Source organism: Triticum urartu, chromosome 3A (assembly GCF_056163025.1).
Source record: "Triticum urartu cultivar PI428250 chromosome 3A, HENAU_Tu73, whole genome shotgun sequence".
Lineage (NCBI taxonomy): Eukaryota > Viridiplantae > Streptophyta > Magnoliopsida > Poales > Poaceae > Triticum > Triticum urartu.
In genome coordinates this window covers 448778123-448850211 of record NC_141875.1, presented here as the reverse complement: position 1 = coordinate 448850211, position 72089 = coordinate 448778123, and positions in this window count along the sequence as shown.

Genomic DNA, 72089 nt, shown 5'->3' with positions numbered 1-72089 from the left:
TCATACAGTCGACTCAAAGCGTTGGTTCAAACAGGGAAGAAAGTGGGAAAGCTGTAGCATGAATCTAGGACTTGGTTCTAAGAGGAAACGGGGGAAAGTAGTAATATCTGTCACTGTTTAAAAAACCGTATTTCTTATTTGCGCAAATAGGGATGTCTGTCTCCATATCATTTTGGGATGTCTGTCTCCGTATCATTTCTATCCGCGCAATCAAAAGCACACACCTCAGTTTTAGTACAACTGCGCAAAATGAGATGGCTATCCCTCGCTGCCGTCGTCTAACCTCTCGTGTTCAAGGTATCCCTACATTGGTAGTAACTAAGGTAGAATGACCAACGCAATCTAAAAGAAGTTGATTCGTATGTTTTACTTCCTGATTGCAGTGCAGGGACGAGCGAAAACAACTGCATCCTAGTCCGGAATGCACTTTCTACCAGTTCATCCATGGACCAAGGACTAGCTGGCACGGCTGCACGTCGGTTTTTTGGACAGGTGCGCGGACAAGAGGCATTGTGGTCTTCTTATTTCTGCAAATAGCGGTGCTTAAATTTAGTGGAATGCACAAGCATTTCAGCTGGTCAGTACACTGCATGGTTCAGTTCAGCATTCCAGCTGAGACCACAATTATAATTGGTTATTCTGGAATGAGAGAACCTAACCCTTAATGGTGGCAACAAGAAAAAACTAGAGTGAAATCCAGGAAATTTAAGCCTGCCGGGAGGCCCTTTGCTCAGAGAGAAGCCTTGCATGTTTTTTCCTGATTTGTAAACCTTCTCACAACTTTGTCTTTTGCTGTGAACTAGTATATGTTTGTTATGTTCTATGAATCATTGATATGTATAAAATTGCTTAACTTATTCTTTTCAAGTTTTTTATGAAGACGAGTTTAATGTGAGTGTTCCACATGAGCGCTGGACTAGCATGTGACCGTTTGGAATTTATTACATTGTGGCCTCAATTAACTACATGAACCACTGTAACAAGATACATAGTTTCTTATATGTCAGACAGCAGATTGTTGATTGTTAGCTGGTCGATAGCCTAGTGTTGAAGCGAGATGAGCCAATGTGCCATGTTTTGCACAACTGCTTACAAGTGGGGTAGCACCAACAGTGTTTACAAGTACTTATGTATACGTCGGCGCATGGTTCTCGAACAAGTGCTCTATTTCATCAAAACACACACTGCTCATATGATAAACCGTGACAACTTATGTCTTACCATGCCATATTCATGAAAAACTAGTGAGGACGCATCTGTTTCGGCAACAATTACGATGGTTCTCACATGATTCACGGGCACACAAAAGTAGCAGCAATTCCCATAGATGGATTCAAACAGAGTACTAGCCCAGAGGGGTCGATAACAGGCAAGGTTCGGATAATTAGACACAATCCAAACTACTATTAAACACTAGCTAGGGCAACTATTTCATGCCTCGATCTAATTTGGGCTGGACACAAGACGGACCTTGCCATGAACATCATCGAGGACGTCCCGCAGCACCTCAATCCTGTGAACCTTCATGACGACAACATTGTGGCCTTGCCACTGATAAACTTGGTTGTGGAGGCATGCCACATCATCTTCCTGCGTAAGCTTGACAAGAACAGTATTCCTCACAAACAAAGGAGTAGCTTTGAACTTCTTGTGCTTCAGTACACCCTGGACAACACGCCTGACAACAGTGAGGCTGGAATACAACTCTTCATTGGTATAACAGCAAATGGCTTCCGGGATCCAACAGCCTAAGAACTATGTTTTCCCAGTGCGTATATTCAGGTCGTCCGCCTCATAGCGAGTGACATGTACAACCACACAATCCTTGTCTGCATCAGGGCTCTAATTGAAACAGAAACAAATTCTAAATTACTTTTCAGTATAAGAAACACAAGTTGTTTTAACCACTACGTATACCATGGCATCGAAGCTAATAAAATTTTGCATTATTAATCACCACATACTTCCTTTTCTAAAAAAAATCACCACATACTTAGATGAATAACCACAATCGAGATCGGCAAAGAAGGAAATCACCTTGGGCAGCTCAGCGGGGGGGGGGGGGGGGGACACATCCTCGAAGGGGGAAAACTGCTCCTGCAGTGCCACGGGGGTTGTAACCTCAAACGACGCGTTGACCATCTCAGTATCTGGGGTCGCCTCGGTGGTTGCCTCCATCTTCTTGGACCTCTCTGTCTCGTGGGGATCAGCCTCCCGCGTCTGCTCCAATATCGGCAGATCTTTGCCTGGTTCTCCTTGGTCCATCATGAAATCAGCGAATACTAGGAGTCCACTGAAAGGAAAACACAATCGCAATGACAATGAAACAAAAAAGAGAGTGAGGATCGGTTACTGCTTTGCAAAAGTTCTTTTTTTCCTCTGAACGAAAATATACCAACATCATGGATCCGCTTACCTTCCCTTCGTTCGGAGAGAAGAACAGTGGCAAATGCAAGTGTTGGCTTTCTTGAAGACGGCGAGGGAGAAGGAGATTCAGCGAAGAGTCAAATGATGGTTGCTTCGTCCATCAAACTTAGACTGTGGGGAGGTGGGGTTTTGTGATACGACGGCTCGTTACTGTCGCGCTACGACCGGGGTGACTCTCCGCCTGCATACTGCCTTCTAATTTGGTGGGTGGCATTTGGGCCCGCGCGCTGCATGGCCCGCATGTCGGTGAACAAAAGTATAACGGCATTTAGTAGAGGGAGACGTTTCAATGACCTAGGAGGAGCCAGAAGCGGTAGAGTGTCTCCACTGTACTAGTAGTAATTGTTTTTCTGGGTAGCTGTAGAGTGTCTCCACTGTACTAGTAGTAATTGTTTCTTGGGTCCCAAGACAAAACAGCCCATCCACACTAGTAAGTTGTAAAATCAATTCAAAAGCCCATATATTTACTGAATGAGAGGCGCTACCCACCCACCTCACGTCAGCTCGCTCCACTCGTACCCCCAAATTCCTCACCTCACTCCTACAGAAAACCCCAGCTCCCCTTCTTCCTCACTCCTACAGAAAACCCCCAGCTCCCCTTCTTCTTCACTCGCACTACAACTAGGCTCGTCATTCGTTACTCTGCTCAAATCCGTGAGCGCGACGCTACGCCCTCGAGGAAAATGGAGTCGGCTGACCCCAGCGCCAAGAAGATGAGGCTCCCGCCAGCGGCGATGCATGTTGTAGATCCCGCACCCGGCAGCGGGGGGAGAAGCGGCGACCCCGCCCCCACCGGATCCCAGGAACCCGTAGAATCTCGGGTGGACCACATCAGCGATCTCCCGGACGCCATCCTTGGGGAGATCATCTCGCTTCTCCCCACCAAGGATTGCTGCCGCACCCAAGTCCTCCCAATTCAGTGGCGCCCTCTATGGCGCGCCGTTCCCCTTAATCTCGACTATCGTCAGCTATCTCTCTGCAATGATTTTGAAATCCCCAGCGCCATCATCTCCTCCCACCAGGGCTCCGTTCAAAGCCTCTGCATCCCGTCATGCTACCTGAGCAAGCATACCATGCCCTGCACGGTGGACGCCTGGCTGGAATCCCCTGAATTCACAGAACTACAGCTGCTTGAGTTCTACTATTCCCCTGGAAATCACATACCACATATCAAACGCCATGAACTTGTGCCCTCAGCACCGATGTCCATCTCGGGGTTTTCGTCCTCTCTCCACGCCGCCACCTTTGCGCAGTGCTACCTACCAGACAATCTGGTACTAAACCTTCGACTCCCATTTCTTAAGAAACTTTCACTTGTGTGGGTTCATATATCAGAGGCCTCATTGCACAACATCATCCACTCCAGTTGCCCTGCGCTGGAGTGCTTGGTGCTTGTTTTCACAGTTAGAATCGGTTGTCTCAAAATAAAGTTGCCCTGCGCTGGAGTGCTTGGAATTTCTTTTGACGGAAGGCAGCTCATCATCCAAGATTCCCCTTCACTTCAAAGGTTGATCCTTGATTCTAGTTATTCACAGTTGCAAATAACCGTCCTCTCTGTGCCTAAACTGGAGGCCTTGGGTGTAATACATGATCTCTGTGCTCATTTCAATATGGTGTTTGGCTCCACAGTTATTCAGGTACTTTCTATTATCATCTGAAGGAAATATGGCCTAGAGGCAATAATAAAGCTATTATTTATTTCCTTATATCATGATAAATGTTTATTATTCATGCTAGAATTGTATTAACCGGAAACATAATACATGTGTGAATACATAGACAAACAGAGTGTCACTAGTATGCCTCTACTTGACTAGCTCGTTGATCAAAGATGGTTATGTTTCCTAACCATAGACATGAGTTGTCATTTGATTAACGGGATCACATCATTAGGAGAATGATGTGATTGACTTGACCCATTCCGTTAGCATAGCACTTGATCATTTAGTTTGTTGCGATTACTTTCTTCATGACTTATACATGTTCCTATGACTATGAGATTATGCAACTCCCGTTTACCGGAGGAACACTTTGTGTGCTACCAAACGTCACAACGTAACTGGGTGATTATAAAGGTGCTCTACATGTGTCTCCGAAGGTACTTGTTGGGTTGGCGTATTTCGAGATTAGGATTTGTCACTCCGATTGTCGGACAGGTATCTCTGGGCCCTCTCGGTAATGCACATCACTTAAGCCTTGCAAGCATTGCAACTAATGACTTAGTTGCAGGATGATGTATTACGGAACGAGTAAAGAGACTTGCCGGTAACGAGATTGAACTAGGTATTGAGATACCGACGATCGAATCTCGGGCAAGTAACATACCGATGACAAAGGGAACAACGTATGTTGTTATGCGGTCTGACCGATAAAGATCTTCGTAGAATATGTGTGAGCCAATATGAGCATCCAGGTTCCGCTATTGATTATTGACCGGAGACGTGTCTCGATCATGCCTACATTGTTCTCGAACCCGTAGGGTCCGCACGCTTAAGGTTATGATGACAGTTATATTATGAGTTTATGAGTTTTGATGTACCGAAGGAGTTCGGAGTCCCGGATGAGATCGGGGACATGACGAGGAGTCTCGAAATGGTCGAGACGTAAAGACGATATATTGGACGACTATATTCAGACATCGGAAAGGTTCCGAGTGATTCGGGTATTTTTTGGAGTACCGGAGAGTTACGGGAATACGTATTGGGCCTTATTGGGCCATACGGGAAAGAAGGAAAAGGGCCTCAAGGGTGGCCGCACCCCTCCCCTTGGTCTGGTCCGAATTGGACTAGGGAAGGGGGGCGCCCCCTTCCTTCCTTCTCCTTTTCCCTTCCTCTTTTTCTATTCCATATGGGAGGTGGAATCCTACTAGGACTAGGGAGTCCTAGTAGGACTCCACACTTGGCGTGCCCCCTCCTAGGGCCGGCCTCCTCCTCCCTTGCTCCTTTATATACGGGTGCAGGGGGCACCCCAAAGACACAACAATTGATCATTGATTTTTTAGCTGTGTGCGGTGCCCCCTTCCACCATAATCCTCGATAATATTGTAGCGGTGCTTAGGCGAAGCCCTGCGATAGTAGAACATCAAGATCGTCACCACGGCGTCGTGCTGACGGAACTATTCCCTGACATTCTGCTGGATCGGAGTCCAGGGATCGTCATCGAGCAGAACGTGTGCTAGAACTCGGAGGTGCCATAGTTTCGGTGCTTGATCGGTCGGGCCGTGAAGACGTACGACTACATCAACCGCGTTGTGCTAACGCTTCTACTTTCGGTCTATGAGGGTATGTAGACAACACTCTCCCCTCTCGTTGCTATGCATCACCATGATCTTGCGTGTGCGTAGGAATTTTTTTTGAAATTACTACGTTCCCCAACAGTGGCATCCGAGCCTAGGTTTTACGTTGATGCTATGCACTAGTAGAACACAAGTGAGTTGTGGGCGATATAAGTCATACTGCTTACCGGCATGTCATACTTTGGTTCGGCGGTATTGTTGGATGAAGCGGCCCGGACCGACATTACGCGTATGCTTACGCGAGACTGGTTCTACCGACGTGCTTTGCACACAGGTGGCTGGCGGGTGTCAGTTGCTCCAACTTTAGTTGAACCGAGTGTGGCTACGCCCGGTCCTTGCCAAGGTTAAAATAGCACCAACTTGACAAACTATCATTGTGGTTTTGATGCGTAGGTAAGAACGGTTCTTGCTAAGCCCAGTAGCAGCCACGTAAAACTTGCAACAACAAAGTAGAGGACGTCTAACTTGTTTTTGCAGGGCATGTTGTGATGTGATATGGTCAAGACGTGATGAGATATAAGTTGTTGTATGAGATGATCATGTTTTGTTGAAGTTATGGACAACTGGTAGAAGCCTTATGGTTGTCTCTTTATTGCATAAGATGCAAGCGCCAAATAATTGCTTTACTTTATCGCTATGCGATAGCAATAGTTGCAAGAGCAATAGTTGGCGAGACGACCATGTGACGACACATTGATATAGATCAAGATGATGGAGATCATGGTGTCATGCCGGTGACGATGGATATCATGACATTACTTTGGAGATGGAGATCAAAGGTGCAAGATGATCATGGCCATATCATGTCACATATTATGATTGCATATGATGTTTATCTTTTATGCATCTTATTTTGCTTAGTTCGACAGTAGCTTTATAAGATGATCCCTTACTAGAATTTCAAGATAAAATTGTTCTCCCTGAGTATGCACCGTTGCCAAAGTTCATCGTGCCCAGACACCACGTAATGATCGGGTGTGATAAGCTCTACGTCCATCTACAACGGGTGCAAGCCAGTTTTGCACACACAGAATACTCAGGTTAAACTTGACGAGCCTAGCATATGCAGATATGGCCTCGGAACACTGAGATCGAAAGGTCGAGCGTGAATCATATAGTAGATATGATCAACATATTGATGTTCACCATTGAAAGCTACTCCATTTCACGTGATGATTGGTTATGGTTTAGTTGATTTGGATCACGTGATCACTTAGAAGATTAGAGGGATGTCTTTCTAAGTGGGAGTTCTTAAGTAATATGATTAATTGAACTTAAATTTATCATGCGTTGTTGCTTCCCCTGTTTAATTTTATATGTTCCTAGAGAAAACTAAGTTGAAAGATGTTAGTAGCAATGATGCGGATTGGATCCGTGATCTGAGGTTTATCCTCATTGCTACACAGAAGAATTATGTCTTTGATGCACCGCCAGGTGACAAACCTATTGCAGGAGCAGATGCAGATGTTATGAACATTTGGCTAGCTCAATATGATGACTACTTGATACTTTAGTGCACCATGCTTAAACGACTTAGAATCGGGACTTCAAAGACGTTTTGAACGTCATGGACCATATGAGATGTTCCAGGAATTGAAGTTAATATTTCAAGCAAATACCCGAGTTGAGAGATATGAAGTCTCCAACAAGTTCTATAGCTAAAAGATGGAGGAGAATAGCTCAAGCAGTGAGCATGTGCTCAGATTGTCTGGGTACTACAATCGCTTGAATCAAGTGGGAGTTAATCTTCCAGATAAAATAGTGATTGACAGAATTCTCTATTCAGCATCACCAAGTTAGTAGAACTTCGTGATGAACTATGATATGCAAGGGATAACGGAAACGATTCAAAAGCTCTTCGTAATGCTGAAATCGACGAAGGTAGAAATCAAGAAAAATATCAAGTGTTGATGGTAGACAAGACCACAAGTTTCAAGAAAAGGGCAAAGGGAAGAAGGGGAACTTCAAGAAGAACGGCAAGCAAGTTGCTGCTCAAGTGAAGAAGCCCAAGTCTGGTCCTAAGCCTGAGACTAAGTGCTTCTACTGCAAAGGGACTGGTCACTGGAAGCGGAATTGCCCCAAGTATTTGGAGGATAAGAAGGATGGCAAAGTGAACAAAGGTATTTTTGATATACAGATTATTGATGTGTATTTTACTAGTGTTCATAGCAACCCCTCGGTATTTGATACTGGTTCAGTTGCTAAGAGTAGTAACTCGAAACAGGAGTTGCAGAATGAACATAGACTAGTTAAGGGTGAAGTGACGATGTGTGTTGGAATTGGTTCCAAGATTGATATGATCATCATCGCATACTCCCTATACTTTTGGGATTAGTGTTGAACCTAAATAAGTGTTATTTGGTGTTTGCGTTGAGCATGAATATGATTTGATCATGTTTATTGCAATACGGTTATTCATTTAAGTAAGAGAATAAATTGTTGTTCTGTTTACATGAATAAAACCTTATATGGTTACACACCCAATGAAAATGGTTCGTTGGATCTCGATCGTAGTGAAACACATATTCATAATATTGAAACCAAAAGATGCAATCTTAATAATGATGGTGTAATTTATTTGTGGCACTGTCGTTTAGGTCATATTGGTGTAAAGCGCATGAAGAAAACCCATGCTGATGGGCTTTTGGAATCACTTGATTATGAATCAGTTGATGCTTGCGAACCATGCCTCATGGGCAAGATGACTAAGACTCTGTTCTCCGGAACAATGGAGCGAGCAACAGATTTGTTGGAAATCATACATACTGATGTATGTGGTCTGATGAATATTGAGGCTCATGGCTGGTATCATTATTTTCTGATCTTCACAGATGATTTGAGCAGATATGAGTATATCTACTTGATGAAACACAAGTCTGAAACATTTGAAAAGTTCAAAGAATTTCAGAGTGAAGTGGAGAATCATCGTAACAAAAATAAAAGTTTCTACGATATGATCGCAGAAGTAAAATATTTGAGTTACGAGTTTGGCCTTCAGTTAAAACAGTGTGAAATAGTTTCACTACTCACGCCACCTGGAACACCACAGTCTAATGGTGTGTCCAAACATCGTAACCGTGCTTTATTAGATATGGTGCGATCTATGATGTATCTTACCAATTACCACTATAGTTTTGAGGTTATGCATTAGAGACAGCTACATTCACGTTAAATATGGCACCATCTAAATCCGTTGAGACGACACCGTATGAACTATGGTTTGGCAAGAAACCTAAGTTGTCGTTTCTTAAAGTTTGAGGTTGCAATGCTTATGTGAAAAAGTTTCAACCTGATAAGTTCAAACCCAAATCGGAGAAGTGCGTCTTCATAGGATACCCAAAAAGAAAATGTTGGGTACACCTTCTATCACAGATCCGAAGGCAAGATATTCATTGCTGAGAATGGATCCTTTCTAGAGAAGGAGTTTCTCTCGAAAGAAGTGAGTGGGAGGAAAGTAGAACTTGATGAGGTAACTGTACCTGCTCCCTTATTGGAAAGTAGTTCATCACAGAAATCTGTTCCTGTGACTACTACACCGATTAGTGAGGAAGCTAATGATGATGATCATGTAACTTCAGATCAAGTTACTACCGAACCTCGTAGGTAAACCAGAGTGAGATCCGCACCAGAGTAGTATGGTAACCCTGTTCTGGAGGTCATGTTACTTGACCATGACGAGCCTACGAACTATGAGGAAGCGATGATGAGCCCAGATTCCGCGAAATGGCTTGAGGCTATGAAATCTGAGATGAGATCCATGTATGAGAACAAAGTATGGACTTTGATTGACTTGCCCATTGATCGGTGAGCCATTGAGATTAAATGGATCTTCAAGAGGAAGACAGACGTTGATAGTAGTGTTACTATCTACAAAGTTAAAATTGTCGCAAAAGGTTTTCGACAAGTTCAAGGTGTTGACTACGATGAGAGTTTCTCACTCATATCTATGCTTAAGTCTGTCCGAATCATGTTAGCAATTGCCGCATTTTATGAAATCTGGCAAATGGATAAACAAAACTACATTCCTTAATGGATTTATTAAAGAAGAGTTGTATATGATGCAACCAGAAGGTTTTGTCATCCTAAAGGTACTAACAAAATATGCAAGCTCCAGCGATCCATCTATGGACTGGTGCAAGCATCTCGGTGTTGGAATATACGCTTTGATAAGTTGATTAAAGCATATAGTTTTATACAGACTTGCGGTGAAGCATGTATTTACAAGAAAGTGAGTGGGAGCACTACAGCATTTCTGATAAGTATATGTGAAAGACATATTGTTGATCGAAGATAATGTAGAATATTCTGCAAAGCATAAAGGAATATTTGAAAGGAGTTTTTCAAAGAAAGACCTCGGTGAAGCTGCTTACATATTGAGCATCAAGATCTATAGAGATAGATCAAGATGCTTGATAAGTTTTTCAATGAGTACATACCTTGACAAGATTTTGAAGTAGTTCAAAATGCAATAGTCAAAGAAGAAGTTCTTGCCTGTGTTACAAGGTGTGAAGTTGAGTAAGACTCAAAACCCGACCACGACAGAAGATAGAGAGAGAATGAAAGGCATTGCCTATGCCTTAGCCATAGGTTCTATAAAGTACGCCATGCTATGTACCAGACCTATTGTATACCCTGCCCTGAGTTTGGCAAGGGAGTACAATAGTGATCTAGGAGTAGATCACTGGACATTGGTCAAAATTATCCTTAGTGGAATAAGGATATGTTTCTCGATTATGGAGGTGACAAAAGGTTCGTCGTAAAGGGTTACGTCGATGCAAGTTTTGACACTGATCCAGATGACTCTAAGTCTCAATCTAGATACATATTAAAAGTGGGAGCAATTAGTTAGAATAGCTCCATGTAGAGCATTGTTGACATAGAAATTTGCAAAATACTTACGGATCTAAATGTGGCAGACCCATTGACTAAACTTCTCTCACAAGCAAAACATGATCACACCTCAGTACTCTTTGGGTGTTAATCACATAGCGACGTGAACTAGATTATTGACTCTAGTAAACCCTTTGGGTGTTGGTCACATGTCGATGTGAACTATGGGTGTTAATCACATGGTGATGTGAAATATTGATGTTAAATCACATGGCGATGTGAACTAGATTACTGACTCTAGTGCAAGTGGGAGACTGAAGGAAATATGCCCTAGAGGCAATAATAAAGCTATTATTTATTTCCTTATATCATGGTAAATGTTTATTATTCATGCTAGAATTGTATTAACTGGAAACTTAGTACATGTGTGAATACATAGACAAAACAGAGTGTCCCTGGTATATAGTTTTATACATGAGGTGGTACCGGTGAAGGGGGAAAACATCCGGGAAAGTATTCCCGGTGTTTCGCGTTTTCAGATAGTGAACCAGAGGGGGAAAGTTGCAAGTTCAATGGGTTAGGGATGTGTGGTGGACAAACAGGTTGCGTATCCGGATTCGTCTCGTCGTTCTGAGTAGCTTTCATGTAGAAAGTATTTTCATCCGAGTTACGGATTAAAATATATGATTTTCTAAAGATTTAAATCATTATTGGAGTTTACTTATTTAACAAAAAAGGAATTATGACATCAGCATGATGCAATGCCGACATCAGCTGGTCAACAGGTCGGCTGACCAGTCAAACCAGACAGGTGGGTCCAGTGGGACCCACATGTCATTGACAGGGCACTAACAGGGGGTTTAGACTAATTAATTAGGTTAATTAGCAGGTGGGGGCCCAGTAGTCAGTGAGAGATTAGGTTTTAATTAATTAATTTAATTAATTAGCAGTTTATCTATTTGTTTTTATTCATTTTATGGCATGGGTCCTACATGTCAGTGGCAGTAGCTGCCACGTCAGCGTAGTTGACTTCGGTCAACGTGGCCAGTTAGGGCCCCCAGGCCCACAGGCAGTGACCCAGGGGTGGCCCCAGGTGTGCCAACTCAGCGGAGCCGCCGGAGTAGCTCCGGCGAGCCCACGCACAGCGGCTGAACGCCGGTGAGCATCGGGATTCGCCTACGCGGCACCATATCGGGCGTCATCTCTTGCGTTCGAACGAGGAGGGTGCCCCGCGTCTAGTGGTGGCGGTGGCATGGACGGAGGTGGACGGAAAAGTCGCCGGCGACGAGCGCGGCGGACGGTAGTTCGGGCGCGAGAGGGAAACAGCGATGCGGCGCGGAAACTAGCAAATGGAGAGGCCAGACGAGACATACGCGAGGTGGCGAAAGCAACGGGCGCTGGCCCGTGACCATTTGGTCATCGGAGTCCCGCCGGCGACGAGATCCGCGGCGGAGCGTTCGGGTGCTACGGCGACAGCTAGCTAGTGTGCGCGCGAGAGAGAAGAGCAAGTGGGGGCTCACCGAGCGGCACACACGGTGGCCCGTGAACGGTTTAGTAGCAGCAGAGGCGTCGCCGGAGTTGACGAAGAGCGGCAGCGAAGCTCGTCGGAGCAGAGGAGGAAGCACTACAAAAAAATACACTTCCGTGATGATACGTGTTTGTCACAGTAGGTCGCGTTTTCTGTCATGCATGTACATCCATGACAAATTTATGACAGAATCAAGATAGTCATACCTGTGCTGTCGTAGAAGTGTTCCATGACATTGCCAAAATTATCATCACGGAAGTGTCCACTTCCATGACGATAAATCGTGCATCACAGAAGTGCTTTCGTCAAGGGTGACCGACATGTGGCATCCACCGTAACGGAACGCCATTAAGCTATCGGGTCGGATTTTGGATCCGATAACCCGTTAACAGCCACGACCAATGCCAATTTTCCACATGTAAAATTCTCATTGGCTGACGGATCCACGCGTCAGCTCCGCGTTGGCACAGGTGTCACTCATCCAACGGTCGAGATGGGCCTATGATATGTTGACACGTGGACCGGCCCAAAAGTGGCCCACAAAGATTAAATGGGCTGGCCCAACCGAAGGCCCATAAGATTTAGCGGACCATAATGGGCCGGCCCAGCTAAAGGCCCGCAAAATTTAGCGGACCATAATGGGCCGGCCCAGCAAAAGGCCCACACGATTTTGCAGACCATAATGGGCTGGCCCAGCTAAAGGCCCACAAGATTTTGCGGACCACAATGGGCCGGCCCAGCTAAAGGCCCACAAGATTCTGCCGACCATAATGGGCCGGCCCAGCTAAAGGCCCAACATTCTCTATCAAATCGGCCCGTCAACGGCCCGTCCTAAACTTGTCATCAATGCGGCCCATGGTCACTTCTGGCCCGTTAACAGTCCGCTAAGTAATTGGGCCGAATTACGGCCCGGTGTATTTCCGGTCTGTTAAAGGTTCGGCTTCATTTGGGCCCATTTACAGGCCATCAAAACTTTCGGCCCATAAACGACCGTGAAGGATTTGGGTCATATTCAGCCATGTGTGACATTTGGCCTGTTAGAAGCCCACTATAGCTTTGGGCCACTTTCGGCCTGTTGTCATTTTCGGCCTGTTAACGCCGGACGTAAACCATGGGCCATATGTTGGCCCAACGTCATATCGGGCCCATTAACGGCCCATATAAAAATGGCGATAATCTAGCCCGACCGAAGTTCCAGCCTGTTAAAGGCCCGTGTATTAGGTCGGCGCATTTACGGCCCATCCGAATTTCGGCCTGTTAAAGTCCAGTGGGTTATTTGGCACAATCAGGTCCCAATCTCACTTTCGGTCTATTAAAGGCCCATGTATTTTATGGGCTTGAGATATTTACACCTATAAACGGCCTATTTTTACTGAGGGCCCAAATTATGTTTAGGCCTGTTAAAGGCCCACTATGGGCACAGGCCTACCAGAAAAATATGAAAGCTTATGCTGATTTAGGCCCAGATATTTTTAGTGGGCTACATGCCAATTTCGGCCCATAATCGTTTTTAGCCCAATTGGAATTGCCCGACGAATGTTGGCATGTTGGGCTCCTACGAAGCTTTCGGCCGAATACATTACTAAGATAAACCTACACTATACAAAAATAGCGTCATAATTACTGCAGCCTGAGGCAGCATCATAAATGTTGTATCACAACAAAATAAATTCCAACCATACAACAAAAGGCTTGTTGGCATAAAGTTTGCAGTCCTTCCAGATAAAAGCACCATCAGATGTATAGAAGCACAGATCATTTGACCTGAGTGCTAATGTTTCAGGCTGTAGAATCTGATGGAGCAGCACGATCTCCACCTTTTTTCCGCCATTGCTCTTGAACAACGAAGCGAATGTCTGATAGTCTGGTTTCAAAACGATTCATATCTTGACGACATTTCTCAACCACTATTCTTGTTTCCGAAACAACGTCCATTAGGGATTGGACTTGTGTCTGGAGCACAGATATATCACTCTGTCTAGCAGGAAGATTTTGTTCAGTAGGCGATTTGGACGAGGTTACCTTGACAACCAACCCAGAATTACGCAGGAAGGTGCTTTTTGCACTGTTAGTGGAGAGATACTGACGCACTACAGCAAGAGGTGACATTGTGCATGTAGTAGCCTCGTCACCTTCAGGTGGTTGTGGCTGTTCAATCATTTGTTCCATAGCTTCCTGAAAGTTTGAACTTGTAGATTAGTGTATCAGATAAGTTACTAATGAGACAAAAACAAACAAAGTAGGTTAAACGTTTATACATAACTTATTTTGGTGAACTACTATAATACATTAGCATGTATTGTAGTGCCAACTACATAATAAAATCACTTTTGGAACATATGTCCATGTAGCATGCCTATTGCATTGTCTATTTCCTCACATTCGTTGACATCTAAGGATAAAGAGACATGGTTTAAAGTAGGATGAACATTGTATGGCATCATCCATACCATGGGCAAACAGATATAAAACAAACAGGATATTTTATCATTGTGAGCGCACGTGAACATAACAACTAGATTACAGATCAAGACCAAAAGAATATCCTTCATCTCTTTTAAACCATGTAAGGTGAAATGATACGTTAAGACAACTATGAATAAAAGTGAACAGAGTAACTGACATTGGCTGCAAATCAAGTAGTTAAATGAACACATCACAGTACCAATCAGTTCAAGGCAGGAGGAGTAAGGACTTACAACAGCGGCTTGAACTGGTGTGCTCATGCCCTTCATCTTGCTGGTGTGGCAATCCTTGAAGATTTGCACTGCATTCGGTTCAGGTTCTTTTTTGTCCGCATGGGATTTCCTCTGTATTTGGAACAAGTCAATATAGATACGATAATATGGCACAAAAAAGAAGGAAGTAGCAGCTATTTACAAGAGCCTCGCAGTGTGCAATATAGCTACAAGATCCTGTGGTCTGTCGGAATTTCACTTTAGAACGGTTGGTTTTGTTCTTCAAACAGTTAGCCTAGAAGAAGGTACACTTGTAAAGCACATACATAAATACAAGTTCAATATGTGGTCTGATCAAATACATATAGCCTACCTGATACTTTGGATCAGACCAGTGTTTAACAAGGGCTGTCCAGTCTTCATCTGTAATATATTCCACTGGAGATGTTTGGGTGATTTCATTGTTAGCCTTGCCTTCAAAGTGAGATTTTCTAAGGTGGTACCGATACTGTCGTAGAGCAGACTGAAAAACATGAGTGCATGCTTTTCTAGTTGCATCATTGTTCGGATCCAACTTGAACCTCATCTATTGAAAAAAGAATGTGAGTCTTATTAGGAGGAAGCTAGAAAGTATGGGACAGAGCAAGACAATATTACTAATTGCGATGAATAACGTTACTTATAGATAAATGGTCAAGGAAGGTGTTAAACTGGGTATTGTCTTTCTCATTCCTGTACTAGATCCACGTTGGGAGGATACGTGCATGACACCTAATGGCAACGGCTGCCTCTGATACTAACTTGGCTGACTCTGTAGCATCACGTGGCCTTTTTAAACCTGCCTCAAAATGGATCTCCATTCTTCCTCCTTTAGATTTTGTTAATCTGTCAAGCATTATCCCTGATGTCTGTTTCCGCTTGCGCCATGGTGCTAGTTCAACAATGAATATGGAAAGTGTTAGTGTACATCAAACTGTGAGAGTACATATAAAGGAGCATGCAACTGCAACTTGACTCGGTCAGGTACTGTCTTGGTGTTGATGCTCATGAGGTTCATCTGATCTTGCCAAGTCCTTTTATGCCAGCAGTGCTTCGGAAGTAGTGTTAGGTGTGAAGGCAGCTTGGGAACTGGCCAGTTCCAGAGCAAACGAATGAGTAACTGGTTGAGATGCTGGTACAGTTGAAGCGGATGCTGCAGCTGGTGGAGCAGGTGATACTGTGTTTGTAGATTTAGCCGGTGGACTTGGACCTTCTACTGCACTATAAGTACCAGCAGAATCTCGACGGCAGAACCTTTTCCGTTTCACCCGACGAGTAACAGCACTCCCTACTATATTATTTTCCTTGCTCTTTTTTGACTTTGCCATGTCAAGCTGTACCCACAACACAAAAGAATAATATCACTCTTCAGAACTCATTGATGCATGATACAGACAAGCAATACTTTGATGTAAGACAACCGTATGAGGATGGAATATGTAAGAAAAACAGGACGGCATGACATATTCACAGCTATGATGTGCATACTAAGCAGAAGGATTTTCAAGAAAATAGAAGTAATGCAAGCTAGACACCATATGAAAGATGCAACCAATATTAGTCTGCCAAGTTAAAAGTGTCTTGTCATAAGTGGCAATTCGAAAAATTAGAAGCAGTACAACATAGAAATCAATGCAAGATGCAACCACTATCAAACTGCCAGGTTAAAAGCGTCCAATCATGAGTGACTGATGCGGGATACACAACAGCAGTACTTTGATGTAAGAACATGGTATGATAGATAGATGCAGTGTATTCTAGACACAGAAAGCCATGTCATATGCACATGTATAACGTATAAACTCAGCAGGTGCAATTTAATCAAAATAGAAGAAATATAGGCTAGACAACATATGCAACATGAAACCAATTATCACACTATCAACTTAGAGCAAGCACCTGCGATGGTGGAGTACGGGAGATGAACTCATCATGTAGACTTGGGACTTCAACTTCATTAGCAGTAGCAGTGGCAAATCTAGAGAGTCTCTGTTTGCGTCGGTGCGGAGGACCACCAACATCCCCTAACTTACTCTTTTCCTTTCTATTTTCTAATATTGCCTTATGAAGTCAAAACCACAAGAAGATGAATAAAATTAGCTCTGCATAACTGGTTGATGCATGATATAGACGAACACTACTTTGATGTAAGGCAAGTGCGGGATAGGAGGATGGAATATATACAAAAAAAGACAGCATTTCATATTCACCCATACGATAGGAGGATGGAATATGTATGAAAAAACAGTAAGCGGAAGGCATTTCAACAAAATTAGAAGAAATGAAAGCTAGGCACCATATGAACATGCAACCAATATCACTCTATCAGGTAAAAAGTGTCTCGTCGTAAGTGCCATTTCAAGAAATTAGAAGCAGTACAAGCTAGAAGACAATGCAAGATGCAACCTACATCACAGTCCCAAGTTAAATGTGTCTTATGGGTAAGTGATCGTTGCAGGTATATATTGTAAGCTACGCAGATGCAATTCAACATAATTAGAAGCAATACAAACTAGACATCATACGGAAAACGCAACCACGTATAACAGTTCCAAGTAAGAGCAAGCACCTGTGATGGTGGAGTAGGGGAGATGTGCTCATCATCTACATAGCTACGTTGACTGTCTAGCCTTGTGTTGTCTTGTGAATCATGTTGGGAGGATGGCGGAGTAGAATCTGTAGAGACCCCCTGTTTGAGTTGCTCCGAAGGACCACCATCATCCACTGTCGGACTAATTTCCTTCAGCTGTAATGATTTTGCATTGTGAAGTCAAACCGATAAGAAAAAGGAATAAAATTCGCTCTTCAGAACTCATTCATGCATGATACTAACGAACACTACTCGGATGAAAGGCAAACACATGATGCGAGGATGGAATATGTATGAAAAACAGGATGGTGTGACATATTCACACCTATGATGTGGTAACTAAGCAGAAGGCATTTCAACAAATTAGAAGCACTGCAAGCTAGACACCATATGAAAGATGCAACCAATATCACTCTGCCAAGTTCAAACTGTATGGCGTTTCAACAAATTAGAAGCAGTACATGCTAGAAATCATATGCAAGACACAACCAATATCACAGTGGTGACTTAAAGGTGCCTTATCATAATATATAGTATGTACCAAAAATAGGAAAGCGTGTCATATTCACATGTATCATGTGTAAGCTAAGAAGATGCAGTTTACACTAATTAGGAGCAATACGAGCTAGACACCATATGCAACATGCAACCAGATATCACACTGCCAAGTTAGAGCAAGCACCTTGGATGGTGGAGTAGGGGAGCGGAGACTTGGACCTTGTAATGCACTATCAGTACAAGGAGAATCGATACAGATGCTCCATTTACGTTGCTGTAGAGGACCACCATCATCGCCTTCCTTACTCTTTTCCTTCCTCTTTCTTGATTTTGCCTTGTCAAGTCAAACCCACAAGAAAAAGGAATAAAATTTTCTCTTCAGAACTCATTGATGCATGATACTGACGAACACTACTTTCATGTAAGACAAACACTACATATCACACTTCCAATTAAGAGCAAGCACCTGCGATGGTGGTGTGGGGGAATTGCGGTGATCAACTAGAGAGCTACGTTGACTATCTTCATTTAGCCTTGCTGTTTCTTGAGAATCATGTGGGGAGGATGACACTGCACTCTTTAAACGAGTATGGCGTCTCACAGAAACCCACCCGGGTGACTGTCTCATCATAAGTGATTGACGAGGGATACAAAAGAGCATTAGTTTGATGTACGAACATGGTTAATAGACATATGTAGTATGTATCAAAAACAGGAAGGCATGTCATTATCAAAGGTATAATGTGTAAAGTAAGCAGATGCAATTTAACCAAATTGGAAGCAATACAAGCTAGACACCATATGCAACATGCAACCACATTTGACAGCGCGAAGTTAAAGCAAGCACCTGGGATGGTTGTGTGTGGATATTGAGATCATCAACTGCAAGCTACGTTTACTGTCTCCAACTACTGACACTTCACCTGTTAGAGCGCTGGAACGCTTAGTGCTTATCTTCGAATTACACTGGAGTGACTTCCGTCTTTTCTTTTCTGCATTCATCAACACTGCGTCAGAGTCTGAAATACCCATGCATAAAAAAACAATAGTGTGAGTATGGGTGAAGTGTGTTCACAATTAGTACAGTGTAAAGGTAGCAGATAGCAGGTCGGTGAGAAATAAATGACGGGAGACATATGATAGCTCTACAACATGCATGGCACACTAAATTACTACAGGATTCTATGAAAATAATAGTCGACTAAAAGCAAATAGGTCAGTCCATTTTTAATGCACCGTCCGATGTACAAAGAACGGGCAGATTGCCTTCATCTACCTCCAGCGAGTCAGTGTTGACGATCTTCCTCGAAACGCCTGCGACCACCGGCCCAGTATTCCTCCCCTGCCTGCGCCCTCCCCTCGACCTCACCGCACCCCCCCGGCCATCCATTCAAGCCCCGCCGACCTCCAAATCGGGCGCAAGCAGCTCCTGCGCCCCACACCCCTATGATAGACACCGATGCGCCGCTTCCCCGGGGAACAGGCGGACTAGGTGCTCCATGCACCTTAGCGGGTGCTGCTTCTTTTAATTGCGGTTCGACTGACCCTGAATTGAAATCCAGGCGGGCTACTGACCTCTAGCAAAGGTGAAATAGTAAAAGGGAGGAAACCTTGTGCATTTAGTATCACGTAGAAGATGCAGTAAGAAGCGCTCAACTAGTTTCTTTCGTGGGATGAATACGGTGTGAGCGGAGACGTAAGATTTGCACGAATAAGGGAAGAGGAGTACCTCTTTCTGCTGGCAGTGATGTGTCCTCCTTCTGTTTATCCGGCGATCTTCTGTTGTTCGCCGGAAACCAGAAGTTGTGGAGGACGGTGCAGCCTTGGACGAACCCATGGCCAAGTTGTTGAGTGTGGTGCGGTGGCCGTCTGTCGACGGCGGGGAAGCAGATCCGAGGCAGCGAACGACGGCGTAGCGGGAACAGCTCCGGTGCGGTGGACGGTAGCGATAGTGGAGCCGCAGCAGTGAGGCGCAGGACAGCGTGGTCGGAGTGGTTCTGGTATGGCGCACGTCAGCGTCGGTGTCGTGGAGGCAGCTCTGCCTCGGCTTCAGCTGCTAAGTCCTTGAGGGCGTTGCGGTTGCGGTTGCGTTGGACGACGATGTTGGGGTACCGGCTCCGGCGTGATGGAGGAGGGCGGTGGATTGGCCGCTATGGGGTGGAGGACGGAGGAGGCTGGGGTTTCGCGGCTGGTGGAGAGGGCGTTTTCGCGCCCACGGAGTATGAATGGGGAAACGGAGGGAGGCGGGGAACTAAGGGGGAACAATGTTTCGGTTTGAGACGCGCTTGTTTGAAATTTGGGGAAAGTTACAAACTTCCCCCTATCTAAAATTTCGGACATATTGCGGGTTGGGGGTAGGACAGTCATGTCAGGTGTCCCAAATGTGGGCGGGATAGATTTCGGCCGAGCGCATGGGTAGGCGCCCACGGCGTATGAATGCTTCTCTGGCGTCTTGGTGAATTTACAAACCTACCCCGGTTTAGACCTTTGGACATCGGGCCGATAGGCTACACGGGCCAGAGTCAGGACAGTAATTTCCCACCACCAAAACATTAGTCTCGCGCGGTTTCGGGTGACCAGAGGCCTATTTGGCGCTTAGTTCAATATTTGGGAGCAGAAGCATTAACGTTTTCGGTTCTCTTGAATTGAACTTTCAGGATTTGTCAAACTTCACAAATCTTTACTCTTGAAAATCCTAAAGCTACGATTATTTTGGAATGGAGGGGGTCCATTTGAATATACATTGTACACGAGTATATATTTAAAAATATGCAGCTTACCTCAATTCATGCATGGTTCCAGATATAATCTCCTTCATTGCAAAAAAAAGTTAGATATGCATATGAATATATATAGCATGTTCAAACTCACAACAAAGATTGATGCCCCCTTTTACATCTCATTTACAAATGCCATTATCTTGGGTTCAAATAGATGAATGCACTTCCTATGAATTCGAATCTTCGAAACCCCCTTTATGTTGAATTCAACATGTATTCTATTTCGTAGCTAGCAATTTGGAATGTATCCATGCAAGTGACAAATGTATAAAGTGCTTCACACTAACAACATGCAGTGCACTAATTAATGTTTATATATGAATTGCAAAAGCATCCATTGCCTGTATTTCAAACCGCTCTCACTCTATGGATCGATAATATGAAATAAACACATGCACATGCTAGAATTCAATTGCAGTTGAAGAAAGAGCCTACTCCTGGTACTGTATATTAGTGATAGGGGGTGTGTACAAAGTACACGTGAATACCAGGCATTGTGCGTGTGTGTATACTATTGGCGAACTAGCCCCCAAGCTTGTATAACATACTAAGGGCCTAGGGTTACAAATCATATATAGTCGGCTTATCACCAGTGGGGATAGAGTCCTCCGCGACTCTGGTAGCTTCATGTTGTACGCCGAGTCCTCCACATGGGTCTTCGTATAACACGTCTTGGTCCAGCCTATATGTGGCGCAGGATGGAACCGACCCACGAGTCTTCATGTTGACCCACCACAACTAGAAATGATGTTCCCACCACACCACACACGCAATTGGCCACTAAGAAAATAAGCATATACAATAGTACAATGGTATCTAGCTCACGATACGTCTCCATATTTTGTTGATGACACTGACGGACTTTGCATTTGATGCGTGCTCCGTATTTTGTTGACGACACTTACGGTCATTGTATTTGAAGTGAAAGCACGATATGGTCACTGGACTTCAGAATAAGCTCATCACGGTCACCACATACATTTTGTCGTGCTAACCAACATGTGGTTGGATGGTTAGAGGACAGTGGTTTCTCGATCCCACCAAGGTTAAAGTATCGGTGCTCGCATTTATCTTGTGTTAATTTCAGTATTTTCCGGTGACGTACGTTCAGTGGGAGGAGATGTTCCACTCGACTACGAGGCACCTATGGCGACTTCGTAAAATCTCAAGATCATATATGCTGGCCCACTCTCTCGAAGGTGCTCATATGGGTACGGTTCGCCTATGTGCGCTTATAGCGGTGAGTGCTTGCGCGTATATATGAGCCCTTGCGTTTGTACCGTGTTAAACAAATACATATCATGATTATACGGTCACTGGCTCACCCGTACAACTCCGTATTTTGTTGATGACACAATCAATTGACCAGTCAAACGTTCCACGCGGCGCAACTAGTGTTGCACCATCGGTGCGCGTAACCGTGGGGCCCACCTGTCAGCCCGTATATGAAAGAAAGAAATGGTAGTTTGAGTCTGTACCGTGTTAATAAAATAGGAGTACATTCTAGGGTGATCATACGGTCACTGGCTCACCATACAGCTCCGTAATTTGTTGATAACACGATCAATTGACCAGTCAAACGGTCCACATTCAGCAGCGCACATTACCATAGGGCCCACCCGTCAGCACGTATATGAAGGACAGAAATGGTAATAAATTAGTCGTCGGTGGGTATTCGAAGTCATGAGACCTCTGGTTGGCAGTCACCGGCGGTTGGGGGCGTTCATTGGGCGGTGGGGTGGGGATCCCCGGAGAAAAAGCTCGGCGGGGGGGGGGGGGGGCTAGAGGGATGGCCGGTGCGGTGGCGGACCGGCGGTGGGGAGTAGTTTCGGGGAGGGCGGGCCGGCCGCGGGCGGCGGGGGCTGGCGGTTCGGCCGGTGGTGGCTGGCGGCTCAGGGGGGTGGAGTTTGATGATAAACTGGAGGCCCTTGATTTCGTATCCAACGGCTGGAAAATCTGATGACCAGAGATGAAAAAGTCAGTCGACTGACGTGTAGCCTCACCCCGCACGTACACATGCATGCACGCAAGACACGCACGCATGTAGGCGTGCAACACTGACACGTACACACGCACGCATGCTGGCGTGCAACACTGACACGTACACATGCACTCACGAACACACGCATGTACGCACCCATGCATGCAACACTGAAACGTACCCTTGCACGCATGCAACACTTGCACGCCTGCATGCACACAGCACACGACGCAAGACACACGTTCAACCTATACGTGCATGCACCCTTTGTTAAGGACATGGATTGTTACGGGTATTAATCAATCTTATCTGTGATAAGCAGAACATTGATGTTTGCAGCGGTCTTTATGAATCACAATGTATTGAACGGGCTATCAACATAGTAGGCTTATCTACATGAAAAAGATGACGTCACACTCAATGAACAATCATCGGTTTATGAAATGCCCGCTTCTGACCGCCCTGGCCCACCAAAGATTCCTCTACTGTGCGCTGCCTGCGTTGGGTCACTGACATGCAGGCCATGCACCCAAAGAGCCCACACGCCGGCCAAGAATCGCACACCTCCGCCGCTCCCCTATCTCCTCCACCATTTTGTCCACTCTTATAATGGCTTACGAAGAGTAGTTATTCCGCATCCAAGCCGGCTGGGTAGCCCGCCGGATACGAGCTATGCAGCTCGCTAATCCACCTCCCTCCCCTCACCCGACGGAGCCAGTTGCCACCCCAAGCCGGCGCGGGGTTCAACAACTCGCCGCTCCAGGCCAGCTCGACGAGGAGCAGCGCACGGGCATCGTTCCTGCCATCCACGCCACCGCCTCGTACCGCGTCTCCCATTTCTGTGGCCGAGACTCCCATGCCGGTGGCCGCACCATGCAAGCAGCGACAGAAGCCGGGTGCGCGGAGAGCGACGAGTCGGTGGCCAGCGCCTCCGCGTCCGCCGCCATCATCGAGGAGAAGTAGAACATGGGAGGCCGCCGCCGCTTGGGTCCCATGAAGGCCACCGCGGAGGCGACGCCGGCGTACACAGCAGGTGTCTTGCCGGATCCTTTTTTGCGAGGACCTTCGTCGACCGCGCATGGGCTCCACGGAAGAGGGGAATGTTAGGATGAACTCGAGACGGTGCCGGCCATGGCGAAGTAGTGGCTAGTGATGAACTCGAACTGGTGCCGGCCACCATCATCTTCAGCACCAGCCAATGATATCAGTTGGGCAGTGGGGAAGCGAGCCGTCCTTTGCGCTGAAGCATATACCTCCGGGGCTCCCGGCAGTCCGGTGATCGTGCTGCCGGACATGAGGAACACAAATCGATCGGCGGGCGACCATTTAGGCCAGGTATTATATACATGTGCTGTCTAGAACTAGCACCGTGTAGTTCATTTGAATGTAATGAAATCTGTCATGTTTGTATGAAAATCTGGTATTTTATATGATTTCCATCATTCTTTATATGAAATATCAGTTTGTCTACGTGTTTGCGTGAATTTCGTCCGGTTGGTTGAGTTCCTGTCATAATGTGTGCGGCTGCGGTTGAATGGCGTAATATGCGGGTCGCCGGTCGGTTTGCGGGCGGCTCGAGCGGCGTTGTGGGACAAAAAAACACAGCTCGTGCGAGCTCGTCTCCAACGTGCACGCTGGAGGATGCATGACAGCATGAGCACCCGAGCCATTCCTCGTTCATCGGTGGCAAAGGCACCGGTGGACAAAAGGGTCGCCAATATTTTGGCTACCCCGGGCAAGATCCAAACAACCCCTCCCAATAGATTCAAATCCCTCGTTCGTCGTGGAATTTTGCCATGTGTTGTTTTCATGGACTAGCAAGATGCCCGTGCATTGCACGGAACATCAAGATGCAATTTTTTTACAAACTCCCGCATGCATGCAAGGGATAATTAATGTCCTCCTTTGCTAGTGCCACAAGGCAAACACCATTAATATTGCATCGATTAGTGTTATTGGCCTTGTATATCTGCAAATTATAATTTTTATAGTGGCCCCTTGTATAAAAAATGGAGGGAGAAAGATGAGAGATAAGGTGAGGAGGAGTGGGGCGTGGTGGTGACTGGTGGTCGGACTGGGCGGAGGCATGGGGATGGACGGCGCATTATGTCTAGGTTTGTATCTCTCACACACACACCCACGTAGGTGGGGGACGTGCACGAAGAGAAGAGGTGCACGCACGGCGCACGTACTCCCGTCTCTTTCCCAACCACACCTGCGCGGGTACACGGTGGAGCTCATTTCTGTCCGAAAAGGCAGCCCACGTGGTAATTTGGCACGTGTACTAGTTCTCCACTTGGTGGAGGGAGGATCGTCTACCACGGGTGAACAAACAAATTGCGACTTGACGCGTTATGTTAAATTAAAAAAAGAGGCAAACCATGTGGGGCATACCTTAGAGACAAGGCTCTATACACTGGAGTACTTTTGATGTGTCTCGTCAACTCGCAGAACGAGGAGAAGGTTGCTTAGTATGCCGTCTCCCACGCCCATAGGCGCGGTGGCTCGCAGGATGAGGTGAAGCTTTCTTACTACGCCTTACGCCCTCTCCCTCGCCCACGCGCGCGGTGGCTCGCAGCACGAGGAGAAAATTTTACTACTCCCTCTGTTTACTCCTCGTCCCTACTACGTACTTTGGTTAGTACTCCCTCCATTTACTTATACAAGGCCACTATAAAAAAATACATTTTGCATCTATTCAAGGCCACAAATAGTAATCGGGACAAAATTTACTACTCCCTCCTTTCCAGTTTATGGCTCAATTTCAAAATCTCTCCAACCAAGGTAGACGGTGAGTGGTCGAATTAATTTCGTAGTTTGCACAAGTAATTAGTACGCTCATTTTTCTCAAGAAGTTATGTTTACCGAGGCATTAATTAGAATGAATGCATGAATGACCACTAAATTTCCATGAACTTGTACATGCATTGGTTAGTTTCCTCTTGACACTGCTTGCGTCGGGTGATCTAACGCACCTCGAAATCCAACATGTAATGGTACTACTACTAGTATAGTAGAATTGAGACTTATCAAACGAAAAAACGAATGTTTTTTAAATGAGCCCTATAAACCCTAGTGGGTACGTACTCCGTAAAAACAGATTTTTCCAAAACTAAGTCGCTCCCTTTCATGAATTCTGTAGTATACTCCTCCGTCGATGCTCCCTTTCATGAATTTTGTACTTCGTGCCGCTGACATGTGGGACATATAGCAACCGGGTCGACATGTCAAGCACCAAATAATAGTGCAGAATAGAAGGGGCACGCACCCCACACGTACCGGCCCAGTAGTAGTAATGAGCAATGAGACGTCAAATCACAATGCCGCACTTTCCCAGACGGACAAAGCAACCATTATTTCACACTTCGGTTCGCCATCATCTCAAACCACGTACTAGTATTGCATCTGCCTCAAGAGGGACACGCGCATCGCCTTGGTACATCATGACACGTGGGACCGCATGACAGCTCATGCTCCCCCATCGATCGCTCGGTAAAATCACCTCATTTTTACTATACTTCCTCCGTATCGGTTTACTACATGGCATGCACGTCGTTCTAGGTTGAGAATTTAACTGGCTATATATGTGATGAACAGTGCTCTAGCCTGTTAAAAAATGTATATTTTTGTACAGTAGTACTATCGATGGATTGTGCCATGGAGCAAAAATTGGAATTAAAAAAAGGTGGTACATATAGAGAGCGCTCGTCGCTAAATTATGCATATAGTACTATTAAAAAAGCTAGTACGTGCTTAATTGGGGTGCTAAATTCTATTAAAGTAATACTAGTAGTATGTACATACTGAAGAGTTAAAGTAACAAGAAGAAACATAACATAGTTCTACTGGGGGCTCAGCACAACACACCCCTCAAATTAAACTAAGCACACCTGAAATTAAACTATGCAACTAATCCGGTAGACACTGCATTAGAAGTTTAGAACCACCATGAGCAACGACACTGCCACCTTACTCGGAGTCCTCGTCCACGTCCTCGACTTCGTCCTTGTCCCTATTCCTCTTGGCCGATACTTCTTTGCTTGAACCGCACACTTGGCTGTTGCTCTTCATCCAACCCTTGTAGATATTGAAACAAAGGTAGCCATCCATTGCAGCATAGTGGATGTGGTCTATATCTAGTACATTCCGCTGCCATGCATGACGATGAAACGTGTATGGAGGTTTATCCAGTTTACCGTACGAAGGATGAACCATGGCTCCTGCCAGGGTCAGCATTGAAGGCTGACGAGAGGGCACCAGCCGATTCTTCTGGAGGTCGAAGGGGTTGCCTAAAACGAGGCCTATCCGACCCAGGACTTCTTCGTCGTTCGTAAAGTCTACAGTAACGAATTTCACTATTTTGTCCTTGAGGAAGTTCTTAAAATCCTAGCACTCAACGTCGGCATGGCATATGTGGTAGACCAAGCAAACGTTATGTATGCAAACCTTGATCACGGCGGGCTTCTTCCTCTCTTCGTCCTTTAGATCCTTCTCTCGTCCCAGGACTGTGGTGTACTCAACATCTAGCCCAGCGACCCACTCATCATCTGAGTTTTCGAACATGCGTCTGAAGCGAGAAAGGCATCCTTTCACCATCGCGGAAGAACGGGTGTAGATGACGTCAAACTCATCACCGGTGATGGTTCTAATCTTGTACTCACCACCGATCGTCGAGATTTGGGACGCCATGGATTTGGGAGGAGGGTTAGGATTAGTGGAACTGCCGTAATGCGAATGGATGGGACGACTAGGAGCGAACCGACGTAGTATTGAAGGACGTGCGGGGATGAGTAGGAGCGAACTGCCAGCGTGCGAACGGCAGGGTAGTGGCTTCCCATTCTCCCATGATACGGGCTTCCGAGAGCCCTTGGATCTGAGATCGAACGGTTGCATGGCGTGATTCTAGACCAATGGGTGAATATCCTATCCTGGAGGGTTATTCTGCAAATTTTCAGCAACTTAGCATGCGACCGTTTGATCTCAGATCCAAGGGCTGCCAGGAGCCCGTATCATGGTCGCGCCTACCACGACCGTCGCGTCGCTCGCGCGGTCATGCCCTTGGAGATTTAACACGGTGCGTTAGGCTATTTGATGTTGGCATGTCATACATAGTCATCACTTAGTCACTCATACTACAACAAGGTTGGCTATAAGTGTATTTTTTTACTCCTCTCTATCTCTTTCTTCGTACTCAAGGAAGAAATGGTGCTCAGCGCGTGTATTTATTGCATTTGCCAAGGAGTGACCTCTTCCAATGAAATGGTGTTGCTAAGTATGCTTCATTTAATTAGCTATAGACTCAAAATTGTCTTTTCACCAAGGTACACGTGCTTAGCACCGTTTCTTCCTTGGGTCACCAAACTAGTCTCTCTCTTCTTGATTAACTTGCCACATCAGACTTTATGCCTATGTGGCAAGCTTAAGCACCTGTAGGAGCAAGTAAAAGTAAGTACAATAGTGCGCTTTACATGGCATTTTTACATATGTGGAGGAAAGAGAGGCAAGGAAAAAGTGGAGAAGTGGGCTCTCATGCAAGAGCCAGCCTCTACTACATGGTGGAGCATTGGGAGAGGCACCTGTATGGAGGTGGTCAGGAATCTGGGAGACTCATGCCGGTCGTAGCGTCGCAGTTAAAATGATAATGGCAAGTCAAATCAAGGGGCCCCACCTGTCCAGCAGTAACTCGCTGTCAAATCACACAGCCGTACGTTTGCAGCAGCCTACTCCCTCGTCTTCTCGCGTCTCTGTCGAACCGACTAGGCAGAACTGCCCCGCCGCCTACCGCGCAGGAAAAGCCCCGCTCTCGACTTTTAAATACAACTACATCCGCTTAAGAATCCAATGATATACTTTTTGTGACATAGTAACTCATATTTAGTTAGTCAAATGGATGACCTAGAACTACGTGCAGGCCCTATAAACCGAGACGCCTAAAAATAAAAAAAACGAGACGGAGAGGGTAGTTCAGCACGTATCTTTTTAGATCAATATAGCCGGGAGTACTACGGCGTGCGGGGCCATGTCGTAGTAAACGGGTTCGAGCCGACGCCTTAAATATGTGTGGGCCGCTTGTACAAAGTTAGTGCAAAGTTGGGTCATCTATTTTGGAACGGGGGGGAGTAAATCATAAAGTAAAAAACAAATAATGGCAATTCATTTAGAAAAAATAATCAATTATGATACAGAAGATTCTAGAACAAAGGAGAAGTGCTTGTGTCTTGAGGTTTGTGCATTATGCTTAAGTTCAACCATGGAGTCTTCTAAATTGTACATGTGGCAGATCTGGTGGAATGTTGATGATATCCAACGGCCAGTAGTGCTCAGATTTGCCTATCTCTGCACTGTCGGGTTAGCTTCATCCAGCGACCATCTTTCAAAGTTATTGGCACACTATATAGTTCTTGTGCCATAGTTGCATGTTTTGGAAAAAAGCTACTAGTGGGTTGTACTATCTATTTAGGAATAGAAGATGTATACATGGAAGTTGTAGGGAAAGAGATGACATGGAGCATCTCAATTCCTATGAGTAGGGATTGGAAAAGAGATGTCATTTGGTTCACATCATAGGAACTTTTCTATTGAATCTAGAGATGACATGTTTCTCAATACCTATGAGGAGGGATTCGAAAAGAGATGTAATTTGGTTCATATCATAGGAACTCTTCTATTGAATATACGCTAATGTTTATTTTCCTTTGAAATTAAGGGAGTATAGGAATCCATTCATATGAACCAAGTGGCTCTAAAGTTATAGAAATGATATCATGTTTATTTCCTTTGAAATGTGGAGTATATGAATCTATTCCTATGAACCAATTGGCTCTAAAGGAAAAAACCTATAAAAAATCATATCATATAGAGTTCCTATGATATTCCTCGACACTAAAGGATGCTTGAAATTGCTACGGGTTATACGATGGTATTTCTTTGTAGACTCCTCACCCAACTTTACAGTTACCTCTCGAAGATGAATGAAATGATATATACATGGTATTCTACATGTGCAATTTGGTACACGAAAACTCGGTAAAAGTTTGCGGGGTTCGAATTTTCAATAAAGCTATATGCACTGCATTTCGGAACGGAGGGAGCATACGGCAGTTGCTAACACTCACGTGGAAGATTTGTGTGTAGGAGGAGTGGTTGTTCTGTTAAATGGCATGGCAAAACTGACACTGTCGGATGCCGATCTAACGGTCCTTACGGCGTTCGTCGGGAAAAGGCTTGTGGCGAACGTTTGTCGGATAGTGATTTACGGACACATGCATTGCATTCATACGTGCCCCCCTCTCTCTCATGCACACGCACCCTCACGAGTCACGACTCTCCCGAGTCCTCTCGCAGACTCGCACGTCGCACCCACCGTCTATCTGCAGGTAGACATCACGCACATATGTGCTCTTCACACCCTACCCTCAGAACTTCTAAAAAAACAAAAGACGGCGCGCACATTTTATTTTAGCTCACACGTCACACACTTGTACTATTACTCTTGCGGCGAATGTTCTTTGGGCATAGTATATTGCACTCTCACGAAGAGAAGCGGTGCACGCACGCACTATTTCTCTCACACCCACTCGCGGGTACACGTAGGAGCGTATTTTTTGAAGCTGGTACAACAAAATCACTCCACTATATATAAAAGCAGGAGCCTTAGCGCTTGCTTTACTAGGGTTCCTCTCATTCACTCTCTCATGCTCTCCAGATCTAAGCAACACATAGGTGGCCACACTCTCTCTCAGCTCACGGCTGGTCACAAATCCGGCCGGACAACCTCGACCGGGGCAGGGGTGTATGTGCATCGTTCACGCTGTCGTCGGCGGCGAGGGAGGAGACCAACGGCTGCCCGCGCGTCCCGGTCGGCGGCTGTGCCATTCTCTCCGAGAGAGCGCCGGCTCGGGAGGGCCTCTGACCCCTTCTTCCTCCCTGCGGTATTGTGGCCAAGATGCGGCCTCCCGACGCCGTCTTTGCGACATGCCAACGACCCTCAGGTATATATTCCTTCGAAACCTGCCTTGCTCTACTGCCCCAGCTCCCTTCGTGTGGATCCTTTTCTACTTCCGTCCGCTGTTCCAAAGCCACCTAGACTTCTACTAAGGCACGTGCTTTGCACGTATGTTCTGTATGATAGATACTCATATACCTTCTTTTTAGAGAGAGAAATGGGTACTTGTATCTTGAGTAGATATCATAGTGTGTTTGTTTGCATGATCTAAGGACTACTCTGAAATAAGAAGCAAATCACTTGCACAAATCAAACTGAGTTCCAAGTAAGAATTTGATTACAAGATAAAAGTTGTAGTTTTATTATATGTTGTTTCCTGGGTTCGACTGATGTATAGTTCCAGAGTTGTTTGATGGTTTACATGCATGTTTATGGACTATTTTGTGCAACTAAATAAGTCATTTAGGTCTGACAGACACTCATGTCCTGTATTAGCTTGAGGTATAGCTTATGTATGACTGAAATAAAATATTACACTTTTTCTGCGAATAATAAAAATATTACATTTCTCGATGAAGCAGAATAAAACTTTAGCTAGCATCAGCCATGCAATGTTATGTTATGTGAACAGTGTAAACTTTGCAGTATAGCGGCATCTAAAAAATCCATTTTTACAGTAATCTAAAAAAATAAGTTAGTAGTAGAGTGTTTATTTCCCAGGTGACAACGGGGAACCAAAATGTGCTATCTATTTGCCAACTTGTCATACTTGCATGTGAGGAGGTGGCAGCAGTTTCTAGACATTTCGCAACTTCAGTAGGTGCAATCCAGATTCAACGGGGACTTCTTTATTTGTTTACTTGGAGAACAGAGTCGGCCATGTGCACAAGGAGCGGGAGCGAATCCGGCAGCTCTTAGCCGTCAGATCATGTCATCCTTTGTTTGATGGACGGCAGTGATATGCATGAGAGGGGAAATGAACAGTGGATTTTGAGCCAATGCTTGTTTGGGCGGGAGAACCGAAGATGGAGTGGTAAATCCAATTTCAAAACTGCCGCATTATAGTAGTAGTAGATAGTAGATTCGAAGTAAAGCTATTTCATACAGTCGACTCAAAGTGTTGGTTCAAACAGGGAAGAAAGTGGGAAAGCTGTAGCATGAATCTAGGACTTGGTTCTAAGAGGAAATGGGGGAAAGTAGTAATATCTGTCACTGTTTAAATAACCGTATTTCTTATTTGCGTAAACAGGGATGTATGTCTCCATATCATTTCGGGATGTCTGTCTCCGTATCATTTCTATCCGCGCAATCAAAAGCACACACCTCAGTTTTAGTACAACTACGCAAAATGAGATGGCTATCCCTCACTGCCGTCGTCTAACCTCTCGTCTTCAAGGTATCCCTACATTGGTAGTAACTAAGGTAGAATGACCAACGCAATCTAAAATAAGTTGATTCGTACGTTTCACTTCCTAATTGCAGTGCAGGGACGAGCGAAAACAACTGCATCCTAGTCCGGAATGCACTTTCTACCAGTTCATCCATGGACCAAGGACTAGCTAGCACGGCTGCACGGCGGTTTTTTGGACAGGTGCGCTGACAAGAGGCATTGTGGTCTCCTTATTTCTGCAAATAGCGGTGCTTAAATTTAGTGGAATGCACAAGCATTTCAGCTGGTCAGTGCACTGCATGGTTCAGTTCAGCATTCCAGCTGAGACCACAATTATAATTGGTTATTCTAGAATGAGAGAACCTAACCCTGAATGGTGGCAACAAGAAAAAACCAGAGTGAACTCCAGGAAATTTAAGCCTGCCGGGAGGCCCCTTGCTCAGAGAGAAGCCTTGCTTGTTTTTTCCTGATTTGTAAACCTTCTCACAACTTTGTCTTTTGTTGTGATCTAGTATATGTTTGTTATGTTCTATGAATCATTGAGATGTATAAAATTGCTTAATTTATGCTTTTCAAGTTTTTTATGAAGACGAGTTTAATGTGAGTGTTCCACATGAGCGCTGGACTAGCGTGTGAACGTTTGGAATTTATTACATTGTGGCCTCAATTAACTGCATGAACCACTGTAACAAGATACATAGTTGCTTATATGTCAGACAGCAGATTGTTGATTGTTAGCTGGTCGATAGCCTAGTGTTGAAGCGAGCTGAGCCAATGTGCCGTGTTTTGCACAACTGCTTACAAGTGGGGTAGCACCAACAGTGTTTACAAGTACTTATGTATACGTCGGCGCATGGTTCTCGAACGAGTGCTCTATTTCATCAAAATACACATTGCTCATATGATAAACCATGACAACTTATGTCTTACCATGCCATATTCATGAAAAAACTAGTGAGGACGCATCTGTTTCGGCAACAATTACGATGGTTCTCACATGATTCACGGGCACACAAAAGTAGCAGCAGTTCCCATAGATGGATTCAAACAAAGTACTAGCCCTAGAGGGGTCGATAACAGGCAAGGTTCGGATAATTAGACACAATCCAAACTACTATTAAACACTAGCTGGGGCAACTATTTCATGCCTCGATCTAATTTGGGATGGACACAAGACGGACCTTGCCATGAACATCATCGAGGACGTCCCGCAGCAGCTCAATCCTGTGAACCTTCATGAAGACAACATTGTGGCCTTGCCACTGATAAACTTGGTTGTGGAGGCATGCCACGTCATCTTCCTGTGTAAGCTTGACAAGAATAGTATTCCTCACAAACGAAGGAGTAGCTTTGAACTTCTTGTGCTTTAGTACACCCTGGACAACACGCCTGACAACAATGAGGCTGGAATACAACTCTTCATTGGTATAACCGCAAATGGCTTCCGGGATCCAACAGCCTAAGAACTATGTTTTCCCAGTGCGTATATTCAGGTCGTCCGCCTCATAGCGAGTGACATGTACAACCACACAATCCTTGTCTGCATCAGGGCTCTAATTGAAACAGAAACAAATTCTGAATTACTTTTCAGTATAAGAAACACAAGTTATTTTAACCACTACGTATACCATGGCATCGAAGCTAATAAAATTTTGCATTATTAATCACCACATACTTCCTTTTCTAAAAAAATCACCACATACTTAGATGAATAACCGCAATCGAGATCGGCAAAGAAGGAAATCACCTTGGGCAGCTCAGCGGGGGGGGGGGGGACACATCCTCGAAGGGGGAAAACTGCTCCTGCAGTGCCACGGGGGTTGTAACCTCAAACGGCGCGTTGACCATCTCAGTATCTGGGGTCGCCTCGGTGGTTGCCTCCATCTTCTTGGAGCTCTCTGTCTCATGGGGATCAGCCTCCCGCGTCTGCTCCAATATCGGCAGATCTTTGCCTGGTTCTCCTTGGTCCATCATGAAACTGGCGAATACTAGGAGTCCACTGAAAGGAAAACACAATCGCAATGACAATGAAACAAAAAAGAGAGTGAGGATCGGTTACTGCTTTGCAAAAGTTATTTTTTTTCTCTGAACGAAAATATACCAACATCACGGATCCGCTTACCTTCCCTTCGTTCGGAGAGAAGAACAGTGGCAGATGCAAGTGTTGGCTTTCTTGAAGACGGTGAGGGAGAAGGGGATTCAGCAAAGAGTCAAATGATGGTTGCTTCGTCCGTCAAACTTAGACTGCGGGGAGGTGGGGTTTTGTGATACGACGGCTCGTTACTACCGCGCTACGACCGGGGTGACTCTCCGCCTGCATACTACCTTCTAATTTGGTGGATGGCATTTGGGCCCACGTGCTGCATGGCCTGCATGTCGGTGAACAAAAGTATAATGGCATTCAGTAGAGGGAGACGTTTCAATGACCTAGGAGGAGCCAGAAGCGGTAGAGTGTCTCCACTGTACTAGTAGTAATTGTTTTTCTGGGTAGCTGTAGAGTGTCTCCACTGTACTAGTAGTAATTGTTTCTCGGGTCCCAAGAAAAAACAGCCCATCCAGACTAGTAAATAGTAAAATCAATTCAAAAGCCCATATATTTACTGAATGAGAGGCGCTACCCACCCACCTCACGTCAGCTCGCTCCACTCGTACCCCCAAATTCCTCACCTCGCTCCTACAAAAAACCCCAGCTCCCCTTCTTCCTCACTCCTACAGAAAACCCCCAGCACCCCTTCTTCTTCGCTCGCACTACAACTAGGCTCGTCATTCGTTACTCTGCTCAAATCCGTGAGCGCGACACGACGCCCTCGAGGAAAATGGAGTCGGCTGACCCCAACGCCAAGAAGATGAGGCTCCCGCCAGTGGCGACGCCTGTTGTAGATCCCGCACCCGGCAGCGGGGGGAGAAGCGGCGACCCCGCCCCCACCAGATCCCAGGAACCCATAGAATCTCGGGTGGACCGCATCAGCGATCTCCCGGACGCCATCCTTGGGGAGATCATCTCGCTTCTCCCCACCAAGGATTGCTGCCACACCCAAGTCCTCCCAATTCAGTGGTGCCCTCTATGGCGCGTCGTTCCCCTTAATCTCGACTGTCGTCATCTATCTCTCTTCAATGATTTTGAAATCCCCAGAGCCATCATCTCCTCCCACCAGGGCTCCGTTCAAAGCTTCTACATCCCGTCATGCTACCTGAGCAAGCATACCATGCCCTGCACGGTGGACGCCTGGCTGGAATCCCCTGAATTCACAGAACTACAGCTGCTTGAGTTCTACTATTCCCCTGGAAATCACATACCACATACCGAATGCCATGAACTTGTGCCCTCAACACCGATGTCCATCTCGGGGTTTTCGTCCTCTCTCCACACCGCCACCTTTGCGCAGTGCTAACTACCAGACAATCTGGTACTAAACCTTCGACTCCCATTTCTCAAGAAACTTTCACTTGTGCGGGTTCGTATTTCGGAGGCCTCATTGCACAACATCATCCACTCCAGTTGCCCTGCGCTGGAGTGCTTGGTGCTTGTTTTCACAGTTAGAATCGGTTGTCTCCAAATAAAGTCGCCTAACCTTGTAAGAATTGGAATTTCTTTTGACAGAAGGCAGCTCATCATCCAAGATGCCCCTTCACTTCAAAGGTTGATCCTTGATTGTAGTTATTCACAGTTGCAAATAACCGTCCTCTCTGCGCCTAAACTGGAGACCTTGGGTGTAATACATGATCTCTGTGCTCATTTCAATATGGTGTTTGGCTCCACAGTTCTTTAGGTACTTTATATTATCATCTACACTTGTAACCATAAGCTGCATTTTAAATTTCTGCGCATAATTTATATATCATCTTGGAGTACACATTTTGTACTAATATTATGTTCTATGCTCCATGAAGAGTTTCTCCATGGATGGCCTATCAATGGTGCTGGATTCTGTCAAGATCTTATATATCTAAATGAATAGTTTTGATCTGAACAAGATTATTGGCTTGCTGCAATCCTTTCCATGTCTGGAGAAGTTGTATATAAAGGTGATAATTTCACGCACATTGGAAGCCCGCATATAGTGTACTAGAATTAACTGTTTAGCTGTTGCTCTTTCGACACTCTTCTTTTAGACCTTAACTATTTTCAATCTTCATGTCTATTTAGGCAATAGGACGGGGTAAAAAGTTATAACCAATCGGTGGATTCGTAAGAATCGAGATTTTCTCACTTCTCATGAGATTAGATTGAAGACAATAACGCTAGAACGATATGTAGCCAACCGTGCAATCACAAGATTTGTCACATTCTTCCTGTTGAATGCAAGGTTACTATTGTCCATCAGGCTTAAGTTTATCAGCAACATGGTTTTGACGGATGGGTATGTCGAAGAGCAAAAAAAGGAGTTTCAGGTGGGCAAAAGAGCTTCTGAACGTGCCGGGCTTCTATTTACAACATATTGTGGTCATAATCCAGTAAATTTTACGACCCAGGATGTTCATTCTATGGACCTGACCGATCCATTTGACTGTGACTGCCGAAAACAGTGCTGGAGTTAGATGTTGTTGCCCTTTTCAATCTAGTTTTTTTTGTAAACATGATGAACAATTAACCCTCATGCTTTTGTACAGTTTGTAAGCTGGAGTTAGATGTTCCTGCCCTTTTCAACTCGGCTGGACTGTCATATTTTCTTTGAAACAAGTCAAATGGCTTGCCATTCGTTTAATTTAGAGTGAAATATTGTAACAAATCCAAACCAAGGGAAATAACATCACTCTCTCCGGCTGCTTGAGCTCACTGTGCATTACAAAAGCCAAGTGATTATCCCCCACCAGCACCCACAAACTTATTTTGAACTAGCACATCAAATGGGCTGTAAATTTTCATAGGAAAGGCTGCATGACCGTGACAGATTTGGATTCTGACATTTGGGACCCGCGAGGAAATAGCCTATCCAAGATGGTGTCGACTTACTAGCCAGTCAACAAATGATTCTGCCTACCAGCCGTTGGATTAACATCCAACATCTGTCGTGTATCTTCTATCTCTTGTCTTCTTCTTCCTCCAATCGCCCAAACCAAACCACCCCGTCGGCTCCGCCTGCTCCCGCCTCCCATGGCTGGCTGCGCCTCCGCCGCCCTACCGTACGTACCCTCCAACGTTGTCCAGTCCCTCCCTCTATTCCCCCACACGTCATGTTATTCTCCGGCGACGTCAGCCCCAACACACACCCGCGCCCGAACCAGTCAACCCTCGTACTCCCCTCCGCCTGCGACTGGAACGACGCATCTTCAACGGCTCCTGTTCGTTCCGTCCGAGGCCTCGCCGTCGTCCTCCACCTTGCGGCCTTGGTTCGCTCGCCGTGCGCGGTGCGCCGCCCTCTTGCGTTGTCAACGTCGTCAACAACCGAGAGGAACAAGGAGATGACTGTACGTGGAGAGGATGATAGTAGGGACCCACCAGCGTCATGGCAGTACGCAAGCAAGTGCCTCTATAGTACAAGCCCAAAAATATGGTTCCTCCTAATGGTTGGACATCTGGGGCTCACGCCATTGTCAACGTAGTCAATAAATGAGAGAACTACACTACGAGCGGCTGACACCAGGGACCCAGCAAGTCGCGCGGTTTTTTTGAGGAACAAGCAGTTGTTATTTATACTAATTTTAGCGACGGATCAGGGTAACAATGGGGCTGTGCGGGGGCTGTGGCCTGTCTAGCCAGGGTTTTATTTATGTTTACCACATCATGAGCCCAGTTGTGTTTTTTTCTTGCTGAAAATGGCTAGCCCAGTTCTATTTTTTTTTAAGAAATACCCAAACAAGGCCTACTTCCTTTATCGGCCCTGCTAGGCTGCAAATCTTTCAATACGAGGAGAGTTTCATTCGGTTTGCCCAGAAATGGGTTGTACATTTTTAAAACACATCAAACCGGGAATTAGTTTCAATTTTTTTTCATTACAAGATCTTAAATTCCATTGATTTTTATGCGTGGACAATTATTTGGATTTTATATTTATATAAATTATTTTTCAAAATAGTTTGAATGTGAATCGATATTTCTGGATTAAAAACAGTTGACCGCACCGAAATATGCAAAATTTCGTATACTTTTTAACCATGGCCACAATATGGGGTGTGATGCTAACAAAAAGAAGATGGGGTCCAAAAAAATTCTTAAGAATTAGCAAATGGGCTGTACATTATTAGAAATAATGGCAGATGGGATGTATGCTGTTTTCATAAAAAAACACGAGAGCAGTGACTGTTGGATGTCCATCCAACGGCTATCGTGCTTCTTCAATCTTTGCTCTTCATGCTCAAGCCGCTCAAACAAGTGCCGGCGGGACTGCCTGCTCCCTCCTCCTGCGGCCGGTTATGCTGCCGCGCAGGCCTCATGGCCCCACCGTACTCCCATCGCTGGCCTAGCCATCCCTCTACTCACCCACACATGATGTTATTCTCCGACGACGGCAGATGAACCAGTAAACCCTCGTACTCCTCCGCATGGGAAACAACTGCCTAGTATTCCCTGGCTCCGTGTCGTTCCCTTCCTAGGCCTCACCGTCGTCCACCGCCCTGGTGCTCTCGGTGCGGCCTAGTCAACGTGGTCAATGAACGACATCCATCGGAAGTGGACTGTACGTGGAGAGGCTGACAGCTAGGTCCACGGCCGCACACAAGGAAATGCCTCCTTATTACGCGCAAAATAATGATTCCTCCACCTGACAGCTAGGACCCACAGGAAGGGCCTCTGTATTTCGTGAAAGAAACATTCCCCCCGCTGACAGGTCAGACCCACCAGCTATATCTTCGCACGCAAGGAAGTGCCTCCTTATTACGCCCAAAAAAATGAATACCCCCCTGCTAGCTGGGACCCACCATATTGTTGGGCTGACTTGTGGGCCTACTAAGTTGACAGGGATGGAGAGCTTTGTCAACTTAGTCAATACTCTAGTGACCGTATGATGTCCATCCAATGGCCATAGTGCTTCTTCAACCTCTGGTCTTCTTGCTCCAGCCTCCCAAAGCAGCGCCGGTCGTGCCGCCTGCTCCTGCCTCCTGTGGCCGGCTATGCTACCGCAGAGGCTTCACCGCCCCCATACTACTCCCACCACTGGCTAGGCCATCCCTCCACTCACCCACACCCCCTATTATTATGCGGCGACGGCAGCCTCACACCGCAGCTGAACCAGTGAACGCTCATACTCCTCTCCGCGTGGGCATCCACTACCGCGTCTAGCATGGCTCCGCGTCATCCCCTTCCTAGGCCTCGCCGTCGTCCACCGCCGTGGTGCTCTCAGCGTGGCGTGGTCAATGTGGTCAACGACCGACTTCCATCGGAAGAGTACTGTACGTGGAGAGGCTGACAGCTGGGTCCACGGCAGCCACAAGGAAGTGCCTCCTTATTACGCGGAAAATAATTATTCTTCCACCTGACAGCGGGGACCCACCAGACGGGCCACCACTATTTTGCGAAAAAAATTGTTTCCCCCGACTGCTGGGACCCACCGGATGGGCCATCGTATTTCGCGAAAAAAACGGTCCCCCCGCTGTCAGCTCGGACCCACCGGAAGTGCCTCCTTATTACGCACAAAAAATGAATACTCCCCCGGCTAGCTGGGACCCACCTTGTTGGGAGGCTGACTTGTGGGCCTACTAAGTTGACGGGGACGAAGGGCTTTGTCAACTTAGTATGAACGATTCTAGCTCCAGTGACCGTACGATGTCCATCCAACGGCCGTAGTGCTTCTTCAACCTCTGGTCTTCTGGCTCCAGCCGCCCAAAGCAGCGCCAGTCGTGCTGCATGCTCCTGCCTCCCGTGGTCGGCTGTGCTGCCACAGAGGCCTCACCGCCCCTACTATTCCCACCGCTGGCCAGGCCCTGCGGCGACGGCAGCCTCACACCGCAGCCGAACCAGTGAACCCTGGTAGTCCTCTCCGTGCGGGCTTCCACTGCCGCGTCGTCCCCTTCCTAGGCCTCACCGTCGTCCACCGCCGTGGTGCTCTCCGCACGGCGTGGTCAACGTGGTCAAGGAACAACTTCCATCAGAAGAGTACTATACGTGGAGAGGCTGACAGTTGGGTCCACGGCCACAGCCCAGATTTTTGTGATTTGCCAAGTAAGTCGCTTTGTCAGGCCTGTTGGGCTGTAAATCTTTCAAGACGAGGAGAGCTTTCATTCGGCTGGCTGAGAAAATGGCCCATCAGTAATGAGAAATGGGTTGTACATTTTTAGAACACATCAAACCGGCAATTAGTTTCAAATATCTTTTTTTCATTTCAAGATTTCAAATTAATGTTTCTGCGTGGAGAATTTGTTGGATTTTATATTGATATACATTTATTTTTAAAATCAGTTTGAATGTGAGTCGAAATTTCAAGATTAAAAACAGTTCAGACCGCACCGAAATATGCAAAATTTCATATAATTTTTTAACCGTTGCCACAATATGGGCTGTAATGCTAACAAAAAGAATATGGGCTCCAAAAAAACATTAAGAATTAGCAAATGGGCTATAAATTATTAGAAATAATGGCAGATGGGTTGTATGCCGTTTTCCACATATTTGAGGCTTTCCTAAAAAAGGTTGACGCACAAGCACTGACTGTTGGATGTCCATCCAACGGCCATTGTGCTTCTTCAATCTCTGCTCTTCCTGCTCCAGCCGCTCAAACAAGCGCCGGCGGGACTGCCTGCTCCCTCCTCCTCGCGGCCGGCTGTGCTGCCGCGCAGGCCTCACCGCCCGACCGTACTCCCATCGCTAGCCTAGCCATCCCTCTACTCACCCACACCTGCTGTTATTCTCCGGCGACGACAGACGAACCTGTAAACCCTCGTATAGTCGTACTCCCCTCCGCGTGGGAAACAACTGCCGAGTCTTCCCTGCCTCCGTGTCGTCCCCTTCCTAGGCCTCGCCGTCGTCCACCGCCCTGGTGCTCTCGGTGTGGCGTGGTCAATGTGGTCAAGGAACGACTTCCATAGGACGTGGACTGTACGTGGAGAGGCTGACAGCTGGGTCCACGGCCGCAGCAAGGAAGTGCCTCCTTATTACGCGGAAAATAATGATTCCTCCACCTGACAGCTGGGACCCACCGGACGGGCCACTATATTTCGCGAAAAAAATGTTTCCCCCTGACTGCTAGGACCCACCAACTACATCTTCGCACGCAAGGAAGTGCGTCCGGGCAAAAAAACGATTCGCCCCCTGACTGCTGGGACCCACCAGCTACATCTTCGCAGGCAAGGAAGTGCCTGACAGTCGGGACCCACCTGGTCGAAGCGTACGTAGCGTTGTCATTCTGGTCGCGAACGTGTACGTACATACTGGTCGATGTAGAGGCGTGCACGTGTCATAGTAGAGGCGTGCACGTGTCGTAGTAGAGGCGCGCACGTATCATGTACATGTACGTACAGCGGATAGGGTGCAATAAAGAAAATACGGCCACGTATGTGTACATACGGGCGGGGTCTTGAACACCTACTCGCGCATACGTACGGCCAGGGCTCGTGTACATGGCTGGGTCGGAACGGAGAAACAGCGTCGTCGTCGTGTTCATGGGGAGGCAACGGAATGCGTTGTGTTCATGGGGAGGCAACGGAATGCGTCGTGTTCATGGGGAGGCAACGGAACGCGTGGGAGCCAATCGGCTGGGTCGGAACGGAATGCGTGGTCGTGTTCATCAGGAGGGCTTGGACTTAACAGACAATGGAAACGAGGCCTGGCGTACTGCAAAACGGAGGAAACGGCCTTGTGTTCGACCGGCCATGTTCGAAACGGGATCCTGTTCATCGGGAGGGGTCTGGCGTACCGCAAAACGGAGGAAACGGACCTCCTACGGTCGAAACGGGGGTCCTGTTGATCGGGAGGGGTGTGGCGTACCGCAAAACGGACGAAACGGACTTGTGTTGGAGCGCTACGGTCGAAACGGGGGTCATGTTCATCGGGAGGGGTGTGGCGTACCACAAAACGGGACTCCACGGGATACTGTTTATCTCCACCGTCGACCCCCTCCAGCCTCCACGAGCTACTGTTCATCCACCGTCGACCTCCTCCAGCCTCCACCTGCGACTGTTCATCCACGGGCTCCTGTTCATCCAGCCTCCACCGCACGCTACTCCACCGGCTACTGTTCAACCAGCCCTCTCCACGGGCTCCTGTTCAACCACCCCTCCACGGGCTACTATTCATCCTGCCCTCCACCGTCTACTGTTCATCCTGCCCTCCACGGGGTGGTCCTGTTCATTCAGCCCGCCACGGGGTCCTGTTCATCCAGCCCCAACCGGCTCGATCGATCGGGGTCCTGTTCATCCAGATGCAACACCACGGGGTCCTATTCATCCACCCCCACTGGGAATTGTTCATCCAACCCCTCCCCCCCCCCCCCCCGCGCAATGCTCACTATTCATCTAGAGGCAGCATCGATCGGCTTCAGTTAGCAGCAGTAGCGAAGGAATCGCTCGATCGGGTTCAGTTAACAGCCAACGATCGAGCGCTCGGGTTCAGTAACGCGTAGCCTGCAGTGCACTCGCTCGGGTTTAGTTAGAGCCCAACGCCTCGCTCGGGTTCAGTTAGAGCCAACGCCTCGCACACACGCGCGTACATGTACAAGACAAATGCGCATCGCTCGGCCCCCGACCTCCCACCATAACCGGGAACTCCCCGAAATTTTCCTCGCCCTCGCTTCTACCATGGTTTTTTCCGTCATGGACGGCCCAAAGAATGTCATGCAGCTGCGTCTCCGGCCCGCCCAGGATGAAAAGCCCATTTTCTGTCATGATTTTTTGTCATAGAAGTGGAGCCCACCATATCTATGATGATACCGGGTTTTGTCACAATTATCATCATAGAAGTGCATATGTATGACAGAAAAAAAATTGTTCGGCCCAAAATGTCATGGATGTGTCTTTTTTTATAGTGAAGACGACGGCGTCGTGGCGTTGCGGTGGCTCCGAACTCCAACGGAGTGCACCAGTCGAAGCAGCGAATGACGGCGGACCTTGGGGACACAGTGGGCGGCAAGGCGGGCGCAGTGGCCGTGGCTAGGCCGGAGCCATGGCGGCGGTGGCGTTCGGCGGCGATGGGGAAGGGGAAGCAGCGTGGTGGATCTGAGGGGGGGGGAAGCGCAGGCACCGAGAGAGAGCGCGGGGGAAGTGGGAGGCGGGATCGAGGAGGCGGGGTGTGGCAGCCTTATCCCCTCCCGGCGTCGGTGCCGGCGAGGCGGTTAGGCGGGGGCGTGCCCCTGTTCCGACCCGGGTCGGGGGAACAGGGGAAGGGGACGAGGCAGGGGAGCCAGGCCAGTTGTGGCCAGCTGGGCTAGGTGGGCTGGTCTGGCCTGTGAGCTGGGCCGGTCTGGTCCAGGGGGGGCTTTCTTTTCCCCTTTTTCCTTTTTTTCTGTTTTGTTCTTTTACTATTATTTATTTTTCTTTTCTGTTTTAAGTCATTTTAAAATATTCATGCACTTTCTAAAAATATGTTTTATTTACTATAATTACCCTTGTAATATTCGGCACCCACCGAACATTTTTGTTTCAACTTTTGAAAACTTTTGTTGTTTGACATATTTAGAATTTAAATTTTGAAACTGTTTCGAATCATTGTGAGGTTAGCAACAGTAACCGAGGTGACGTGGCATGATTATCATGGGATTACTGTAGCATGATTATCCGGGTGTTACACGTAGGCAGGTCCATGTATATAGAAAGGGTCGATGAGGATTGTGCGTGTGTATGTTTGCGAGAGGAAGAGTGCTTGTGATAAAGGTTAGTGGAAACAGTTGTAAATGGTTATGAGAGGGAGGGAGGGAGGTTATATCTAGAGCATGTGTGCGAGAAAGACACCTCGGGAGAGAGTGTGTGAGCATGTGTGAGAGACCACCGATGGAGAGTGAAACTACACGTAAAAGACTGCTCTACACATTGATTAAAGATATAAATTGTATCCAAATATTAGGATGGGATCATGATATTTGCAATTCGCGTAAGGAGCGGTCATTGATCCATCAGACATCTAGATTCTATCGAATTTGAGCATGTCTATGTTATTATTCGACACAATTGATCCACATAGTTAGTATTTTGAACTCCAGACAATGCATCACTTTAGCAATCAAATATAAATGTGAGTATAGTTCATGTTGTGTGTGTAAAGCACATTATACATACGAAAGTTACACAATGGACATTATAAATAGCTACCTATGAACTAGCATACATTTGAATTCAACTTAAGGTGGTTTAAAAAAATCGAATTCAACATGAAGTCCATTCAATTATTTGAATTTGATATCATGGCATTTGTAAACCATACCTAAATTATGGGAGCACCAATCTTTGCTCTGATTTTGTACATAATAGCATATGTAGTCGTGTACAAAATAGATTCAAAATTAGCTCCTCCATTCCAATATAATAGTAGTTATAGGATTTTCAAGTGTCATAATTTCAAAAAGAAGCAGATAATTTAATGAGGTTTTCAAACATACAAGGTCAAATATAACGTTGTCTATTTAGGTCAATCCTCATAGTTCAAGAGTACTCAAAACGTGAATGCTTGTGTTTCAAAATTTTGAACGAAGCGCGAAAAGAGCCTCTACTCGCCCGAAACCGCGTGAGCCCAATGTTTGGTAGTACAAGGAAATTACTTTTCTAATAACTCCGACCCATGAAACCTACCGGCCCGACGTCCAAAGGTCTAAACCGGGGTAGGTTTGTAGCTTCATCTAGACGCCACGCAACCGCATCCGAAAAACATTCATACACAGTGGCCGCCTAAGCACACATGCGCGCGGCCGAAATCTCTCCCGCCCACTACTTGGGACACCTGGGATTACCATCCTACCCCCGACCCGCAGTAGGTCCAAAATTTAAGAGGGCGGCAAAGTTTGTACTTTCCCCAAATTTCAAACAAGCGTGTCCCATCTTCTGTTCAAAAAAGCCAAAAAAAGTGCGTCCCAGACCGAAACATGGTCCCCCCACCCGTCTGATTCCCCATTCGTACTCCGTGGGCGCCAAAACTACCTCTCCACCAGCCGCGAAACCCCAGCGTCCTCCGTCCGCCACCCCATCCCACCCATCAACCACCGCCCTCCTCCATCACGCCAGAGCCGATACCCCAACGTCGTCGTCCACCGCAACCTCAACCACAACGCCCTCCACGGCTAGTAGTTGAAGCCGAGGCCGAGCCATCCGTACCCGAGCCAGTTCAACCACGTCGTCCTACGCCTCACCGCTGCCGCTCCAACTTCGCCACCCTCCACCGCACCGGAGTTGTTCCTGCTACGCCGTCCTTCGCCACCTCGGATCTGCTTCCCCTCTGCCGACATACGGCCACGGCAACACAGTCAACAATTTGGCCATGGGTTCGTCCAAGCCTGCACCCTCCAGAACATCGGTTTCCCTGGTAAAAAGAAGAAGATCGGCGCGGCATGTGGACGTGACCACACCGGCAACCAAAAAGGTACTCATCTTCCCTTATTCGTGCAAATCTTATGTCTCTGCTTGCACGGTATTCATCCCACAGAAGACACTAGTTGACCGCTTCTTCTTGATACTAGATGTTCCTAGTAACTCGCGGTGCACAAGGTTTCTCCTCGTATACTATTTCACCTTAGCTAGAGGTCCGTCGCCCCCTGAATTTCAATTTCTGGCTAGTTGATTCCCAATTAACGGAAGCATTCCCCGGCGTAACAGGCGCTAGTACGCCTATTACACCGGGGAAGCAGCGCCTTGGTGTTTATCTTAGGGGCGTGTGCGGCCTAGAGCTACTGGTGCCCAATCTGGAGGTCGGCCGGGATTAAAGGGATGGCCTGGGGGCGCTGCCAAGCACGGTGGTGGTGTGAGGTCGATGGGAGGGCGGGGCGGCGGAGGCAGGGGTTTGGGCCGGTGGTCGCTGGTCGCTGGTGGTTCGATAAAGATCGTTAACAGTGACTGGCGGGAGGTAGACGAAGGCCATCTGCCCGTTCCTTATAGATCGGACGGTTCATTAAAAAAATCGACTGACCTATTTATTTTCAGCCGACTGTTATCTTAGATATGACCACATGTGGTGGTGTGCTGGAGGAGTACCTGCATTTCCTGTGCTCATATATTACAAAATCATACGGAGTAGAATCTAATTTTGTTTCCCATGCAATGTTGTAGAGCTATCATATGTCTCCTATCATTTATTTTTCAGCCACCTGCTATCTGCTACTTTTACAGTGCACTAGTTCTGCACACACTTCACCCTTACTCTCACTATTGTGTTTTTATGCAAGGGTATTTCAGACTCTGCTACCATGAGAGAAGCCAAAAAGAAAAGAGAGAAGTCGCTCCAGCTTCGTATGCGGGTAGGCAAGACACGTTACAGCGCTATAAAGGGTGCAGTGTCAGCAGATGGAGACGGTAAACGTAGCTCTGGAGTTGATGACCTCGCTCGCAATGAACCACCATCCCAGGTGCTTGCTTTAACTTCGCGGTGTCATATGTGGTTGCATGTTCCATATGGTGTCTAGCTTGTATTTGAAAGGCCGAAGTTGGTAAGATAAGGAAAGATATTTTTTACATGAACCACCATCCCGTGAGCACCAGAAGACAAATAGCTAGTCAGGGCACTGGCCGAGCCAGTGACAAGCAAAGATAGGCATCACCTAGAAGCCAACTAAAAAGCTGTGATGGTGGCGAAACTATAAATAGCTTGTATTGCTTCCAATTTTGTTAAATTGCATCTGCTTAGCTTACACATTATACCTTTGAATATGACATGCCTTTCTGTTTTTGGTACATACTAGTACATCTGTGTATTAACCATGTTCTTACATCAAACTAATGTTCTTGTGTATCCCTCATCAATCACTTATGACGAGGCAGGCAGGCAAGGGGACTACTCCTCATTTAAAGAATGCGGCATCAGCCTCCCGACATGATTCTCAAGAAACAGAAATGCTAGATGAAGATAGTGAACGTAGCTCTGTAGTTGATTAGAGCATTTCCCCTACACTAGCATCGCAAGTGCTTGCTCTAACTTGGCAGCGTGATATGTGGTTGCATGTTTCATATGGTGTCTAGATTGTAATTCTTCCAATCTGGTTAAACTGCATGTGCTAGTCTGCTTAGCTTATACATTATACCTGTTAATGTGACATGCCTTCCTATATTTAGTACATAGTACATCTGTCTATTAAGCATGTCCTTACATAAAACTATTCTTTTTTTTGAATCCCGCATCAATCAACATGACGAGACACCTTTCGTATATGCAGTGCGATATTAGTTGCATCTTTCATATGATTTATAGCATGCGCTGCTTTTAATTTGTTGAAATTCCATTTATGATGGGACACTTTTAACTTGGCAGAGTCATATTGGTTGCATCTTTCATGTGGTGTCTAGCTTGCATTGCTTCTTATTTGCTAGAATGGTTTCTGCTTAGTTTACACAAACAGTTGTGAACATGCCATGCCGTCCTGTTTTTCGTACATATTCCATCCTGGTATCATGTGTTTGCCTTACATCAAAGTAGTGATTGTCAATATCATGCATGAATGAGTTTTGAAGAGAGAATTTTATTGCTTTTTCTTGTCGGTTTTACTTGACAATTCAAAATCAATAAAGCGGAAGGAAGTTAGCAAGGCAGCGGATAAAGGTGCTCCTTCCGAACGGAGGGTCTCTACAGTTTCTACTCCTCCACACCCCCAAGATGATTTCCAAGACAACACATGCATAGACACTCAACAAAGTTGTGTTTATGATGAGCACGTCTCCCCTAGTGCAGCATCACCGGTGCTCCCTCTAACTTGGCACTGTTATATGTGGTTGCATGTTATGTGTGATGTCTAGCTTGTATTGCTTCTAATTTTGTTGAATTCCATCTGCTTACTTTACACATTATACTTGAATAAGACACGTGTTCCTATTTCTAGAACATACAATATCTGTCTATCACACCATGTTCTTACATCAAATTACTACTGTTGTGTAACCTGCAACAATCACTTATCATAAGACACGTTTGACTTCGGAGTGTGATATAGGTTACATCTCACATTCTTTTCTAGCTTGTACTACTAATTTGTTGAAATGACACTTATGACGAGATAGTTTTAACTTGGTAGAGTGATATTCGTTGCATCTTTCATATGGTGTCTAGCTTTCATTGCTTCTAATTTGTTGAAATGTCTTCTCCTTAGTTTACACATCATAAGCTGTGAATATGCAATGCTGTGAATATGCAATGGCACTAATGACGAGAGACCTTTAACATGGTAGTGTGATGTTGTTTGCATCTTGCATATGATTTATTTCTTGTACTGCTTCACATTTTTTTAAACGCCATTTATGATGAGACACTGTTAACTTGGCAGAGCGATACTTGTAGCATCTTTCATATGGTGTCTACCTTCCATTGCATTGCTTCTAATTTGGTGAAATGTCTTCTTAGTTTACACATCATAGTTCTGGTTATCTCTTCCGTCCTGTTTTTCATACATATTACATCCTCCTATCATGTGGTTGTCTAACATCAAAGTTCAGTTCGTCTGCATCACGCATCAATTTGTTTTGAAGAACTAAATTGTTATTCGTTTTTCTTGTTGGCTTGACTTAACATGGCACAGAGAAAGAGGAAGAAACACAGAATGGCAGGGAATGAGAAGCGGATGAATCCTGCAGATTCTGCTGGTACTGATGGTGCAATAGAAGGTCAAAGTCCAGCGGAAAATTCTACAAACACGACATCCCATGCTACACGAGTTGCAAAAAAAAGCCAAACAGAAACAAATAGCTGGCACCAAACAAGCAGAGACAACCCTAGTTCTTGCAATACCTACCACAGTACTACCAGCTACACGACTTACTCGTGCATCAACTGAGCTAGCAGCATGTTCCCAAGCTCCCTTGCCACCTGACACTACTTCCCAAGCACTCTTGACACAATACGAGTTGGCAATATTAGAGGCAGCGGTTGCCATTAGGTGTCATGTACGTATCCTCCCAACATTGATTCAGTACAGGAATGACAAAGACGAAGCCCAGTTCAACACCTTCCTCGACCATTTATCTGTAAGTATGGTTATGTATGGAAACTAGTAATATCGTTTTGCTCTGTCCCATACTTTCTAGGTTGCTGATAATGAGACTCCCATAATTTTCAACAGATGAGGTTCAAGTTGGATAGCCAAGATGATGCAACCAGACAAGCTTGCACCCATGTTTTCAAGTCTGCTCTGCGACAATATCGGTATAACTTGAGGAAAACTCACTTTGAAGGCAAGGCTAACAGTGAACTTTCCCAAACATCTCCAGTGGAAAATATATCGGATGAAGACTGGAGGGGCCTTGTTAAACACTGGTCTGATCCGAAGTATCAGGTACATTATATATATGTGATCAGATCACATGTTGAAGTCCTATTTACGCATGTGCCACACAAATCTATCTTCTTGTAAGTGAACTATTCAAAGAACAAGGCCAACCGTACGAAAGTGAAATTCCAATAGACGACAAGATCTCGTAGCTATATTGCACACTGCGAGGCTCTTGTAATTAGCTGTTGTTTCACTCTTTTCGATGTACCATATTATCAGATCTATATTGACTTGTTCAAAATGCAGAGGAAAGCCCGCAAGGACCAAAAAGTACGTGAACCAAATGCTGTGGAAATCTTCAAGGACTATCACACCAGCAAGAAGAAGGGCATGACTACACCAGTCAAAGCCGCTGTTGTAAGTCCTTAATCCTCATGCCTTTTAACTACTACTTACTCTGACTTGTGCCTTGAACTGCATGGTTTGCAGCCAATGTCTATTACTCTTTTCAATTTTATACACAATTGTCTTAGCATATCATTGCACCTTACAAGGTTTGAAAGAGAGGAGTGATGTTCCTTTGATCTTGACCCGTAATCTAGTTCCGTGCTACACTTGCCCACACAACGTTACAATTGCCTGTTTGTCTGTTCTCAGTTGTTTTGTGATATGAATGATGTCATACTATGCTTACTGTACTATAAACTTCATCTCTTTATCCTTAGCCCTCAATACAATGTGAAGAAATAGACAATACATTAGCGATGGTACATGGTCATATGTTTGGAACCTGGTTTTATTATGTACTTTGCAATAAAATACAACTAATATTTTACATGGGTTCACCAGAATAAGTTCTGTATATAGACCAAAACTATTTTGTTTGGTTTTGCTGCCTCCTTAATATCTTCTGTTCTGGTACTACTAATGTAAAACCTCAACTTTTCAGTGAGCTATGGAAAAAATGGTGGAACCGCCACCTTTTGAAGGTGGTGAGGCAACTATAACCGCAATGTCAGCTCTTGCTGCAGTGGGTCAGTACCTGTCCACTAACAGTGCCAAAAGCATGTTCCTGCGTAATACTGGGTTGGTTGTTAAGGCAATATCGTCCAAACTGCCTCATGATCAAGATATGCAAGCTCAAAGCAATGTTGTATCTGCGCTCCAGACACAAGTCCATTCCCTAACAGAGACCCTTTGTGAAACAAGGAGAAACATTGCTCAATGTCGTCAAGATATGCATGGTTTTCAAACCAGACTATCAGACATTTGCTATGTTGTTCAGGAGCCTAGGGTCAATGAAGGCGAGGGTTATGGTGCTCCATCGGACAATACAGCATGAAAACTGTCATGTCAAATGAACTGAGCTTCTGAACTTCTGGTGGTGCATTTATCTGCTAGATTATTAAGTTTTATGCCAACCTTGCTTTTGTTATATAGTTGTAATTTGTTTTGGTGCGATACAAAATTTATTCTTAACGTGCAGCCACCGGCTGAAGAAAACAGCAAGTCATTTTTGTATAGTGTAGGGTGTTCCCTATATTTGCACTAGTGGCGATCTTTGATGCCGAGTGGATGTAATCTATGCAATCGCCTTAATAGCCTAGCGTTAGTTTCGGCCTTATTTATTTCCTAGTCTTCTTTTTCCTTGGTTTGCTAGTGGCCGCAACTACCATGGGCCATATACGGGCCGTAGGATCCATGGGTCTCCTATGGGCCGTCGATAAATGAGCCTGTAATCGGTGGGCCTCGGGCCGTCGAACAAATGGGTCTACATGGGCCGTAATCGGGCGTAATTGGTATCGGCCCAGCACGGCAACATGCCATTAACAGGCCATAGGACAGTGAATGCTTAATTCTGTGACAGGCATAACGGGTCGTTAATGGGCCAGAATATGGGACGGGCTGGAAATGGCGCAACGGGTTAACAGGCCAGAAATGGGCCGACTCTTGCCATGGGCCGAATTTGGTCCATTAGGTAACAGGCCAGTAACGGGCCGACTCTTGCCATGGGCTGAATTTGGCCCATTAGGAGAATAGGCCAGTAACGGGCCGACTCTTGCCATGGGCCGAATTTGGCCCATTAGGGGAACAGGCCAGTAACGGGCCGGAAGTAATCGAGGGCCGAAAAGGAGCCCAAGAACGTATGGGCCGTCAATAGGCCAAAAGCTAACACGGGCTGGAAACGGCCCATGTAAATCACGGGCCGTTAACGGGTATAAAGAAAATTATTGTTCATTATGGGCTAGAGTCACCGTGGGCCTGTAAAGGGCCGAAAGATACGAAGGCCTCATATGGGCCGAAAGACGTCATGGGCCATACATGGGCCGAAAGTGAAATGGTCTGGTGTTATATTCGACAGCCCACGTGACGTTGTTGGGCCGATTTCCTTTAGGGCCTAACGGCCCGTGAGTTAACGGGTCGTAAAATGGGCTATTTGCGAAGAGACCGTTAACAGGCTTTTCATGGGCCAGCCCGTTAACTTTTGACCAAGTCAAACAGGCCGGCTTTGTAAGCTAAATGGGCCAGTGGTGGGCTGTGGCACGTGTCAACATATCATAGGCGCCTATCTGACCCACTGACGAGCTGACACGTGTTTCGTCCGGCCAATAAGAATTTTACACATGGAAATTTCCCATTGGTCGGGGCTGTTAACGGGTTATCGGATCCAAAACCCAACCTGATAGCTTAACGGCGTTCAGTAACGGTGGATGCCACGTGTCGGTCATCCTTGACGAAAGCACTTCTATGACGCGCGATTTATCGTCATGGAAGTGGACACTTCCATGATGATAATTTTGGTAATGTCATGGAACACTTCTACGACAGCACTGGTATGACTATCTTGATTCTGTCATAAATTTGTCATGGATGTACATGCATGACAAAAAACGCGACCTACTGTGACAAACATGTATCATCACGGAAGTGTATTTTTTTGTAGTGGGGGAGTGCCCTCCACCCTCGTGGGCACATGGTGGGTCCCCCTGGTGTGTTCTCAGTGCCAATAATTCTTAAATATTTTGGAAAAAATCATATTTCATTTTTAGGGCAATTTGAGAACTTTTATTTTCGAGGTATTTTTTATTGCAAGGATAATTCCGAAAATAGGCGGAAAATACTATTTTTACTTTATTTAAGATAAATAACAGAAAGTAAAAGAAGGGTACAAAAGGTTGTGCTTTCTAACTTCATCCATCTCATGCTCATCAAAAGAAATCCACTAACAAGGTTGATCAAGTCTTGTTAATAAACTCATTCCGAATCGCATCAAACCGGAGAAATATTGAATAACATTAGGTTACCTCAATGGGGATATGCACATCCCCAACAATAAGAATATCATATTTCTTCTTGACAGTAGGAAGAGGAAATTCAAAACCTCCAATAATAATCGTTGATTTTTTTCCAATAGAGTTCATATTATGGACTTGAGGATGTTTCCTCGGAAAGTGTACCTTATGCTCATTACCATTAACATGAAAAGTGACATTGCCTTTGTTGCAATCAATAACAGCCCCTATAGTATTCAAAAAGGGTCTACCAAGAATAATAGACATACTATCGTCTCGGGAATATCAAGAATAACAAAGTCCGTTAAAATAGTAACGTTTGCAACCACAACAGGCACATCCTCACAAATACCGACAGGTATAGAAGTTGATTTATCATCCATTTGCAAAGATATTTTAGTAGGTGTCAACTTATTCAAATCAAGTCTACGATATAAAGAGAGAGGCATAACACTAACAACGGCTCCAAGATCACATAAAGCAGTTTTAACATAGTTTCTTTGAATGGAGCATGGTATAGTTGGTACTCCTGGATCTCCTAGTTTCTTTGGTATTCCACCTTTAAAAGTATAATTAGCAAGCATGGTGGAAATTTCAGCTTCCGATATATTTATTTTATTTGTAACAATATCTTTCATGTACTTAGCATAAGGGTTCATTTTAAGCATATCAGTCAAATGCATACGCAAAAAGATAGGTCTAATCATTTTAGCAAAGCGCTCAAAATCCTCATCATCTTTTTTCTTGGATGGTTTAGGAGGAAAAGGCATGGGTTTCTGAACCCATGGTTCTCTTTCTTTACCGTGCTTCCTAGCAACGAAGTCTCTCTTATCATAATGTTGATTCTTTGATTGTGGGTTATCAAGATCAACAACAGGTTCAATCTCTACATCATTATCATTGCTAGGTTGAGCATCAACATGAACATCATCATTAACATTATCACTAGGTTCCTGTTCATTACCAGATTGTGTTTCAGCATCAGAAATAGAAATATCATTGGGAGTCTCAGGTGTGTCAATAGCAGGTTCACTAGAAGCATGCAAAGTCCTATCGTTTTTCTTCTTCTTCTTCATAGAAGAACTAGGTGCATCAACATTAGTTCTTTGAGAATCTTGCTCAATTCTCCTAGGTGGCCCTCGGGATACAAAGGTTCCTGAGTCATTTTACCCCCTCTAGTCATAACTCTAACAACATTATCATTTTTCTTATTATTTAATTCATTGAGAAAATCATTCTGAGCTTTAAGTACTTGTCCTACTTGAGTGGTAACCATAGAAGCATGTTTACTAATAAGTTTAAGTTCACCTTTAACTATAGACATATAATCACTCAAGTGTTCAATCATATAGGCATTACGTTTCAATTGTCTACCAACATAAGCATTGAAGTTTTCTTGTTTAACAATAAAATTATCAAACTCATCTAAGCATCAGCTAGCATACATATAATGAGGAATATCACCTTCATCAAATCTATAGAGAGAATTTACCTTCACTACCCGTGTCGGGTTATCAAGACCGTGTATTTCTTCAATAGGTGGTAAATTCTTAACATCTTCACCTTTAATAACTTTTTCTTTCATAGATTTATTTGCCTCTTGCATATCTTCAGGACTGAGAAATAGAATACCCATTTTCTTCGGAGTTGGCTTAGGTGTTGGTTCAGGAAGTGTCCAATCATTTTCATTACTCAACATATTATTCAATAGCAATTCAGCTTGATCAGCGGTTCTTTCCCTGAAAACACAGCCAGCACAACTATCCAGGTGGTCTCTGGAAGCATCAGTTAGTCCATTATAAAAGATATCAAGTATTTCATTTTTCTTGAGAGGATGATCAGGCAAAGCATTAAGTAATTGGAGAAGCCTCCCCCAAGCTTGTGGGAGATTCTCTTCTTCAATTTGAACAAAATTATATATTTCCCTTAAGGCAGCTTGTTTCTTCTGAGCGGGGAAATATTTAGCAGAGAGGTAATAAATCATATCCTGGGGACTACGCACACAACCAGGATCAAGAGAATTAAACCATGTTTTAGCATCACCCTTTAATGAGAACGGAAACAACTTAAGGATAAAGTAATAGCGGGTTTTCTCATCATTAGTGAACAGGGTGGCTATATCATTTAATTTAGTAAGATATGCCACAACATTTCAGATTCATAGCCATAAAAAGGATCAGATTCAACCAAAGTAATTAACTCAAGATCGACAGAGAAATCATCCTTATCAGAAATTAAGATAGGTGAAGTAGCAAAAGCAGGGTCATATTTCATTCTAGCATTCAAGGATTTTTCTTTAAGCTTAGCTAACAATTTCTTAAGATCAGATCTATCATTGCAACCTAAGAAGTCTCTAGTAGTTTCTTCATCCATAACATAACCCTCAGGAACAACATGAAATTCATATCTAGGGGGAGAGTCTTCATCATCACTTTCATCAATATTATCAGTTTCAATAATTTCATTCTCTCTAACCACAGCAAGTTGTTCATCAAGAAATTCACCTAATGGCACAGTATTATCAAGCATAGAAGTAGTTTCATCATAAGTATCATGCAAAGCAGAAGTGGCATCATTGATAACATGCGACATATCAGAATGAATAACAGGAGTAGGAGTCGCAAGTTTACTCATAACAGAAGGTGAATCAAGTGCAGAGCTAGATGGCAGTTCCTTACCTCCCCTCGTAGTTGAGGGAAAAATCTTGGTTCTTTTATCTTTCAAGTTCTTCATAGTGATCAGCAGATATAAATCCCAAGTGACTCAAAGAATAGAGCTATGCTCCCCGGCAACGGCGCTAGAAAATAGTCTTGATAACCCACAAGTATAGGGGATCGCAACAAGTTTTCGAGGGTAGAGTATTCAACCCAAACTTATTGATTCGACACAAGGGAAGCCAAACAATATTCTCAAGTACTAACAGTTGAGTTGTTAATTCAACCGCACCTGGAAGACATAATATCTGCAGCAAAGTATTTAGTAGCAAAGTAATATGATAGTAGCGGTAACGGTAGCAAAAGTAATAGTAGCAGTTTTGTAGTAATTGTAACAGTGGCAATGGAAAAGTAACTAAGCAAAGATCAATATGTGAAAAGCTCATAGGCAATGGATTAGTGATGGACAATTATGTCGGATGCGATTCCTCATGTAATAGTTATAACATACGGTGACACAGAACTAGCTCCAGTTCATCAATGTAATGTAGACATGTATTCTGAATATAATCATATGTGCTTATGGAAAAGAACTTGCATGACATCTTTTGTCCTACCCTCCGGTGGAAGCGGGGTCCTATTGGAACCTAGGGATATTAAGGCCTCTTTTTAATAGAGTACCGGACCAAAGCATTAACACTTAGTGAATACATGAACTCCTCAAACTACGGTCATCACCGGTAAGTATCCCGATTATTGTCACTTCGGGGTTAACGGATCATAACACATAATAGGTGACTATTGACCTGCAAGATAGGATCAAGAACTCACATATATTCATGAAAACATAATAGGTTCAGATCTGAAATCATGGCACTTGGGCCCTAGTGACCAGCATTAAGCATAGCAAAGTCATAGCAACATCAATCTCAGAACATAATGGACACTAGTGATCAAACCCTAACAAAACTAACTCGATTACATGATAAATCTCATCCAATCCATCACCGTCCAGCAAGCCTATGATGGAATTACTCATGCACGGTGGTGAGCATCATGAAATTGGTGATGGAGGAAGGTTGATGATGACGATGGTGATGGATTCCCCTCTCCGGAGCCCCGAACGGACTCCAGATCAGATCTCCTGAGAGAGAATAGGGCTTGGTGGCGGCTCCGTATCGTAAAACGCGATGAATCCTTCTCTCCTATTTTTTTCTCCCCGAACAAGAATATATAGAGTTGGAGTTGAGGTCGGAGGAGCACTAGGGAGCCCACGAGGCAGGGGGCGCACCCCCCACCCTCGTGGACAGGTTGTGGGCCCCCTAGCCTTGATTCTTTCGCCAGTACTTTTTATATATTCCAAAAATATTCTCTGTTGATTTCCAGGTCATTCCAACAACTTTTATTTCTGCACAAAAATAACACCATGGCAATTCTTCTGAAAACAGCGTCAGTCCGGGTTAGTTCCATTCAAATCATGCGAGTTAGAGTCCAAAACAAGGGCAAAAGTGTTTGGAAAAGTAGATACGATGGAGACGTATCAGGTAACCATAGAATCATGTTTACTAATAACTTTAAGTTCACCTTTAACTCTAGACATACAATCACTCAAGTGTTCAATCATATAAGCATTGCGTTTCAATTGTCTACTAACATAAGCATTGAAGTTTTCTTGTTTAACAATAAAAATATCAAACTCATCCAAGCATTGGCTAGCAAATTTAGTAGATGGGATTTCACCCTTATCAAATCTATAGAGAGAATTTACCTTACTACCTGTGTCGGGTTATCAAGACAATGTATTTCTTCAATAGGTGGTAAATGCTTAACATCTTCAGCTTTAATACCCTTTTCTTTCATAGATTTCTTTGCCTCTTGCATATCTTTAGGACTGAGAAATAGAATACCCCTTTTCTTTGGAGTTGGCTTAGGAATTGGTTCGGGAAATGTCCAATCATTTTCATTACTCAACATATTATTCAATAGCAATTCAGCTTGATCAAAAGTTCTTTCCCTAAAAACACAACAAGCACAACTATCCAGGTGGTCTCTGGAAGCATCAGTTAGTCCATTATAAAAGATATCAAGTATTTCATTTTTCTTGAGAGGATGGTCAGGCAAAGCATTAAGTAATCGGAGAAGCCTCCCCCGAGCTTGTGGGAGACTCTCTTCTTGAATTTGCACAAAGTTATATATTTCCCTTAAGGCAGCTTGTTTCTTATGAGCAGGGAAATATTTAGTAGAGAAGTAATAAATCATATCCCGGGGACTACGCACACAACCAGGATCAAGAGAATTAAACCATATTTTAGCATCACCCTTTAATGAGAACGAAAATAACTTAAGGATAAAGTAATAGCGAGTTTTCTCATCATGAGTAAACAGGGTGGCTATATCATTTAATTTAGTAAGATGTGCCACAACAGTTTCAGATTCATAGCCATAAAAAGGATCAGATTCAACCAAAGTAATTAACTCAGAATCGACAAAGAAATCATAATCCTTATCAGAGATACAGATAGGTGAAGTAGCAAAAGCAAGGTCATATTTCATTCTAGCATTCAAAGATTTTTCTTTCAGCTTAGCTAATAATTTCTTAAGATCATATCTATCATTGCAAGCTAAAAAGTCTCTAGCAGTTATTTCATCCATAACATAACCCTCAGGCACAACAGGCAATTCATATCTAGGGGGAGAATCTTCATCATCTCTTTCATCAATATTATCAGTTTCAATAATTTCATTCTTTCTAACCCTAGCAAGTTGTTCATCCAGAAATTCACCTAGTGGCACAATATTATCAAGCATAGAAGTAGTTTCATCATAAGCATCATGCATAGCAGAAGTGGCATCATCAATAACATGCGACATATCAGAATGAATAACAGGAGTAGGTGTCGCAAGTTTACTCATAACAGAAGGTGAATCAAGTGCAGAGCTAGATGGCAGTTCCTTACCTCCCCTCGTAGTTGAGGGATAAATCTTGGTTCTTTCATTTTCAAGTTCTTCATAGTGATCAGCAGATATAAATCCCAAGTGACTCAAAGAATAGAGCTATGCTCCCCGGCAACGGCGCCAGAAAATAGTCTTGATAACCCACAAGTATAGGGGATCACAACATTTTTCGAGGGTAGAGTATTCAACCCAAATTTATTGATTCGACACAAGGGGAGCCAAAGAATATTCTCAAGTATTAACAGTTGAGTTGTCAATTCAACCGCACCTGAAAGACTTAATATCTGCAGCAAAGTATTTAGTAGCAAAGTAATATGATAGTAGCGATAACGGTAGCAAAAGTAACAGTAGCAGTTTTGTAGTAATTGTAACAGTGGCAACGGAAAAGTAACTAAGCAAAGATCAATATGTGAAAAGCTCGTAGGCAATGGATCAGTGATGGATAATTATGTCGGATCGATTCCTCATGTCATAGTTATAACATAGGGTGACACAGAACTAGCTCTAGTTCATCAATGTAATGTAGGCATGTATTCCGAATATAGTCATACGTGCTTATGGAAAAGAACGTGCATGACATCTTTTGTCCTACCCTCCCGTGGTAGCGGGGTCCTATTGGAACCTAGGGATATTAAGGCCTCCTTTTATTAGAGTACCAGACCAAAGCATTAACACTTGGTGAATACATGAACTCCTCAAACTACGGCCATCACCGGTAAGTATCCCGATTATTGTCACTTCGGGGTTAACGGATCATAACACATAATAGGTGACTATAGACCTGCAAGATAGGATCAAGAACTCACATATATTCATGAAAACATAATAGGTTCAGATCTAAAATCATGGCACTTGGGCCCTAGTGACAAGCATTAAGCATAGCAAAGTCATAGCAACATCAATCTCAGAACATAATGGACACTAGGGATAACACCCTAACAAAACTAACTCCATTACATGATAAATCTCATCCAATCCATCACCGTCCAGCAAGCCTACGATGGAATTACTCATGCACGGCGGTGAGCATCATGAAATTGGTGATGGAGGAAGGTTGATGATGACGATGGCGACGGATTCCCCTCTCCATAGCCCTGAACGGACTGCAGATCAGATCTCCCGAGAGAGATTAGGGCTTGGCGGCGGCTCTGTGTCGTAAAACGCGATGAATCCTTCTCTCCTATTTTTTCTCCCCGAACACGAATATATAGAGTTGGAGTTGAGGTCGGAGGAGCACCAGGGAGCCCACGAGGCAGGGGGCGCGCCCCCCACCCTCGTGGACAGGGTGTGGGCCCCCTGACCTTGATTCTTTCGCCAGTATTTTTTATATATTCCAAAAATATTCTCCGTTGATTTTCAGGTCATTCCAACAACTTTTATTTCTGCACAAAAATAACACCATGGCAACTCTTCTGAAAACAGCGCCAGTCCGGGTTAGTTCCATTCAAATCATGCTAGTTAGAGTCCAAAACAAGGGCAAAAGTGTTTGGAAAAGTAGATACGATGGAGACGTATTAGGTAACCATAGAAGCATGTTTACTAATAACTTTCAGTTCACCTTTAACTCTAGACATATAATCACTCAAGTGTTCAATCATATAAGCATTGCGTTTCAATTGTCTACTAACATAAGCATTGAAGTTTTCTTGTTTAACAATAAAATTATCAAACTCATCCAAGCATTGGCTAGCAAATTTAGTAGATGGGATTTCACCCTTATCAAATCTATAGAGAGAATTTACCTTTACTACCTGTGTCGGGTTATCAAGACCATGTATTTATTCAATAGGTGGTAAATTATTAACATCTTCAGCTTTAATACCCTTTTCTTTCATAGATTTCTTTGCCTCTTGCATATCTTCAGGACTGAGAAATAGAATACCCCTTTTCTTCGGAGTTGGCTTAGGAGTTGGTTCGAGAAGTGTCCAATCATTTTCATTACTCAACATATTATTCAACAGCAATTCAGCTTGATCAAAAGTTCTTTCCCTGAAAACACAACAAGCACAACTATCCAGGTGGTCTCTGGAAGCATCAGTTAGTCCATTATAAAAGATATCAAGTATTTCATTTTCTTGAGAGGATGATCAGGCAAAGCATTAAGTAATCGGAGAAGCCTCCCCCAAGCTTGTGGGAGACTCTCTTCTTCAATTTGCACAAAGTTATATATTTGCCTTAAGGCAGCTTGTTTCTTATGAGCGGGGAAATATTTAGCAGAGAAGTAATAAATCATATCCTGGGGACTACGCACAAAACCAGGATCAAGAGAATTGAACCATATTTTAGCATCACCCTTTAATGAGAACGGAAATAAATTAAGGATAAAGTAATAGCAAGTTTTCTCATCATGAGTAAACAGGGTGTCTATATCATTTAATTTAGTAAGATGTGCCACAACAGTTTCAGATTCATAGCCATAAAAAGGATCCGATTCAACCAAAGTAATTAACTAAGGATCGACAGAGAAATGATAATGCTTATCAGAGATACAGATAGGTGAAGTAGCAAAAGCAGGGTCATATTTCATTCTAGCATTCAAAGATTTTTCTTTCAGCTTAGCTAATAATTTCTTAAGACCATTTCTATCATTGCAAGCTAAGATGCCTCTAGCAGTTTCTTCATCCAAAACATAACCCTCAGGCACAACAGGCAATTCATATCTAGGGGGAGAATATTCATCATCACTATCATCAATATTATCAGTTTCAATAATTTCATTCTCTCTAACCCTAGCAAGTTGTTCATCCAGAAATTCACCTAGTGGCACATTATTATCAAGCATAGAAGTAGTTTCATCATAAGAATCATGCATAGCAGAAGTGGCATCATCAATAACATGCGACATATCAGAATGAACAACACGAGTAGGTGTCGCAAGTTTACTCATAACAGAAGGTGAATCAAGTGCAGAGCTAGATGGCAGTTCCTTACCTCCCCTCGTAGTTGAGGGATAAATCTTGGTTCTTTCATCTTTCAAGTTCTTCATAGTGATCAGCAGATATAAATCCCAAGTGACTCAAAGAATAGAGTTATGCTCCCTGGCAACGGTGCCAGAAAATAGTCTTGATAACCCACAAGTATAGGGGATCGTAATAGTTTTCGAGGGTAGAGTATTCAACCCAAATTTATTGATTCGACACAAGGGGAGCCAAAGAATATTCTCAAGTATTAATAGTTGAGTTGTCAATTCAACCGCACCTAAAAGACTTAATATCTGCAACAAAGTATTTAGTAGCAAAGTAATATGATAGTAGCGGTAACGGTGGCAAAAGTAACAGTATTGGTTTTGTAGTGATTGTAACAGTGGCAACGGAAAAGTAACTAAGAAAAGATCAATATGTGAAAAGCTCGTAGGCAATGGATTAGTGATGGATAATTATGTCGGATGTGATTCCTCATGAAACAGTTATAACATAGGGTGACACAGAACTAGCTCCAGTTCATCAATGTAATGTAGGCATGTATTCCGAATATAGTCATACGTGCGTATGGAAAAGAACTTGCATGACATCTTTTGTCCTACCCTCCCATGGCAGCGGGGTCCTATTGGTAACTAAGGGATATTAAGGTCTCCTTTTAATAGAGTACTAGACCAAAGCATTAACACTTCGTGAATACATGAACTCCTCAAACTACGGTCATCACCGGTAAGTATCCCGATTATTGTCACTTCAGGGTTAACGGATCATAACACATAATAGGTGACTATAGACTTGCAAGATAGGATCAAGAACTCACATATATTTATGAAAACATAATAGGTTCAGATCTGAAATCATGGCACTTGGGCCCTAGTGACAAGCATTAGGCATAGCAAAGTCATAGCAACATCAATCTCAGAACATAATGGATACTAGGGATCAAACCGTAACAAAACTAACTCGATTACATGATAAATCTCATCCAACCCATCACTGTCCAGCAAGCCTATGATGGAATTACTCACGCACGGCGGTGAGCATCATGAAATTGGTGATGGAGGAAGGTTGATGATGACGATGGCGACGGATTCCCCTCTCCGAAGCCCCGAACGGACTCTAGATCAGCCCTCCGAAGAGAGATTACGGCTTGGCGGCGGCTCTGTATCGTAAAACGCGATGAATCCTTCTCTCTGGGTTTTCCCCTCGAACGTGAATATATAGAGTTTGAGTTGAGGTTGGTGGAGCACCAGGGGGCCCACCCCCTGGGCGCGCCCCCACCCTCCTGGACAGGGTGTGGGCCCCTGGCCTTGATTTTTTCACCAGTATTTTTTATATATTCCAAAAATATTCTCCGCTGATTTTTAGGTCATTTCGAGAACTTTTATTTCTGCACAAAAATAACACCATGGTAATTCTGCTGAAAACAACGTGAGTCCGGGTTAGTTCCATTCAAATCATGCAAGTTAGAGTCCAAAACAAGGGCAAAAGTGTTTGGAAAAGTAGATACGATGGGGACGTATCAGAGGGGCACCCCATAGACACACAAGTTGATCTTTAGCCGTGTGCGGTGCCCCCCTCCACAGTTTTACACCTCGGTCATATTGTCGTAGTGCTTAAGCGAAGCCCTGCATTGGTAACTTCATCATCACCGTCGACACGTCGTCGTGCTGATGAACCTCACCCTCGTCCTCAGCTGGATCAAGAGAACGAGGGACGTCATCGAGCTGAACGTGTGCAGATCACGGAGGTGTCGTGCGTTCGGTACTTGATCGGTTGGATCGCGAAGACGTTCGACTACATCAACCGCATTACTAAATGCTTCCGCTTTTGGTCAACGAGGGTACGTACACACACTCTCCCCTCTCGTTGCTATGCATCTCCTAGATAGATCTTGCGTGATCGTAGGAAATTTTTTGAAATACTGCGTTCCCCAACAGTGGCATCAGAGCCAGGTCTATGCGTAGATGTTATATGCATGAGTAGAACACAAAGATTTGAGGGTGATAATAGTCATACTTCTTACCAGGATGTCCGACTTTGATTCGGTGTTATTGTTGGATGAAGCTGCCCAGACCGACATTACATGACCGCGTTTGTGAGACTGGTTCTACCGATGTGCTTCGCACACAGGTGGCTAGTGGGTGTCTATTTCTCCAACTTTAGTTGAATCGAGTGTGACTACGCCTGGTCCTTGTTGAAGGTTAAAACAACACACTTGATGAAAAATCATTGTGGTTTTTTATGCGTAGGTAAGAACGGTTCTTGCTAAGCCCGTAGCAGCCACGTAAAACTTGCAACAACAAATTAGAGGACGTCTAACTTGTTTTTGCAGGGCATTTTGTGATGTGATATGGTCAAGACGTGATTATATAAATTGTTGTATGAGATGATCATGTTTTGTAACAAAGTTATCGACAACTGGCAGGAGCCATATGGTTGTTGCTTTATTGTATGAAATGCAATTGCCATGTAATTGCTTTACTTTATCACTAAGCGGTAGCGATAGTCATTGAAGAAATAGTTGGTGAGACGACAACGATGCTACGATGGAGATAAAGGTGTCAAGCCGGTGACGATGGTGATCATGGCGGTGCTTTGGAGATGGAGATCGAAGGCACAAGATGATGATGGCCATATCATATCACTTATATTGATTGCATGTGATGTTTATCTTTTATGCATCTTATTTTGCTTAGTACGGCGGTAGCATTATAAGATGATCTCTCACTAAATTTCAAGGTATAAATGTTCTCCCTGAGTATGCACTGTTGCTACCGTTCGTCGTGCCGAGACACCAAGTGATGATCGGGTGTGAGAAGCTCTACGTTCACATACAACGGGTGCAAGCTAGTTTTGCACAAGCATAATACTCAAGTTAAACTTGACGAGCCTAGCATATGCAGATATGGCCTCGGAACACTGAGACTGAAAGGTCGAGCGTGAATCATATAGTAGATATGATCAACATAGTGATGTTCACCATTGAAAATTTCTCCATCTCACGTGATGATCGTACATGGATTATTTTATATGGATCACGTGATCATTTAGATGACTAGAGGGATGTCTATCTAAGTGGGAGTTCTTAAGTAATATGATTAATTGAACTTTAATTTATCATGAACTTAGTACCTGATAGTATTTTGCATGTCTATGTTGTTATAGATAAATGGCCCGTGCTACTGTTCCTTTGAATTTTAATGCGTTCCTAGAGAAAGCTAAGTTGAAAGATGATGGTAGCAACTACACGGACTAGGTCCGTAACTTGAGGATTATCCTCATTGTTGCATAGAAGAATTACGTCCTAGAAGCACCACTAGGTGCAAAGCCCGCTGCAGGAGCAACACCAGATGTTATGAACGTCTGGCAGAGCAAAGCTGATGACTACTCGATAGTTCAGTGTGCCATGCTTTACAGCTTAGAATCGGGACTCCAATGATGTTTTGAACGTCATGGGGCATATGAGATGTTCCAGGAGTTGAAGTTAATATTTCAAGAAAATGCCCGAATTGAGAGATATGAAGTCTCCAATAAGTTCTATAGCTGCAAGATGGAGGAGAATAGTTCTGTCAGTGAACATATACTCAGAATGTCTGGGTACCAGAACCACTTGACTCAACTAGGAGTTAATCTTCCTGATGATAGTGTCATTGACAGAGTTCTTCAATCACTGCCACCAAGCTACAAAAGCTTCATGATGAACTATAATATGCAAGGGATAGATAAGACAATTCACGAGCTCTTCGCAATGCTAAAAGATGCGGAGGTAGAAATCAAGAAGGAGCATCAAGTGTTGATGGTCAACAAGACCACTAGTTTCAAGAAGAAGGGCAAAGGGAAGAGGGGAACTTCAAGAAGAATGGCAAGCAAGTTGCTGCTCGAATGAAGAAACCCAAGTCTGGGCCTAAGCCTGAGACTAGGTGCTTCTACTGCAAAGGGACAGGTCTCTGGAAGTTGAACTTCCCCAAGTATTTGGCGGATAAGAAGGATGGCAAAGTGAATGGTATATTTGATATACATGTTATTGATGTGTACCTTACTAATGCTCGCAGTAGCGCCTGGGAATTTGATACTGGTTCTGTTGCTCATATTTGCAACTCGAAACAGGGGCTATGGATTAAGCGAAGATTGGCTAAGGAACGAGGTGACGATGCGCGTGGGAAATGGTTCCAAAGTTGATGTGATCGCAGTCGGCACGCTACCTCTACATATACCTTCGGGAATAGTTTTAGACTTGAATAATTGTTATTTGGTGCCAGCGTTAAGCATGAAGATTATATCTGGATCTTGTTTGATGCGAGACGGTTATTTATTTAAATTAGAGAATAATGGATGTTCTATTTATATGAGTAATACCTTTTATGGTCATGCACCCTTGATGAGTGGTCTATTTTTATTGAATCTCGATAGTAGTGATACACATATTCATAGTATTGAAGCCAAAAGATATAAGTTTAATAATGATAGTGCAACTTATTTGTGGAACTGTCATTTAGGTCATATTTTTTGGGGAACGCAGTATTTTGAAAAAATTCCAACGATCAAGCAAGATCCATCTAGGAGATGCATAGCAACAAGAGGGGAGAGTGTTGTCTACGTACCCTCGTAGACCGTAAGCGAAAGCGTTATGACAACGATGTTGATGTAGTCGTACGTCTTCACGATTCGACCAATGCTAGCACCGAAGGTACGGCAGCTCTGCGATCTGCACACGTCCAGCTCGGTGACGTCCCACGAACTCTAGATCTAGCTGAGTGTTGGGGGACAGCTTCATCAGCACGACGGCTTGATGATGGTGATGATGAAGTTACTGACGCAGGGCTTCGCCTAAGCACTACAACGATATGACCGAGGTGGAAATCTGTGGAGGGGAGCACCCTAAGAGATCAACTTGTGTGTCTATGGGGTGCCCCCCTCCCCCGTATATAAAGGAGTGGAGGAGGGGAGGGTCGGCCCTCTCTATGGCGCGCCCTAGGGGGAGTCCTACTCCCACCTATAGTAGGATTCCCCCCCCCCTTTACCTAGTAGGAGTAGGAGAGAAGGAAGGGGGAGAGAGAAGGAAGGAAGGAAGGAAGGAAGGAAGGGGGGTTGGGCCCCCACCCAATTCAGATTGGGCTAGGGGGCCGCGCCCTCCTCCTTGACCTTCCTCTCCTCTATTCCACTAAGGCCCAATAAGGCCCATATACTCCCCGGGGGGTTCCGGTAACCCCCCAGTACTCCGATAAATGCCCGAACTCACCTGGAACCATTCCAATGTCCAAACATAGGCTTCCAATATATCGATATTTATGTCTCGACCATTCCGAGACTCCTCGTCATGTCCGTGATCATATCCGGGACTCCGAACTACCTTCGGTACATCAAAACACATAAACTCATAATATTGATTGTCACCGAACGTTAAGTGTGCGGACCCTACGGGTTCGAGAACTATGTAGACATGAACGAGACTCATCTCCGGTCAATAACCAATAGCGGAACCTGGATGCTCATATTGGTTCCTACATATTCTACGAAGATCTTTATCGGTCAAACCGCATAACAACATACGTTGTTCCCTTTGTCATCGGTATGTTACTTGCCCGAGATTCGATCGTCGGTATCTCAATACCTAGTTCAATCTCGTTACCGGAAAGTCTCTTTACTTTTTCCGTAATGCAACATCCCATAACTAACTCATTAGTCACATTGCTTGCAAAGCTTATAGTGATGTGGATTACCGAGAGGTCCCGGAGATACCTCTCCGATACATGGAGTGACAAACCCTAATCTCGATCCATGCCAACTCAACGAACACCATCGGAGACACCTGTAGAGCATCTTTATAGTCACCAAGTTACGTTGTGACGTTTGATAGCACACTAAGTGTTCCTTCGGTATTCGGAGTTGCATAATCTCATAGTCATAGGAACATGTATAAGTTATGGAGAAAGCAAAAACAGTAAACTAAACGATCAAAGTGCTAAGCTAACGGATGGGTCAAGTCAATCACATCATTCTCTAATGATGTGATCCTGTTTATCAAATGACAACTCTTTGTCCATGGCTAGGAAACTTAACCATCTTTGATCAACGAGCTAGTCAGGTAGAGGCATACTAGTGACACTCTGTTTGTCTATGTATTCACACATGTACTAAGTTTTCGGTTAATACAATTCTAGCATGAATAATAAACATTTATCATGATATAAAGAAATATAAATAACAACTTTATTATTGCCTCTAGGGCATATTTCCTTCAATATTGGTGTAAAGCACATGAAGAAACTCCATGTTGATGGGCTTTTGGAATCACTTGATTATGAATCACTTGATGCTTGCGAACCATGCCTCATGGGCAAGATGACTAAGACTCCATTCTCGGCAACAATGGAACGAGCAACAGACTTATTGGAAATAATACATCCTGATGTATGCGGTCCGATGAGTGTTGATGCTCGTGGCGGGTATCGTTATTTTCTAACCTTTATAGATGATTTGAGCAGATATGGGTATATCTACTTGATGAAACATAAGTCTGAAACATTTGAAAAGTTCAAAGAATTTCAGAGTGAAATGGAGAATCATCGTAACAAGAAAATTAAGTTTCTACAATCTGATCATGGAGGTGAATATTTGACTTATGAGTTTGGTCTTCATTTGAAACAATGTGGAATAGTTTCGCAGATCACGCCACCTGGAACACCGCAGCGTAATGGTGTGTCCGAACATCATAACCACACTTTATTAGATATGGTGCGATCTATGATGTCTCTTACTAATTTACCGCTATCGTTTTGGGGTTATGCTTTAGAGACGGCTGCATTCACGTTAAATAGGGCACCATTGAAATCCGTTGAGACGACACCATATGAACCGTGGTTTGGCCAGAAACCCAAGTTGTCATTTCTTAAAGTTTGGGGCTGCGATGCTTATGTGAAAAAGCTTCAACCTGATAAGCTCGAACCCAAATCTGAGAAATGTGTCTTCATAGGATACCCAAAGGAGACTGTTGGGTACACCTTCTATCACAGATCCGAAGGCAAGATATTCGTTGCTAAGAACGGATCCTTTCTAGAGAAGGAGTTTCTCTCGAAAGAAGTGAGTGGGAGGAACTTGATGAGGTAATTGTACCTTCTCCCTTATTGGAAAGTAGTTCATCACAGAAATCAGTTCCAGTGCTTCCTACACCAATTAGTCAGCAAGCTAATGATGATGATCATGAAACTTCTGATCAAGTTACTACCGAACCTCGTAGGTCAACCAGAGTAAGATCCACACCAAAGTGGTATGGTAATCATGTTCTGGAGGTCATGTTACTTGACCATGACGAACCTACAAACTATGAGGAAGCGATGATGAGCCCAGATTCCGCAAAATGGCTTGAGGCCAAGAAATTTGAGATGGGATCCATGTATGAGAACAAAGTGTGGACTTTGGTTGACTTGCCCAATGATCGGCAAACCATAGAGAATAAATGGATCGTCAAGAAGAAGACTGACATTGACGGTAATGCTACTGTCTACAAAGCTCGACTTGTTGCGAAAGGTTTTCGACAAGTCAAGGAGTTGACTATGATGAGACCTTCTCACCCGTAGCGATGCTTAAGTCCATCCGAATCATGTTAGCAATTGCCACATTTTGTGATTATGAAATTTGGCAAATGGATGTAAAAAATGCATTCCTTAATGGATATTTTAAAGAAGAGTTGTATATGATGCAACGGGAAGGTTTTGCCGATCCAAAAGGTGCTAACAAAGTGCGCAAGCTCCAGCGATCCATTTATGGACTGGTAGAAGCATCTCGGAGTTGGAATATACGCTTTGATAGTGTGATCAAAGTATATGGTTTTATACAGACTTTTGAAGAAGCCTGTATTTACAAGAAAGTGAGTGGGAGCTCTGTAGCATTTCTGATATTATATGTGGATGACATATTGTTGATCGGAAATGATACTAAATTTCTGAATAGCATAAAAGGATACTTGAATAAGAATTTTTCAATGAAAGACCTCGATGAAGTTGCTTATATATTGGGCATCAAGATCTATAGAGATAGATCAAGATGCTTAATTGGACTTTCACAAAGCACATATCTTGATAAAGTTTTGAAGAAGTTCAAAATGGATCAAGAAAGGAAAGGGTTCTTGCCTATGTTACAAGGTGTGAAGTTGAGTCAGACTCAATACCCGACCACTTCAGAAGATAGAGAGAAAATGAAAGCCATTCCTAATGCCTCAGCCATAGATTCTATCATGTATGCAATGCTGTGTACCAGACCTGATGTGTGCCTTGCTATTAGTTTAGTAGGGAGGTACCAAACTAATCCAGGAGTGGATCACTGGACAACGGTCAAGAACATCCTAAAATACCTGAAAAGGACTAAGGATATGTTTCTCGTTTATGGAGGTAATAAAGAGCTCGTCGTAAATGGTTACGTCGATGCAAGCTTTGACACTGATCCGTATGACTCTAAGTCACAAACCGAATGCGTATTTTTATTGAATGGTGGAGCTGTTGGTTGGTGCAGTCCTAAGCAGAGCGTCGTGGCGGGATCTACGTCTGAAGTGGAATACATAGCTGATTCAGAAGCAACAAATGAAGGAGTCTGGATGAAGGAGTTCATATCTGATCTAGGTGTAATACCTAGTGCATCGGGTCCAATGAAAATATTTTGTGACAATACTGGTGCAATTGCCTTGGCAAAGGAATCCTGATTTCACAAGAGAACCAAGCACATCAAGAGACGCTTCAATTCCATCCGCGATCAAGTCAAGGAGGGAGACATAGAGATTTTCAAGATACATACAGATCTGAATGTTGCAGACCCATTGACTAAGCCTCTCTCACGAGCAAAACATGATCAGCACCAAGACTCCATGGGTGTTAGAATCATTACTATGCAATCTAGATTATTGACTCTAGTGCAAGTGGGAGACTGAAGGAAATATGCCCTAGAGGCAATAATAAAGTTGTTATTTATATTTCCTTATGTCATGATAAATGTTTATTATTCATGCTAGAATTGTATTAACCGGAAACTTAGTACGTGTGTGAATACATAGACAAACAGAGTGTCCCTAGTATGCCTCTACTTGACTAGCTCGTTAATCAAAGATGGTTAAGTTTCCTAGCCATGGACATGTGTTGTCATTTGATGAACGGGATCACATCATTAGAGAATGATGTGATGGACTAGACCCATTCGTTAGCTTAGCACTATGATCGTTTAGTTTATTGCTATTGCTTTCTTCATGACTTATACATGTTCCTATGACTATGAGGTTATGAAACTCCCGAATACCGGAGGAACACTTAGTGTGCTATCAAACATCACAGCGTAACTGGGTGATTATAAAGATGCTTTACAGGTGTCTCCGATGGTGTTTGTTGAGTTGGCATAGATCGAGATTAGGATTTGTCACTCCGATTGTCGGAGAGGTATCTCTGGGCCATCTCGGTAATGCACATCACTATAAGCCTTGCAAGAAATGTGACTAATGATTTAGTTGCGGGATGATGCATTACGGAACGGGTAAACAGACTTGCCGGTGACGATATTGAACTAGGTATGATGATACCGACGATCGAATCTCGGGCAAGTAACATACAGATGACAAAGGAAACAATGTATGTTGTTACACGGTTTGACCGATAAAGATCTTCGTAGAATATGTAGGAAACAATATCAGCATCCAGGTTCTGCTATTGGTTATTAACCGAAGATGTGTCTCGGTCATGTCTACATAGTTCTCGAACCCGTAGGGTCCGCACGCTTAACGTTCGATGACGATATGTATTATGAGTTATGTGATTTGATGTACCGAATGTTGTTCGGAGTCCCGAAAGAGATCACGGACATGACGAGGAGTATCGAAATGATCGAGACAGAAAGATTCATATATTGGAAGGCTACATTCGGACGCCGGAATGGTTCGGGTCATTCAGATAAGTTTCGGAGTACCGGGGGTTACCAGAACCCCCCGGGAAGTTATTGGGCCTCATGAGCTTAATGGTGGAAGAGAGGAGGCAGGCCAAGGTGTGGCGCCCCCCCCCCTAGCCCAAACCAAATTGGACTAGGGCTAGGGGGTCGGTCCCCCTTTCCTTCTCTTCTTCCTCTCCTTCCTTATTCTCCTACTAGGACTAGGGAAGGGGGGAACCTACTCCTACTAGGAGTAGGATTCCCCCATTGGGCGCCCCCCTTGTGGCCGGCCCTGCTCCTCCTCCCCTCCTTTATATACGGGGGAGGGGGAACCCCATAGACACACAAGTTGATCTTTAGCTGTGTGCGGTGCCCCCCTGCACAGTTTTACACCTCGGTCATATTGTCGTGGTGCTTAGGAGAAGCCCTGCGTCAGTAACTTCATCATCACCATCGACATGCCGTCGTGCTGACAAAACTCACCCTCGGCCTAAGCTAGATCAAGAGTATGAGAGGCGTCACCGAGCTAAACATGTGTAGATTGCGGAGGTGCCGTGCGTTCGGTACTTGATCGGTTGGATCGTGAAGACGTTCGACTACCTCAACCATGTTACTAAACGCTTCCGCTTTAGGTCTACGATGATACTTAGACACACTCTCCCCTCTCGTTGCTATGTATCTCCTAGATAGATCTTGCGTGATCGTAGGAATTTTTTGAAATACTGTGTTCCCTAACAGTATTCCGTAAATAGTCATACATGCTTATGGAAAGAACTTGCATGACATCTTTTGTCCTACCGTCCTGTGGCAGCGGGGTCCATATTGGAAACTTAGGGATATTAAGGCCTCCTTTTAAAAGAGAACCGGAACAAAGCATTAACACACGGTGAATACATGAACTCCTCAAACTACGGTCGTCACCGGGAGTGGTCCCGACTATTGTCACTCCGGGGTTCCCGAATCATAACATGTAGTAGGTGACTATAACTTGCAAGATCGGATCTAGAACATGGATATAATGGTGATAACATAAATGGTTCAGATCTAAAATCATGGAACCCGGGCCCAAAGTGACAAGCATTAAGCATGGTAAAGTCATAGCAACATCAATCTTAGAACATAGT